Source organism: Camellia sinensis, chromosome 12 (genome assembly GCF_055761805.1).
Source record: "Camellia sinensis isolate YWXY chromosome 12, ASM5576180v1, whole genome shotgun sequence".
Taxonomy (NCBI): Eukaryota; Viridiplantae; Streptophyta; class Magnoliopsida; order Ericales; family Theaceae; genus Camellia; species Camellia sinensis.
In genome coordinates, this window is record NC_138972.1 from 97,232,155 (window position 1) to 97,304,243 (window position 72,089).

The following is a 72,089-nucleotide window of genomic DNA, read 5'->3' on the forward strand; positions in this document are numbered from 1 at the left end:
TGATCCCACTGTTGAACGCATTCTCGATCTGAACCCCCTGTTCATGCAAACTTTTGAAAGTGAATAGCGGAGCGACTATCAACTTTTGCAACATATCATGCTCGAGGTTTCGCACCATCATCTGCACTTGATCCCTCTCAGAAGGGCGACGATCTGTCATTTGTGCTGCCTTTGCTCTCCACCTCGCAACGAATTTCACAAAAGGCTCTGTTGGGTTCTGGCAGGTTGCTTCAAGCTCTTGGATGGTCATTTCAACTTGGGTATTGTAAGAATACTGATCAACAAAGGCCTCAGCCAATTCTTTCCAGTTTTGCTTCACTGTATTCTCCAACTTAGCGTACCAAGTGGCTGCTACACCCGACAGGTTTCTCCCATACAGAGAGAGTTTCTGTGGCTTAGTCAGACCCATCGGCTTTAAGACATCCAAGAAAAGTCGGATATGTACCATTGGATCCCCAGACCCGTCGAAACGGTCAATATATGGCATTTTGAATCTGTCTGAGAGCTGTACGGCAGACTCGGTGTACCCATCCTCAATGTCGGGAATGGAGTTAAGGCCCTGTGCCTTTTTGAACTGCTTCTCAAGGTTCGCAATTTTCACTACGGTCAGATCGAGGTCATTAGCATCAAGGGGATAAAGTCTCTCATTAGGCTACACCAAGGGTCTAAAAACTCGGGCTTGAGCTAACCCTTCTCGAGGATCTGGACCCTGCAAATCTTCAGCTGGCGGAAGTGGGTCAAAGTTCGGCTGGGGTCCCAAAGCTAGATGTGAAGCAGACGCCCCAGATGGGCGCTGCGTTTCAATACTGGTCTCAACCTGCATGGCAGTTCCCTGATTTAGCGATGCTATCACGGCCACAAATTCTTCCGAACCCTGTGCCATCACGGTCTGCTGAGTCTGAACAAAGGTGATGTGACTGGCGACTGACGGATCAGATGAACCGGTGAGCCCTAACTGGCTTTTCTTTGCCTTGCCTCAGCGAAAGAACACTGGTTGCCCTTGAATTAAATTTCTGACCTAACAAAGTTTATCAGCACTAGTCCAATGTACCCGGGGGATATCGAAGCCTTCTGAAGCTATAGTTCCAGGACTATCTAGCAAAAGAGAAAACATGCAGCATCTCAGCCTGATTTCACCAAAATAGATATGAGCATAACAGGATGACTGTGCCCTCTACTGACTTCTGCCCCAAAATTCAGCCTGTAAACTGATACCCTCAGGTAAAACTGATTCCCCAAATGCTGATCCTGATGCCCACAGGCCTGATACTCGAACTTGCAAACTAATACATGCATTCCTTGTAGAGACGCACTCTAAAAGCACATAGCAGATAATTGAGAGCCAAAACACCCCTATGTTGGGGGAGGGTTTCCCTGTCCTATTTTGTCAGGAGCTAGGGTTTCACTACGCACGCAGCGGTTTCAAACAACCCATATCGGGTAAGCAATCTGTCCTAGTTTGGAATGGTCACTACGGATTCCGAATATGCACTAGGTCGAATGGTCAAAAGGGTGCCCCGGTAAAACCGGGGTTTGTGTTCCCATACTGGCAGAGCCCATAACCGGTCAGCCTTATGGTCATGCCTTGACAAGACAAGCCTCCGGTAAACCGTTCAGGAATAGCAGATGGCAAACACAGTGTCCTAGGCGCACCAATGCAAATGCAACACATGAGTGTAGTCAAAACAAGATATCATGAGTTCGAGTCAAGTTCTCTAAATCCCCAGCAGAGTCGCCAGAAACTGTAGACGTCCCCGAACGCCCCGGGAGGGATGGCTCCCCCTCCGTTCTGTTCGTATTAGGCTCACTACAATTCAGGACTCTCAAATTGTCACGGTTCTTAATCTGAACCAAAGAGTCCAAATCTGGCAAATCGTTTTGAGAAAACAGATTTTGAAAGAAGTGCCAAACATGGACTGCTTTGCCAGATACAGAGTCGCCATCTAAATATTTTATTTTGGAAAAATTTAGGAAACCCTGACTCGTTTGCCTAAGGCCACGTGTCCGTCATCACCAAAGTTGCCTCAGCTCGGAAACTTGGGTACGATTGGGGAAGGTCACTTCGTGAGCACCTCCGCTCGCCCGATCAAAGATCGACCTCTACTAACCATGATATCTATTTTTGAAAACATTATGCGTTCTTATTTCGGTTATTAGCCTAGATTTACTATGTGATGCACACAACATACAAGTATAGACTGGATCGCCTGAATTGGAGCAAAACATTTCGTGTTTATTTTTGGAAGTGGTTTGATGGTGCTACCCGCAAGTAGGCTAAGACGTGGATTTGCCACCCTCAGGTGGGCTTAAAAAAAAAACATGATTTTGCCACTATCTAGTGGGCTTAAAACTCACAGTCAACGAATTGTTCCAATCCAAATAATCCAACCTTCACCCACAAGCATTCAGGCAGTTATATCACATAAGCAATTAGCCTCATGGTAAGCATGCTATTCATGGTAGTCACTCACATGCATGCAAGGATGCTAAAGCATAAAACTTACCGTGTACTCAAAGCCAAAACAGAAGCTAATTAGAAATCCATGCATGATCCTAATTATACAGAAATGCCTAATGCAACACATGCAAAAGTGCAACTATAGCAGGCTCGGCTATTCTAAACATGACATATGAAATGCTACAGCTAACATGTATTCAACTTGGAATTGAAAATACAATGCAGTTAGTATGATGCGCCGAGCCCGGTGCATGCAAAACAGATGAATGAATGCAAACATGCTGTCATACTGTATGCTAATTTGAAACATGCCCTAATCTAACCATCATAAGCGGGTAAATAAAATGGAGAAAGATGTGGGGTTGGAAGACATACATCACACACTTATTACAGTTGTGCCCTCGCGCAGAGGGTCCGAATAAATAATACAGTCCCGAATAAATAATTACAATCCAAATATGTACAAACCCCTAATTAATTAACAAATTAAATTAGGAAAGCAATAAATTGGCATGCAAGCCAGGGACTGCCTCAAATCTGCTCCGGATGATGAATGATGCATGCTCGGGTTGCCTTGTGCGAAGAATCCCTCGCGATGTCCCGGTTTGCCTTTGTTTGCAATTGTTCTTGGAATGCGTGTCAAGCTCCGGAAGGCTGCCAATTTCTGATTTGTTGCAACAGAGAGCAACAAAGGGGCATGGCAAAATATTTTCACATATGTATGCATGACTACTCTTCAGGGAGTGTAGTCCTCGATCCTCGTGCCACCAATCACGCATATCGATGCATGATGGCCGAGGAGTCGAATTGCACGACTCAATATGAAATGAATGCACATATAAACAAAACAAGACCTAAACTCCATCATGGATAATCCGGAGTGTCGGTGACTGGGAATTGAGACACGTTCCGTCACTCGAAGTACGAAACGTCTCTCGTTTCCCGTGCTCAGGCTAACTCCTATCCCAAGCACAATGCGATATGCATGACATGCATAAATACAATCCTAACATGCAACCTAACATACACAATGCTATGAAATGGCATACACAATGCACGATGTAACGAGGCATACACAATGCTCTAACATACAACCTAGCATACACAATGCTATGAAATAAAATGGCATACACAATGCACAATGGACTTACACCAACATAAGTGGACCTCAGCCACACTCACATCAGTAGCCATTAGATGAAAATGAGACACTCGAAATGCGTGCACACATGCACGCAAACCGAAAACCAAGCCTAAGGCATCAAATGCCACTCTACCCAAAGCATGGCAAGGCATGGAACATGATATGCAAACATACGAATTTCAGCGCTGAAATATGATACAAAACAGCCCCGAAACATGGAAACATGGCACCCGATGCATGGAATGAACCCCGAAACTCGAGACTAGGCACATGGAATGACTTACAGCTATACAAAGCATGCATTATTTGATAATGAAGTGTGATGATAGAGGAAAGACAGTCCCAAAACATGCATATTTCCAGTTTATAACAAGTCTCAAAAATGAACACAAATAGGGCTAATCTATCATGCAAAAATGGCTCTAAAAGAGAGATTAAACACAAAGGGACATCAGCTGACCCCAAATGGCAAAGATCCCTTCAACAAAGTTGAATAGGGGCTCGAAACAAGGCACTTTACAGTTTACATCAAGCCACGAAAATAATCACAAATAAGGCCAAACTATCATGCAAAAAAAAGGCCTAAAGGAGGGATAAAGAAGCAAGTGATGGCTGCTGGCCTCAAACAGAGGAGAGCCCTTCAACAAAGTTGAAGAGGGGCTCAAGAAAAGATATTTTACAGTTTATGACCAAGTCCAAAACAACTCAAAAATAAGCCTAAAATACTATGCAAAAATTGGCCTAAAAGAGAGATAAAGAGGCAAGTGATAGTAGGAGACCTCAAACAGAGGAGAGCCCTTCAATAATGTTGAAGAGGGGCTCAAAAAAAGTTATTTTACAGTTTATGACCAAGTCCAAAACAACTCACAAATAAGCCTAAAATACTATGCAAAAATTGGCCTAAAAGAGAGTTTAAACACAAAGGGTGAGGAGGGGACCTCAAACAGAGAAAGACCCTTAATCAAACATGGAGATAAGCACAAAATATGACTATTTACAGTTTGGGTCGGAGCCCAAAAATGCTAGCAAGTATGACTTAGATACAAAGCAAAATAAGGCAAGAAAAGAGGAGAAGAAGACTTACCCTTGAAGACCAATGAACCAGCAGCTCTTGGACCAAATTTCTGAGCCTTTAGCCTCTCCAAAACAGTCCCAAAGTGCTGGAATGAAGGATGGAGGCCTTCTGCTATGAGGTGTAGGGTAAATGGTGTAGGACTTAAGGGATTTTGATGCTTGGGGTAGAGAGAGAGAGAGATTGAATGCAAGAGCTCAAAACCAATTTTTGTAACCCTTAAAAATGCAGCTGAGGGGCTGGTTTTATAGAGAAAGGAGTGGAGGAAAAAGGGGGGAAAATGAAATTCAAATTTCCCCCCAAAAGGGAAGACCTTTGGACAGTGGGTCAAATACAGAATAGCTGGCACAGCTAGAACACACTCAGGAGGGCAAAAATGGCCGGCCAGCTCAAAAGGGCCAAAGTGGTCAACCGATCAGGCAAGTGGTCAGCCGACCAGGTCAAAAGGGTCAAGGTGGCCGGCCACCCCCTAGGATGAAGCCCCAGAAGTTAGCTTTCCAATGCCACAAACCTTGCATCAAAATTCCTCCTGTGCAAAAAGTTATGCCAGTTTTCGTGAAGCCGCGCAGATTCGGTCCAAACGGACTTCAACCAACCATATCTCCCCCACCCGAACTTCTCCTTAGGAGATTCTTGAGTGAAAAATGAAGCCCCGGAAGTAAGATTTCCAACGGTGGTGGCCTCATATCTTAATTCCTCCTGTGTAAAGAGTTATGCCCGTTTCGGTGAAGTCGTGCAGTTTTTGGTCCTCCCGGATTCACGCTGAACCACTTTGGACCACCTGATTTTTCTGGTCTGCCATCTGATTTTCTGGTCGGCCATGTGGCCACATTGAATCCCCAAAAGTTAGCTTTCCAATGGCGCCAACCTCGTATCAAAATTCCTCTTGTGCAAAGAGTTATGCCCGTTTCGGTGAAGCCGCGCAGATTTGGTCCTACCCGAATTCATGCCGAACTTCTCCCAAACTAGTTTTCCTTTCTCTTCTCCTCTTTTCTTCAACTCCAAACCCCTAGACGAGGTGTTTTGAAAGATTTTTCAAAGATTTCATCTCTCTTTCGTTCATTTCCACTTTGTCCTTGCTCAGTTTACCGAAAAGCGCAACATTTGACAAAATGCGAGCCTCGGAACATCGTAAAAACTTTATTTTCAAAATGTTTTGAAAGAGAGGGTTTCAAATCTAAAATCTTTTGATCAAGATTGTTTCGGTCCAAAAAAAAGGGTATGAAATTGAGATTTGACTCTCTCCTTACCGAAGAAACCGACCCTTTGCACTGCACAACTTCCAAAACCATCAGTCGCATCCAAGTCTTAAAGGCGGTCAAAAATGGGGTGTCTACAGGAGGTGCTTAAGCAATTACAACTTAAGCGGAAAGCTGTATTGGAGGTACAAGATTACTTAAATGCTCCTTATCAATTTCAATTATTACCAAAAATCCAAATATATAAACCACATCTCAATACTATTCATAAACCAAATAGAGATAGAGACGATTTTCGGTAATTTTCGGCATCGACTAACCCTAACCACCACCATCGACGACGTGACGATCTCAAACTAGAACTCACCATCACGATCGATCCACCAAAGCTCACCCTCGCGATTGCGATCTGCGATGTGAAACCCTAGCCACCGGCGACGGTAGCTAGGGTTAATGGAAAAAAGTTAATAAATAAATATTAATTGGTATATTTTGTAATGAATTAATAAATTTTTAAAAAAATAATTTTTATATTATTAATTGTAACGAAAAAAAATTAATAAAAAAGAATCACAATTTTTTTAAAAAAATTAAAATTGAAGAAAATGAAAAAATAACAATTGTTGCCAATTGATATTAATGAAAGAAAATGAAATAAAAAGAAAAAAAAATAATAATAAAGAAAATAAATATAGAAATAAATAATTAAAATGAATATATAAAAATAAAATGAAAAAGGGAAAAAAGGACATTACATAGCAAAAAATTATTTTACAACTTATTCAACCAAACACTACTCGACTGATTAAATTTATAATCTCACAGCTGCATCAAACAGGTTAACAACTTATTTTTAAGTTATAATTTATAATCTGTTAAGTCATAATCTATAATTACTTTTCGCACAGCTCTACCAAACGAGACTTTATTCCAGAGTCGACCGTGTAATTTATATTAACTTCAAAAGTTTAGCCTAGTGGATGCAGTTTGAGATTCGAAGTGTGCTTTTTGCATGTTTCAGGTGTAATTTTCATTAGGTACTATCAATTTCTTGAAACCACGCACGCGGGCCACTTTACGTTAGTCTCAAAATTAGTAGGGTAGAGCCCACCCAAGTTGTACCTTACATTCAATATTGTTTCCGAATATTGAAAGAAACCTTATTTGGTTCTAATTTTCTGAATTCAATTTTCTGAAATTTAAGTTTTTTATTTTATATATATATATATATATATTAGTGAATTTTAAAAAAAATTTAAGTAAATTTTTCACTTGTTAGATATACCTAACCTAGATGTACTTAAAAAAGTAAAATATTTGTAAATTTTTTTAAAAAAAATATCAATAAATACACAAGAATTAAAAATATATACTAAATTCTTGTATTTTTTAAAAATATTCTTGCCATTTAGTGAATTTTTAAAGTTTTTTTTTTACAAATATTATACTTTTTAATTGTATTTGTATTAAGTATATCTAAAAAATAAAAAATAAAAACTAAAAATATTTAAAAAATTCACTAAAAATAAAAAAAAAATTACAAAAAACAAAAAACTCAATTTTAAAACAATTAAATTTAGAAAATTGAAATCAAACTCAAAACACATGATTTAGATATTTTTTTTAAGTAATAATTTGTTTTAAAAAAAGGGTAAATTACATTAACACCTCTTGAGGTTTGCCTTCAGTACAAGTACCCCCTCACGTTCTGACAATTATATCTCCCTATCTAAGATTTAAATTTCCATTACAATTTAATTGTTCCGTTAGTCAACTATTAAGTCAACTAATGGAAAAAAACTAATATAAGAAATTAATTTTTAAAATGCCTATTTTACTTTTGTTTGTGTATATAAAATTGACAAACAATTTATCGTTTAAGAATATGTTATATGCCCCTCTCGTTGTCTTTGATTGTAACCTATTATGGTGTTAGTTATAACTACTGATTATAACATTATATTGGTTATGATTAAAAATGTGTTTAGTTATGCTTTATGTGGTGTTTAATTATAACTATTTTTTTAGTATGATTGAAAGTGATTTAATTATAATATTTGTGATAATTAATACCACAAAAACTTGTGTGCCATAACATCACCTAAATGTTTAATAGTATAATAATATATGTATTAGTATTAAATGAATTTTTGTAATTCCTTACAGATTTTATTTACTTATCTAGTAAATTTTTAAAAAAGTTTTTTTTATGAGTGTTTTGGGAATATGGTTAAAAGTTAGTTTTTTTGACTTTTTTTACTGTTTCATGTGAGAGGTGATGTGATTTAAAATGGGTTAAAAAGCTGACTGTTGACTTTTTTTGGATAAGAGTTAAATAGACATTCAAAAAATTAATTTATTACATTAATTTTTTTCATTAGTTGACTTAACCATTTACTAATGGAATGATTAAATTGTAACAAAAGTTTAAACTTAAGGGTGGAGAATTTGATTTTTAGAGCATGAAAGGGCGACTTGTATTAAAAATAAACTTCAAGAGAGTCGGTGTAATTTACACTTAAAAAAAAAAAAGAGCTAATTACCCTAATAGTTTGATCCTGACTTTTTAATTATAATACATTTGATCCTGAATTTTAAATTTTTTTTCAAATAAGGATAATTGAAGATACTATTGCTTAATTTCAAGGGCAAATTTTTCAATTTGATAAAATATAAACTAACTTAATAAAAATAAATATCAAATTTTTTTAAATGTTTAAAAATTATTTCTACCACTAGAAATAAAATTATGTAATATTAATAAATCTTTTACACATTTATTTTTTATCAAATTAATTTTTATTATGTGTGTACATAATAATCATATAATAAATAAATGTTTGATATATTTAATATAATTTGAAATTAATAATTTGTTTTAAAAAAAAAAAAACCTTTAAAAAGTGAAACCACAAATATAAATAATATTGTAAAAGGAAAAAATCCACACGGGGCGAATGCAGCACAGGGGCGGAAGAAGGAAAAATTATTTGGTGTTCCCGAGGCACCAATAGCGGTACTCTATCACCAATCACAATATTCGTGGATCCAGCCTCCTCCACCAATGAAAACACTGTTGGGCAAGGTGCCCAGGACCAACCAATAACTTCTCGGGCAGAAGGTTGTGAGAGGAGACTCGTAACTGACGAGTCGCAATGCCGTCCTAGATTTTGTCGAGTCCCTTCAAAACCGAGCATCCTTTTGCCTTTCTTTCTCAATCTCTTATGCATATAATAATCACCCTCTTTATACCCACACCCACCATTTTCACTTCCAACACCACTCCCACAAACAAAACAACATGTAAGTGTATCCTGTTTTCTTCTTCTTCTTTCAGTGGAATGGTTGTGCTGTGAATGATGTTTTGAATGATGTCATTTTTACTTGTTTTCTCTATTCTGTTTGGTCTGCTGGGTTTGATATATCATTAGGGATGGTGGTGGTTTGAAGCCAATGGATGCAGAACAACTGAGAGAGAATGCTCACAAAATGGTAGATTTCATTGCTGATTATTACAAGAACATTGAGAATTTCCCAGTTCTCAGCCAAGTTCAGGTTTCCATAATCTTCAATTATTTATTTGTTTGTTTCTTTGTTCTGTCTATTAACTTATTTTTATGTATTTTGATTAATTAATTTTGTGGGTACATCTGTTTCTGCAAGAAAATCAATCAAAGCCTATTCTTAGTTGCAATCATGAACTATTTTTCTGTGGGTTCTTTGTTTCAATCTTTGCATTGTTATTTTTTTTAAAAATTTCTAGTGCTCGAGGATTTTAACAATGTTAATTAGTCTAGAATTTTTTGTTTTTGTTTTTGTTTTGTGCAAGTAGATTTCATGTTAATCTTTCAGTGGTTTTACTTAATAGTAGTTAAGAAATGAAGCATACTGTATAAAAAAGATGATTCTTGCTCTTTATATCAAAACTGTAAATTTGGGGATTGTAGATGATTCGTGTATGTGTTTTTTTAAAGTAATGGTCCAATTCGTAATTTGGGAATTTATTGATATTATTATTCTTTGATTTTTGGTTATGAAAGAGGAAAGAATTTAATAGTTATCACGTGTGCTTTAGTTATGATGTTTGTGCTATCAGTCCCATTTCATTCATGGATACAAAAAAAAAAAAATTGAACTTTTCTGCAGCCCGGGTATCTGAGTAAACTTCTTCCGGATTCCGCACCAAATCAACCAGAATCATTGCAAGATGTTCTCAGTGGTGAAGTTTCTTAATCCTGTGCATACTTTTAAACTATTTCATCAAGAGGCCTAAAAATTAAACAGAAAAATGTTTAATTGCATACACCATATCAATGTATATACCAACCAACCAAACTAAGTAATGTGTCCCACTCAAATGGGGTTGGCAACATGAATCATTTCTTCGCTATTTTGCTCTTACCATATCAATCTATATTTGTATTTTAATTGTGGGTGCAGATGTCCAGTCAAAGATTTTACCAGGGGTAACCCATTGGCAAAGCCCGGATTATTTTGCATATTTTCCCTCTAATAGTAGTATCGCTGGATTTTTAGGAGAAATGCTCAGTGCTGGTTTTAACATGGTGGGTTTTAGTTGGATAACTTCTCCTGCAGCAACAGAACTTGAAATGATTGTTCTGGATTGGCTTGCTAAACTTCTTAAGCTTCCTGATGATTTCCTTTCAACAGGTATAGTTTGCTATGTCTATATTTATTAGCATTTGATTCTTGTAGTAACTTGGAAGGTACAACTTTTTCCCAGTTCAAAAATAAACATTCTTTTTTCTCAAGACAAAAGAGACCTTTGCATTTGCCTTTTTCATTTTGATGGTTGATGTCATTCAAGCTGAGGTGGTTAATACATTTGTTAAAGAGAAGAAGAATAAAAAAAGATTTGGTGCTTTATTTTTTAGACATTATAAAATGGCAACTTAGCTTTATATGTTACTCTAGGCGGAGGTGGACTTGGTGAGCTTTAATTAATCTGTCGGACCAGAATTCTGAATATAACTTACGGCTTTAACTAAGTTTGGTTGACGAGAAGTGAAAGGATATAAAGAGTGGGTGAATACCTAAGCAGAAAGGACAAAAAGAAGGAAGAAATAGGAAGTGGGTAGTTAATTGGGTAGATCTGTGTTCTTCCTTGGTTGTTGAGACCATACTGATCATTTAGAACTTCATGGAAAGGGCTTTTTCTGGCAAATGGTTATGAAGGTTTGGAAGAAAAGGCTAGTTTTTTTTTTTTGTTTATTTATGATGTAAATCTCAGCTAAATACAGGCATATAAGCTAATGAGGTTTTAGGAACTCTGTTATTAGTTTGCGAGAAAACATTTCATACATTTCATAGTCAAGGTCCAAGGGTGCATTTTGAGTACATATTTTGTTTTAAAGCGAGGAGTGATGGGTCATCATCAGATTTTGCTTGGAGAAATGATGTGGTAACAGGCCTCTTTTGTCCTCATATTGCATCTGTTTTCTGATGTGCCCCATCATTTGGTGATGGTTTAAGTCAGGATTTCACTTAGAATCTTCTTTCATGCTCACTGTCTCACGAATGGGGGTTGGATTGCAGTGGTATTTACATGTGATTTTATATAGTTGGATGCTAAAACCTGGATTATTGTATGGCTATTCTTGATAGCTGTATTTTTTCCTTTGATGGTCGAATTTCTTTACACATTTGGTTAGTTTGAAGAAGGTGGAGTTTCCGAGAAGTTGGAGTGGGATATTTTCATTCCTAGTAAGTGATATGTTTGAATAAGATTTCAGTTATTGATCATTTGATTTCTGAAAGATTGGTGATTTGAACTGCTACATCATGTGGAGAAAGACCTCTAGAGTTTTAAGTTTGGCTTTTTTACCATTATATGGAATTCAAATCTTTTAGAACATACCAGTTCTCCAGTTCATGAACTAGGAAGAGAAGATTGCTGACATAATATAACATCTTGGACAATTTTAGTGATTGGCAAAGAAAATAAGTCTCAGTCGTAAGGAATCATACATTGACCCAAGTTCAAGCGACTAAATGGTTTTTAGCAGAGATTAAATTAGCTCAGAGAAGTTTGTGGATGTTGAAATTAAAACCTCAAATAGAGGCTTATAATATTTTTCGAAATTTATTGAAATGGGCTGTTTTGTAGCAGTAGTTTGCTTGATTTGAAGGGCATTCTAATTAGTGCACTTATCTTTGTACCTATTTTCTCTTTCTTCCTACAAAAGAAGCTTTACTAGTTCAACTGATTAATGATACATTGATAGTGACATAAGGTTTTCTGTTTGGAACCCTATCGCAGGACAAGGTGGTGGAGTAATACAGGGTACAGCAAGTGAAGCTGTTCTAGTTGTGCTATTGGCTGCTCGTGATAAAGTTTTAAGAAGGGTTGGAAAAGATGCCATCGGAAAGCTTGTAGTTTATGGATCTGATCAAACACATTCAGCTTTGCAGAAAGCCTGCCAGGTATAATTGGAAATTCACGAGTATTTTGTACCCTCTTTCAATTGGCTGGCACTGTTTTGTTTATTTATTACTATATAGCAAGTCAGGACCAGGTTTAGTATCCTGCCTGGTCTCTAAAATTTTAGTACTTCACACTTTGTGCAGAACAACTCAAATTATTTCAGCTCTCCTAAAAAATATCCCTAAAAACTTGTGCATCTTGCCATGAAATTTCATTTAACTATCAAAAACCACCCCAAAATTATGCTTTTCAGAATTGTGTGAGTAAGGAATTTGCATGATGGTTGCCAAAATATTAAGTTGATTGCCTACAATCGTTGGCAACCATTTATAACTGAATGGATCTTTACTGATGCATGCATGCCACTAGGCCACATGACCATCATCCAGTTATTTGGGTATGCTGTAGAAAAGCTTAACATTACACATCAATCAATGGTGTATCTTGAGAGCTGTGTACGACAACATTTGAATTTAGATCATAGTACTCTTTTACAAACCGTAGAATTTAGTGTTATGCAACTGTTATGTAGCTGATGTTTATCTAGGTTAAATTAGGCAGCTGATTCACAACTGAGAAGGTAGAATTCTATGTCTGTGTTTCTATATATATTTGAGACATAAGCCTTGATACACATCAATACAATCACTACAAAGAGCTCTTGGTAACACATTACAAAATGGCTTCGCATGTTCATGCCTTTCATTCCAGTTTTCTAGGGGTTTCTGTTTAGGAACCAACACATAATTGCACGATCATGTAGCTATGACCGTCATTCAAACAGTGTGACTCCTTCAGACATTTCTGTCAGCTATCTTGAAAATAGGGTTGCTTTTTTGAATATGTGCATACTGCCTAGTTATGGTGTTCAAGTTTACAACTTTTTTGATGTCTATTGTTTGTGGCAGATAGGAGGGATTCACCCAGAGAATTGTAGGTTTCTGAAGACGGATGCGTCCTCTGAATATGCCCTTTCTCCTGAATCACTCAATGAAGCAATATCACATGATATCGCCATCGGTCTAATCCCTTTTTTCTTAAGTGCTACTGTAAGCCACAAAGAACTTTCAATGTCAGTTTGTTTTCCTTCGGTGTTGTTGTCATATGCAAATCTTTCTATTCATCACTTGATTGCCATTTTTTCATATTCACTAGTAAAGGTAAAATGATTTTTTTTCTTTCAAAACAACGTGTTGGAAAATATTCCAATTTAGATTGACTTATATATTATATGATGACTCTCAGTACCATGAACTTTTCAGGGAGGTCTTGTTTGTGTTGGTATCCTAAAAGGTTTTTGGCTTTCTGCTGTCCAAAGTGACTAAAGAATTGTACTGTTTGTGTGGAGGAAAGATAAAACAAACCAATAATTTGAACTTCCACAACCATTTGTGTTCCTTTTACTAGACTACTCTAATGTTTCCATCACTCCTGAGTTTGACAAGGTTTCAAAACATTATAAAATTATCATAATCATTGTGCATAGGACTTCATATACTTTGCTTGGTTTGGTATTATTTTATATGTTCGTATCGCCGGAAAAGCCAAGGGATCAACAGGTCAGGTTTACTTGAATTGCATTTTAGCTTTACCATACCTCATGTAGGACAGCTTGCTGGATTTTCAGAATAGAGTTTATTTGACGGCCTAAACAATGGGTAATTGAGGTTATTAATGGTTAAATTGAAGGCCAATAGGTAAAAGAAAGGATTTAGGTTGATTTAGGGGTGACTGAATAGGGTTTTGAGGTTGAAAAGTTCGCTTTTAAAGGGATGCGAATAGTTACTTGAGAATTGCAACTAGGGATGTGGAGATCCTTTAGCCAATAATTTGTAGACACTGCCCAAAAGACTGATTGGCTGAAACTCTCTAATATCTTCCGCCCCACCTTTCTTGGGAATCAAAGCAATAAAAGTGGCATTAAGATTCTTCTCAAACTGTCCCTCCTGATAAAACTGATCAAATACAACTATCACTTCCACCTTCACCACCCTCCAGCATTGTTGGAAGAAGGCCATGGAAAAGCCATCTGGCCCAGGGGCTTTATCCCCGGGCATACTCCTCAACGCACCCCAGACCTCCTCCTCCGCAAATGAGCGCTCCAGCATCAACACCGCCTCATCTGAAATAGTATCAAAAGTAACTCCCTCCAAATCCAGTCGCCACCCCTCCCTCTCAGCCTTAAAAAGATGCTGGTAGAAGCCCATGATCCCATTTCGGATATCCACTTCTGAAGAAAGCATCACCCCATTCACCCGCAACCTCCCTATCTGATTCACCCGCCGGTGAGCATTGGCCATCCGATGGAAAAATTTGGTATTGCAGTCTCCATCTTTCAACCACAAGCACCTGGATTTCTGGCGAAAACTAATCTCCTCTATCCTAGCAATCCGGCCATAATCCTTCCGCGCCCTCTCCCGACACACCACATCATCTTCTGATAAGCCCTCTATTTCTTCCTTCTCATCCAACCCCTGCAAAACCGACAAAGTACTCGCCTTTTATACCTTCAACTGACCAAACACCTCCTGATTCCACCACTTCAAATCAAATTTAAGCAGCTTTAACTTTTGAGCCATCCAACCTGGCCACACTATAACTCCCCTACCACTCCTTTACCGTCTTGCCAAAGCCTTCGGCCTGTAACCACATATTCTCAAACGAAAAGGCGTCGGGCCACGCCGCACTCCCCCACTATCCAATAGGACATGCCAATGATCCGAAACCGGACACTGTAATCAAACCTGGAACATTTGGGAAAAATGCTCTTCCCAATCCCCCGTGACTAGGAATCTATCAATACAAGACATTGCCCGACCTCCGGACCAGGTATAACCGCCTCCCTGCAACGGCATATCGATTAACTCCAACCTATCAATAAAAGAGGAGAACGCCCTCATCAGCCCCGTCACCTGACTTGCCCCTATCTTCTCTTCTGGACTCCACACAACGTTGAAGTCTCCACCCACACACCAAGGCCTCCCCCAGCAAAAAACAACAGCCTGTAACTCCTCCCAAAAAGCCACCCGCTTCGATCTCCTGACCGGCCCATATACCCTCCTAAGCACCCAACAAAAGTCATCATCAACACATCTGAACAGACAAGATAAGGAAAAACCTCCCACCTCTTCCCCCTCCTTCACCACCACCCGATTATCCCATCACATAAGAACACCACCTGCCGTCCTTATAGCGGGTTGGATGGCCCAATCCGCACACCTACCACCCCAGATATCCCTGACAACATCCACCCCCACACACTTTATTTTGGTTTCCTGAAAGCACACCACATCCGCTCTAGCACTCTTCAATAATGATCTAACCACTGCCCACTTTCCTTTATCATTTAAACCTCGCACATTCCAAATCAATATTTTCAAATGCATGGCAACAACAAAGGATCTCCACGCCCCTTCCTCATCCGCTGACCATCCCTGGTCCTGTTAGTATCATAATTGATGGAACATTCTAATCTGCATAATTCCCGGCCTCTTCTATCCTTCTGGCCCGTGGCCTGACACACCCTCTTGCCATGACATCTTAATCGCCGAAAACAATTTCAAAGCCTCTTTCTCATGCCCTTCAAAAGAAACCCCGAAAAATTTACTAACCTCAACAATCCGAGCCAACACCCACTCAGAAACCTCATCCGACGTCGGTGGATGCTCCGTCTGGAAATTCACCTTCAAATTCTGCTCTTTATCAGACTTCGAGTTGGCCACCACCATTTCCCCAGCTTCCATTGCCAATGGCTGGAGTACTAAAGCTAGGCCATCACCCATCTCTGCCCTGCCAACCTTCGATTCTGCCCCCCACTCCTCACGGTCCTCCTGTCGTCCCTGCTCTACCCCACCGAGCTCCTCCCTAAGCGGCGAAGGTGAAGAAGCTGATCCACCAGCCGCTGTGTGCTGCCCGTGGTGTAACGGCGCTGGAGACCCCACCGGCCTTAGCGGCGCTGTCGTGTCGTCCATCCCCAATATTGGCGCCTCACCGTCGTAATTTCGGTGACCCAACCCAACAGCAGCGTGCAACGACCCGAAGATCTGGTCAATAGTTGGATTCACCAGTGGGCCCACCTCCCTTGCTGGGCCAGGTATCCCTTAAGCTAGGGCCTGAGGCTAAGAAGCACGGACACTTCTAAGAAGGTGACGTATCCGTGTCGTGTTCGTGTCGGACACCTACACTCTTTGGACACTTTCCCGACACGTGTCCGACACTCTTCAAAACGTGTCCTATTTTTTAATTTTTTTTAAAGAGTTAGACACTCTTTGGACACTTGGAGGACACGCGTGTCTGTTACTTAAACACACGTATCTATTGATTTGACACAAGTAAAACTAATTATAAGTTTGAACAAAACAACTTAAAATACAATAATAAAACAAAAATCATATAAATTTATAGGAATTAGTGTCATATTGTAATTTTTTATTATCTTTGAATGATATATTCATATATATAACATATAATAAATATACAAAATTATAGATTTTATGCGTGTCCCTCACGTGTCGTGTCTTGCATTTTTTGAAAATTGGCGTGTCGGCGTATTCGTGTCGTATCCGTATCGTGTCACGTGTCCGTGTCCATGCTTCTTAGGCCTGAGGAGAGTTCAAAAACCCACTTGGCCGTATGACTAGTTCTAACCAAAGAAGACTAGCTCACATGCATAGGCACCCAAGTTGTAGAGCCCAAAACCCCCTGGCCCACCTTCTTGACTTGAGAGACCACGGGGCCTAAATTCCCCTAGCCTAATTTGTTGACTAGGGTCCTTGCATTTGGTCTGCCCAGAAACCCATCCCTACAACCCTCCTTCCCAAAGTTACGACATTTCCCAAATCTTCCATATCCCCAAATCCGTTGATCTTCACGCCTCCATACTCCGGTTTCCTTATTCGTTACTGTCGCCAGCTGGGAAGCTTCAAATGATGGCCCCGACTCTGGCCAAACTGGTAGCGAGTACAACCACGACTTCCAACGAAGCAAAACCCTAGCAGGAATGCTTCCCCCTTTACGAACCAGGAACCGAACCATTCCTAGATCAGTCAACTGTTCGTCGACCTCCACAAAACCCCCACACCGATCGCTGACGGCCCGATAGGTTGCTTTCCCACAAAGGGGTGAAGGTATACCCATCACCTTAACCCATTTGTACATCACCACCCCCGACGTCTTCCCCTTGTCGCAAACGTCTTCCCTTAGTCACAAAGCATAGTCGGTGACCACCATCGCAAAGCTAAATCGCATCCATCAATCACCCTCTGCGCCGCAACACATCCTCGGCCTCACACCGAGCTGGAAAAACAAATAAGAAGGCCTGGCTCCCTATCGGACGAATCTCCACTCGCCCGACCCCCTTCCACCAACGGGCAACCCATTCCACCATAGCCGAGAACCCAACTCCTCTGCTCCCCACCTCTCCCACTTGACCCACCAGTGCCCTCTCCAACAGATCAAACCACCCCTCCTCTATCACACCCTGCACCACCGTATCGCTGACCTCCATCTGGTCAACTGCCCCTGCAGCTGCTGTGGCAACTCTCCACCCTTTCGGCGCCTTCTTACCCGCATCAATCTGGGTCACCCAATCATTCCCTTTAGCAAATCCTTCCAAAACCAGTGCCACACCCTTCCAGCCGTCCCCAAAATCCGAAATGGGAAGAAAAGTCTGAGTTCTTTTACCCTCCGAGGTAACCACGATCTGAAACGTAAAACTACCATTTTCCTCTGTACGAATTCAAACCGCCACACTACGCCGTGTCCCCTCCAGCCGACCTACAAACAACTGACGGCCTTGGTTACGTGACGCCCATCGCATCTTCTCACCTATCTATCGCACTTTAAACCCCACCAACCTGACTTCCCTACGCAAGCCTTGCCCTCACTCCACTATGGACAAACATCGATGACTCCCAGATGTCTCTGCCGTCTCCTCAATCTCGAAGGACCGTTTGCTAAGAAAGAGGATCCGTCGGCGTGGCCCAGTCTTCTCCTTCACCGGAAGCATTCCAGGTAATTACCACATCCCACTGAATGAGGAAGGGGCATGGAGATCCTTTGTTGTTGCCATGCATTTTAAAATATTGATTTGGAATGTGCGGGGTTTAAATGATAAAAGAAAGCAGACAATGATTAGATCATTATTGAAGAGTGCTAGAGCGGATGTAGTGTGCCTTCAGGAAACCAAAATGGAGTGTGTGGGGGTGGATGTTGTTAGGGATATTTGGGGTGGTAGGTATGTGGATTGGGCCTTCCAACCAGCTATAGGGACGGCAGGTGGTGTTCTTATGTGTTGGGAAAATCGGGTGGTAGTGAAAAAGGGGGAAAAGTTGGGAGGTTTTTCCTTATCTTGTCTGTTCAGATGTGTTGATAATGCCTTTCGTTGGGTGTTTATGGAGGTGTATGGGCCGGTCAGGAGATCAGAGCGGGTGGCTTTTTGGGAAGAGTTACAAGCTGTTACTTTTCGCTGGGGGAGGCCTTTGTGTGTGAGTGGAGACTTTAACGTTGTGCAAAGTCCAAAAGAGAAGACAGGGGCAAGTAAGTGACGGGGCCGATGAGGGTGTTCTCCTATTTTATTGATAAGTTGGAGTTAATCGATATGCTGTTGCAGGGAGGGGGTTATACCTGGTCCGGAGATCAGGCAATGTCTCGTATTGATAGATTTCTGGTAACGGGGGATTGGGAAGAGCATTTTTCCCAGATGTTCTAGGTTTGATTATAGTGTTCGGTTTCGGATCACTAGCCTGTCCTATTGGATAGTGGGAAGTGCGGCGTGGCCGACGCCTTTTCGTTTTGAGAATATGTGGTTACAGGCCGAAGGCTTTGGTGAGACGGTAAATGAGTGGTGGAGGAGTTATAGTGTGGCCGGGTTGCCTAGTAGTCGGATGGCTCAAAAGTTAAAGCTGCTTAAATTTGATTTGAAGTGGTGGAATCAGGAGGTGTTTGGTCAGTTGGAGGTACAGAAGGCGAGTACTTTGTCGGTTTTGCAGGGGTTGGATGAGAAAAAAGAAATAGAGGGCCTATCGGAAGATGATGTGGTGTGTTGGGAGGGGGCGCGGAAGGATTATGGCCGGATTGCTAGGATGGAGAAGATTAGTTTTCGCCAGAAATCAAGGTGCTTGTGGTTGAAGGATGGGGATTGCAATACCAAAATTTTCCATCGGCTGGCCAATGCTCACCGGCGGGTGAATCAGATAGGGAGATTGCGGGTGAATGGGTGATGCTTTCTTCAAAAGTGGATATCCGGAATGGTATTGTGGGCTTCTACCAACATCTTTTCAAGGCTGAGAGGGAAGGGTGGAGACCGGATTTGGAGGGAGCTACTTTTGATACTATTTCAGATGAGGCTGTGTTGATGCTGCGGCGCCCGTTTGTGGAGGAGGAGGTCTGGAGTGCTGTAGACACCCCATTTTTTATGGCCCTTATGACTTGGACACCGTTGCATGCACACCTGATAATGAGTCTAAATGCTTATCCAATGCTTGAAGTCCTCAGCAGAATGCCGTAGCTCTGAGCCTTTTAAATCCTGCACATTTGTTGCTCTGTTTTTGGACCAAACCTTGTGCTTTTCAAGCCTGCAGCTCCTGGTGGCCTGTCGGCCACCCTTATGGGCTGCCGGCCATCACTTTTGTGCTGCCGGCCACTGATATGGCTTGCCGGCCACTAGTTTCTTTTGCAAATATTTATGTTAGCTGTTTGCACAGATGCACGCATCTTCACCCACGTGTAGGGCTGGATATCCTTGTAGAGAATTCATGTTTTCTATATGTAGGAGACCCCTCTCTCATGTTTGAAGGTTAGAAAATTTTGAGATCAAAATTTTTTTTTCTCTCTCTCTCTAGCAAATCTTTACACTTTAGCCTCCAAATCCTTAACCTTTGCCTATACACCCTTAACCAAATCCCACCATCTTTGAGATGAGGTATTTTTTAGCTTGGTTTGAGCTCTAGAGGGTGTGTTTACTTGGTTTTGTTGCTTGAGACTGCTCTTCTCTTCAAAAGGTATAAGACTTTGTTTGTAGCTTTGTTTTATTTGCTATTATTCCTACTGTTTTTTCATTATTTTGGGGCTGTCAAAACTCTGTATTTTTGGGCTAAAGCTTGGGTCTAAGGGCCATTTAAGGTTAAGGGGTTGATAGCCCTTCTTTGTACCTTATTTTGGAGGCCTTTGCCCTTGTGTTCCCCCCCCCCCCCCTTCTACTATCTTTTTCTGAGCTTTTAAATACTGATTTCCAGAGCTTTTTCAGTGGCCAAAATCATGTTTTGAAGTCCAAATTTGGAGGGATTAGCCTCTCCTCGTGTCTTGCTTACTAGCCTAGTTTGTGTCATGTTTTAGCATGTTAATCTAGCTTTTTTTAGCTCAATTCCAGCATGTTTTAGGACTGTTTTTAGACTGTTTTAGCACTGTTTTTGAGTGTTAGTTGTATTTGAGCTTTTTTTTGCATGCTTATAGGGTAATAGTCCTCATGAGCTTGGTGTTCTAGGCCTTAGACACCATCTTATTTGAGTTGATAGCATTTATTTATGCTTTTTTCACTCATTTTCAGCACTAATAATCTCTGCAACCTCCCTCGTTTCTTGGCTTTTTGTTTTGGTTTAAAAGTGGTTTAAACAACTTGTTTGTTTAAAGCATGAGATTGAGGTGTCATGCTGTCACGCCCCAAACTCGCCCCTAGAAGTTTGGCAACGAGACCGGCCAGTAATCCTAGATTACCACGGGCCTTGCTAGACAAAACATAAATAAAAGGGCTCACGGAAGCGAAAACAATAACCACTAATAGTCCAAAGAGCTGTGCATTTATATGAACATACATTACATGCCAAAAATGTTAATTTACCCACTACATTACATCACATACAATAAAAGATCATATACAACACATAGGCAAAAGTCACAGATACAACAAGACAAAGCTCACAAAACGGCCTTCCAGGCCTAGCCCCGGCTCGGAGCACACAAAACACTTGTTAGGCTTCAAAACAGCGGCTCGGCTCGAGAACCCGCCTAGGCTTGACTTCCAGAATGCTCACCTATAATACATAATTACAAACAATGAGCTAGAGCTCAGCAAGTAACATAACAGTAAAGAGGTTGGTGAACGAAGTCCGACATTTTCATAAATCCATAATAAATCAATCATAAACATATATCAGTCATCAGTCATCATAAGAACATACGTAATGGCATACTCCACAGAACCTTTCATAACAGTCTATTAGTCAACAGTCTACGAGATCTCGTAACTAGTCATGGGCTTGTCCTTCCATGCCGTTCCCCATGACTCATGACGCATGGGCCTGCATGTTCCCGCCCCCATGACCCAACTATCTATGGATGCCATACTAGATTCACAAATCAGGACATTCATTCACGGAAAACATTCTCATTTCAAAGCATAGCATAACGTAATACATTTAAAACATAGTTCATAATAACATATCTTTACAGAAATGTTACTCACAGAGGGTTTCCGAAACCGAATGCACGGTCTTCAAATCTTGACCTGCAAATATCAACATATCACACATTTCTCAATACACATTATCATTAAATCCTGTAATTCATGCACTTCATTCTTTCCTTTACTTCATTTCATGTTCATTCTAATCTTTCTTTACTTTGATTCATACTCATTTCATGTTCATAAGATGATAAATGATGCAATTAACATGTTAAAATCAAGTCTGCAACTTCCCCAAAATTTTCTTGAAAAAGGCCTTCCCGCTCGAGCGCCACTTTGGCCGCTCGAGCGTACTGTAAAAAGTCCCAAAACTGCTGGGAGGCTGTTTTCACCGCTCGAGCGGGCTTCCCTCCGCTCGAGCGTACAGAGCAAAATCCGAATTTCTGGTTCTTCTTCCAAGCTTCATTCTCCTCTTTACAAAATCACTTTCCACATTTATGAAATCCAAGACCCAAAACACTTAAAACCCATCTTAAATCAACATCAAAACTTCAAATCAAAACCCATATGGAACAATAGAAGATCAAATCTTGGAGTAAAATAGAGAATCATAAACTTGAGCATAAAAGCTTCATTCTTAAATCCATGGAGGTTCTTCCTCAAAATATGACAAATATAACCATAAATCATCTATTCATGCCATGCATGCTCAAATTAAACATATTTCCCCTTTCAATCCTCTTATTTAACACGAGATCATTGATGTATCAACCTTATTTCAGGAAATTAGAGAGGAATCCTTACCTTAATCACTTAATTGTAGAAGATTTAGCTTGACTCTGTCCTTCCTCCTCTTCTTCCCCTTTCTCACGAATTCTCTCTCTCTCTCCTTTCCAGATTTTTTCTTCTCTTTTGTTTTTGAGTCAAAGAGTCAATAAAGGCCCTTATACTTATCTATATATCATTTATAAACAATTGTGCCAAACTTTGAGCCAAACATGGCCTAACGAATCAGACGAAATTCAGTTCTCAATTTATTTTCCCAAATGGCTCTAAAAATTCCCGGTATCACATAGGCGTGCTCAATTTCGTTTTCTGAACCCATTACGCTCATCAATTTCAGTCCCGAAGTTCTCATTTCAACAGATATTCTTCTAATTCAAACAGATATTCTTCAATTAATTCGCATAAACACATAATTAATTACTGATAAATATGACACATGTTTTGGGGTCATTACACATGCTTAATGGTTTAATCCCTTAGAGGGTTCATTACCAACGGTATGATGTCTCGTTCATGCCTAAAACAACTTTTGGTTTGAGCCCTCTTTCTATTAGAGGACTTAAACTCACCATTTGGACTCAATTTATTAAAGAATGGTTGGTAATTTAAAATTGAGTAATTAAAATTGGGGCTAAAATGGTGAAAGATAATAATTTGGATGTGTTCAATCGGACGTTAATTGAACACATGGAAACTTGAACCATTTCATACTCATTAGCGATGAAATGATTTAAGTTTCCAAGATCATTACTTCCCTTGATCTTCCATGATAGGGAGGTGGTTTTGAGGGTCTCATTTCATTGCATTTATTGAACTTGCACACTTGGTTTCATGAGCCATCATGCAATGAAATTGCATCCATTGATGGTTTGTGAACTAAACTTGCTACTCCTTTGATTTGTTCATGAAAATGAGGGGTGAGTGGTGCGAACAAACCCTTGAAAATACCCTGTATATGCTCTGTTTATCCTCTGTTGCAGCAAGGAGAACTGAGCAGAAGTGGCCGATAGGCCACTCTCCATGGCCGGCAGGTAGCCGGCAGACCACCTTTGATGGTTGGCTGGCCATCACTGGTGGCCGACAACCTTCATCATTAGCCGGCCGGCCACTGATGCAAAATTTGGCAGTTTGTTCTTCAAGCATAGCAGAGTTATTTTGGAAGTGGGCAACAGTGTTGGTGTTCTATTGTGCAACAGAGGCTCTTCGGAAGCAAAACAATGGCTTTTTCTGGTGGAAACCAAGCATGCGCATGAACATTCCTTGCGTATCGAGCATGTTTAAGATTAAATTGTTGTAATTAATTAGATGTAGCTAGTTAATTAACTAGTTGTTTTGATCCATTAGTTAGCTAGAATAGTTAATTCATTTGTTGTAATAATTAGTTAAGTAGTTTCGCTAATTTCATTTATTTTGTAATAATTTGCTTAGTTTAGTTAATTAGCTTAGTTAGTTTATTCAGACTCTCTTTCGTGAGAGCGTAATGTTGTAATGATGTATATGTCTTCCAACCCCACATCTTTCTCCCTTTTATTTAAACTGCTTATGATGGTTAGTTTAGGGACATCACGTTTTGTTTAGCATATTTCATGTTTGCATCCATTCGTCTTGCATACACCGAGGCTCGGTTCATCATTCTAACTGCATGTTAGTTAAATACTTCTTTGAATACGTGCTTAGACCGCATGCTATTTAATTTATTCATATGCTATATTAGTAGCCGAGCCTATTTAGATTCCATATCACATGTGTTGCATTAGTCATATCGCATAGTTAGGAATCATGCATTTTTCTAACTCATCTCTTTTTGGCTTGGAGTACTAGGTGAGCCTTTACTCGCTTTAGCATATTACATGTGTGCAATTGTTGCCATGTTTAGCATGCTTGCCATGAGGCTAATTGCTTAAGTGCTATAACTGCTTGAATGTCTATGGATGAAGGCTTGTTGCTTGAATTGGAATAATTTGAGTAATGTTCATATGCGATCACTTTTTCAAGTGGTACATATTCGAAATAATTTTCGAAACAAAAATGAACTCGAGATGTTCCAATTCTTGCAAGTTAGTCTATACTTGTGTGTGTGCGCATCACATAGTAATGCTAGCCTAATAAATCGGAACAAGAGCATATAATGTTGGTAAAAATCATATCATGATCGGTAGAGGCCGATCTTTGATCGGACGAGCGAGGGTGCTCAAATGTATTCATGACCTTCCCCTCTTGTACCCAAGTTCACGAGCTGAGACAATCTTGGTGATGACGGACACGTGGCCTTTGGCACGAGTCATGGGTTTCCTAAATTTTTCCAAAACAAAAAATATTTAGGTAGCGACTCTGTATCTGGCAAAGCAGTCTATTTTTGGCAATTTGATTCAAAATCAATTTTTCAAAAGATTTGTCGGATTTAGACTCTTTGGTGTTTATCAATTTCATATTGCACTCATGAGATTAGATTCAAAACCGCGGGAGTCCGAACTGTAGGGCTTATTTCGAACTTCCGAAAGGGGGTGTGAAAAAGTCGAGCTACAGGTGCATTGAGGAGTATGCCCGGGGATAAAGCCCCTAGGCCGGATGGCTTTTCCATGGCCTTCTCCCAACAATGCTGGGGGGTGGTGAAGGTGGAAGTGATGGCTGTATTTGATCAGCTTTATCAAGAGGGACAGTTTGAGAAGAGTCTTAATGCCACTTTTATTGCTTTGATTCCCAAGAAAGGTGGGGCGAAGGATATTAGAGAGTTTCAGCCAATCAGGCAGTGTCTACAAATTATTGGCTAAAGTTCTGGCCAATAGACTTCGGTGTGTCCTGGAGGGGCTGGTGTCTGAGTCTCAGAATGCGTTTGTGGGGGGCCGTTAAATTTTGGATGTTGTGCACGTGGCGTGGACTAGCGGGTTTGGTAAGGGAAGGCGGAGATTATGTGCAAGCTGGATATTGAGAAAGCTAATGATAATGTGAATTGGAAATTTCTGTTATATGTGCTTCAATGGATGGGTTTTGGGAAGCGATACAGGCAGTGGATTCAGTTTTGTATTTCTACGGTGCGGTTATCAGTCTTGGTTAATGGCACTCTGGTGGGCTTTTTTCCTACATAGAGAGGATTACGGCACGGGGATCCACTGTCTCCTTTATTGTTTATTTTGGTGATGGAGGCTTTGAGTCATTTATTGTCCAGAGCGGTCCAGGGGGGATTTGTTATCTGGTTTTGAAGTGGGGCAGGGGCCTAGTCCACTGGTGGTTTCTCTTCTCTTTTATGCTGATGATGCGCTCATCTTTTGTGATGCGGATGCGGATCAGATTGGGCATTTACGATGTGTGTTGCTATGCTTTGAGGTGGTGTTTGGGCTCCGGGTTAATTTGGCCAAGTCAGAATTAATTCTTGTAAGGGAGGTGGTTCGTTTTCCGGTGTTGGCAGCTATTTTGGGGTGTAAGGTGGCTCAATTACCAATTTCCTATCTGGGACTTCCTTTGGGGGCTACCTTTAAGGCGAAAAGGGTGTGGAATGGGGTGGTAGATAGAGTGCAGCGAAGGTTGGCGTGGTGGAAGCAGCAGTATTTGTCTAAGGGAGGGCGGCTAACATTGATCAAGAGTGTTCTTTCTAGTATTTTGACATACTTTATGTCGTTGCATGTGATTCCTGTGGTGGTTGCTAGGCGGTTGGAAAAGTTGCAACGAAATTTTTTATGGGGTGGTGGAGGGGAGGGTTTTCATTATCATTTGGTGACTTGGGATAGGATTTGTATTCCTAAGGAGAGGGGGGGCTTGGGTGTCAGGAGGTTGGTGGGTTTTAACCGGGCTCTTTTAGGGAAATGGTTATCGCGTTTTGCTGTGGAGAGGAAGCGATTATGGAGGAGGGTGGTGGTGGCGAAGTATGGGGTGGCCAGAGGGGGGTGATGCTCGAAGGGGGTGGTCCACCCTCATGGTCGTGGGTTGTGGAAAGGGATTTGGCTAGGGTGGACGGAGTTTTGGGATAGGACTCGGATTAAGGTGGGGGTAGGGGATAAGACTCGCTTTTGGCAGGATCGGTGGTGTAGCGAGGTTTCCTATGGTTTATGCTATTGCTATGGATGGGGAGGAGCTGGTGGCGTCTGTTAGAGTTAGACAGGGGCAGTTGTTTGTTTGGAATGTTCACCTTCATTGTGTTGTGCAAGATTGGGAGTTGGATAAACTAGTGGACCTGTTGGGCATTTTGTATGGTGTCAAGGATGGGGGGTATGGAGCAGACTCTTTGGTGTGGGATTGTTTGAGATTTAAAGGAGTGTTTTCAGTGTCTTCTTTTTATGGTATGCTTAAGGGGGGGAGTGGGGCAGTGTTTCCTTGGAAGAGCATTTGGGAGACGGGTTCACCATCCAAGGTGGCTTTCTTTGTTTGGACTGCTGCTTTGGGGAAGATTTTGACTATAGATAACTTGCGTCGGCGGGGGCATGTTCTGGTAAACTGGTGTTGCATGTGCTGTAGGGATGGGGAAACGGTGGATTACTTGCTTTTACATTGCCCAGTTGCGTCTCGACTTTAGAATTCTATTGTGGCTTTGTTTGGGTTGGTTTGGGTGCAATCGGGGTCGGTATTAGGTGTGGTTCAAAGTTGGGGTAGGGTTGGGGTAGGGGTAGGGCTAGGGTGGGGAAGTGGCATCGAAAGGCTTGGGTTCTTGCTTCCCATTGTTTGCTTTGGCTGGTGTGGTTGGAGCGTAATAGGCGTGTTTTTCAGAATGAATGCCATTTCATTTCCTGGCTAGAGAGTCAGTTGTTGCTGGTATTGCATAGTTGGGTTACGGGTTCAGTTGATCCAAGTGTTTTGGTTTTTGTAGATTTTGTGGAGGATTTACTTACATAGTTTGGTTTGGCCCTTTGTGGGTGGTTTTTGTATTCTTTACATCATCTTGATACTTTTCTAATAAAGTTCATTTATTTATCAAAAAAAAAGAAAAAGAAATCACTCCTAAAATCCCTTAAGTATCACACTTAGGATTTGATTGCATCACATAATCTATAAGAAAACTTCAAAGGTCTTGAAATTCTTTAAAATATCAACCCCATTGAATTAGAAGCATTACAAGACTTTATATAGACTTAGAGACTTTCTTTTCCAAGTAGGACTTTAAAATTGAAAACAACTATACTTTTTGACTTCCAAAACTTATCCAAGACAATAAGAAACATAAACAAAAATTAATTAAATAACTTGACCTACAAGACGGCGTCTGGCTGCCTTCTACAACTCATGACAACAAATATGAAAATTACCAAAATGCTCCTGAGCTAAAAACTCTAAAAAAACATAAAATAACTACAAAATAAGTATATGATAACACTAGTAGCTTAAAACCATGGCAATTTCCGAATGTTGCCATTCTTTAACTTTGCTTTTTCTTGCTCTTATTGTGGATTGCATCAGTACCACTTGCTTCGAACATTGAATTGCACAACTGCACATGCGTGTACACGGGTTCATTTGCTTGCTCTATCATTTTCCTCAAGATACAAGTGGTCTATTGAGGCTATACTAATGGACTTGAATAAAATTTCCTTAAAGGTCAAGTAAGTTATCTAATAATAAATTTGTAGGTTGAAATCCTTTTAAGCCTCCATTCAACATTACATCAAAGGTTTTCAGGCTCCAATGGTTATATTCAATTATTTTCGGCATATGTAGTTTCAAGTTGTACCATCTGTTGACATGAAGTGACTATAACAGATTGTAACTATACCAATGTGAATGAACTGTAAGTCAACTGTTACTTGCAGCAGTATCTCGTGTCTTCTTAGTTTGTACTAATTTCCTTTTTGTGCATCTTTCTAAGCATTGTTTGCTGTCATTGATGAATCACAATTTTTGCTGTGTTCTTCTACTGAAAAACTATAGATGTTAGACGGCAATAGAGTTTACAATTGTTGCTGATTCTGAGATAGCAAATGACCAAGTTGTAAAATAGTTTGGCGGTTTTCGTAAAGTTTGAAAGGTACAAAATGCTAAGCAAATTTGTTGAGATTACCAAGACATGGCCAGGACTATGGAATAGGAAGTTGGGGTCAAGCATATTTCTTCTTCCAAAATTTTTGCAATGAGTATCATTTTAAGCCTCTAGGCTGCATATTTTCAAATCACCTTTGAGTTGTGACTTGTGAATGAAGTGCTCTCTTGTATTCAAGATAACAGGCCTTAATTTACATTATTTGTGAGTCACGCAATGTCGTTGATGAGTACAAAGTGAGGCCAAATGCAAGATAGACATTGATCCCTTAAGTTTATACTTTTTTAAGTAACTGATGACTTGTAAGACAAGGAGTATTCTTCTAAGTAATTGAGGTGGTGGGTCATATTTTATGTTGAGCACTTGAAATTGTTTGAGTTGACTTTTAAGGACTTGTAGAAGTAAGGCAATTTGGTTTTCTTTTTATCGTGGTAGTGGAATAGGGAGCATGCTAAATCTAATGAGCTGAAAATCTGGTTTGGACTAATACTCATCCTTTAATCAGAGATGTAGGATACATATTAAATTATTAATTAGTGATAATTTGTGGATCATTTACTTGATTACTGAATTCGATTTAATGGTAAAGAATTTTTGTTAGCTAAAGAAGCCTTGCTTATGTGCTTGCAGGTTGGCACTACTTCTTCAACAGCTGTGGATCCTTTGCTTGTGTTGGGAAAGATTACTAAGGTGACATATTGATTGAATTGCTAGAATATGGAAATAAGAGACCTGTTTGTGATGGTTAGAGTAGGCTTATGTGTTCATTATTTTTTGAAGATGTACAAGCAGCTATACATAGTATATTTTTTTTGATAAATGAAAGTCAATATGATTAATTGAAAAGCATCAAGATGATGCTAACAAATACAAAGGAAAAGAAGCAATAGAAAATAACTACCCCTAAACATGGAGAGTATCTATAAAATTCACTAAAGAAAAAAAATCTAAAGACACTTCCTGAAACCCAACTATACAAAATCATTAAGCTACTCCACCCCCCTGAAAAATCCACCGACTCCAGCCAAATCATCCACATCAGACACAAAGGCACAAGAGCCCATGCCTTCCTGCATCTCTTCCCAACCCTACCCCCTCTCCAGCTGTGAAAAACACTGTTGACATTTCCTTGTTGCACCCAAACCATACCAAACATAGAAAACATCAACACCCAAAGTTGATATGCCACAGAGCAATGAAGAAGAAGATGAAAAGCGGTATGCATCACTACAAAACATACATCACCAATTAACCAAAATTTGTTGACACCAAATAAGATTATCAATTGTGATAATCCTATTTAATGTCGTCATCCACACCAAGAATGCTACCTTGGAAGCTATACTTAGAAAATATGAAGAAGAAGAACTCCGAAAATATGAGGAAGAAGGAATATATTTCTGTTATATTCAAAACTTCTTATCTTACAAGACCAAATGACACTCCTTACATAGGAGATATTACAAACATCATCATAACCCATTATATGCCACTTACATATTATATATTACCACTATCTACCACTATCATATTATATACATGCCACTATCTACCACCAACACCACTATCATATTCTATACATGCCACTATCTACAACCAACACCACTATCATATTCTATACATACCACTATCTACCACCAACACCACTATCATATTCTATACATGCCACTATCTACCACCAACACCACTATCATATTATATGCATGAACACAATTTCCAGCACTCCCCCTCAAGCTGGTTTGAAGATATCTTCCATAGCCAGCTTGCTAGTCAGCTTATCAAATTGCTTCTTGTGTAGTCCTTTCGTTAGCACATTAGCTAATTGTTCACCTGTTGGAAGGTAGGTCATACAGATTATGCCAACATTGATTTTCTCCTTGATGAAATGTTTATCCACTTCTATATGTTTTGTGCGATCATGTAGAACTGGATTATGAGCTATAGATATAGCTGCTTTGTTGTCACAATAGACCTTCATAGGTGTCGGGTGAGAAAGCTTTAATTCTTCAAGAATTCTTTTAATCCACATTACTTCACAGATTCCATGGGCAACAGCTCTGAACTCTGCTTCTGCACTACTTCTAGCTACCACATTCTGTTTTTTACTCCGCCATGTAACTAGGTTCCCACCTACAAAGGAGCAGTATCCGGATGTTGATCTCCTGTCTGTAACACTTCCTGCCCAGTCTGCATCTGTGTATACTTCAACTTGAAGATGTCCATGCTTCTTGAATAGTAAGCCTCTCCCTGGAGTTCCTTTCAAATATCTTAAGATCTTATAAACGGCCTCAAAGTGCTCTGCCCCTGGTGAGTGCATGAACTGACTTACCATGCTGACTGCAAAGGCAATATCAGGCCGCGTATGAGACAAGTAAATCAATTTCCCTACAAGTCGCTGATATTGTTCTCTCTCTTTGACTTCTTCAGCCTTAGCAGCTTGTAACTTCAAGTTAGGCTCGATCGGAGTCTCCGCCATCTTACAACCAAGCATACCTGTTTCTCCAAGGAGATCAAGAACATATTTTCTCTGATTAACGAATATACCTTCCTTGGATCTTGCAAATTCCATTCCGAGGAAATACTTGAGGGCTCCCAGATCCTTAATGTGAAATTCTTTTGCGAGTTTCTCTTTGAGGGCTGCTAACTCTGCTTCATCATTACCAGTTAAAATGATGTCATCAACATAAACAATCAAAATTGCAATTTTACTGTTTTTTGAATGTTTATAAAATATTGTGTGATCTGCTTGACTCTGCGAGAAGCTACAACTGATAACTGCCTTCCCAAAGCGTTCAAACCACGCTCTTGGTGATTGTTTGAGTCCGTATAATGACTTGTTCAATCTGCATACTCTGTCACTTCCAAGTCTCTGCTCAAATCCCGGCGGTAGGCTCATGAACACCTCCTCTTCAAGATCACCATTGAGAAATGCATTTTTAATGTCAAGTCGATGTAGAGGCCAATCTGAATTTACTGCAAGAGATAACAGTACTCTGATGGAATTTATTTTAGCAACAGGAGCAAACGTCTCCTGATAGTCGATCCCATAAGTTTGAGTGAAGCCTTTAGCTACCAGTCTCGCCTTGTATCTCTCAACGCTTCCATCTGCGTTACATTTTATCGTAAACACCCATTTACACCTAACTGTTTTCTTGTCTTTGGGTAGATCAACTATCTCCCAAGTACCACTTCTCCTTAAAGCATTCATCTCCTCCATGACTGCTAATTTCCAATTCGGATCATCCAATGTTTCCTGTATATTCCTTGGAACAAACAAGTGTGAAATCCTAGATGTGAAAGCTCTATGGTTTTTAGACAGTCTTTGATAGGAGAGGTAATTTGCAATAGGATGTTTAATGTAATTTCGGACACCTTTCCTAATTGCTATAGGTACATCAAGGTCGGAAATAGAAGGAATAGGATTACCTAAAATTTCGATGCCAGAACTCGGGTGGACATTCGGGTCATTAGGATGGACGTTCGGGTCATTATTCCTCAGATGAAATCGCTTCCTAGTATAAACCTGAAGCTCAGGATTTAGATCATTTTGTAGTACTTCTCCCCCTAAACAAGAATCTTCTTGACTAGGCACCATAGAACTTGGTTCTCCTAAGTGATCATTATCAGACAGATGTGGTTTTTGTGTAGGATAAATGACATTGGGGAGCGGGATAGAAATATCCCAAAAACGGTCTTCTACTCCACTTGTCTCCCCCTGAAGAGAAGTGTTGGGGAAATAGGATTTTGTTTCCACAAATGACACATCCATACTCACATGAAATTTCTTGTTTTGAGGATCGAAGCACTTATACCCCTTTTTGTTTGAGGAATAACCCAAAAAAACACATTTTATAGCACGGGGGTCAAGTTTTGAACGAAATTGACTGGGAACATGAACATAGGCAGTACATCCAAAACTTTGGCGGGTAAATCAGGAAACAACCTCGTGTCAGGAAAAAAAGTTTTGAGACAATCAAAAGGTGTTTTGTATGTTAACACCTTTGTAGGCATCCTGTTTATCAAATAAGAGGTTGTTAAAATTGCTTCACCCCATAAATATTTAGGAACATGCATGTAAAACATTATAGCACGTGCTACTTCAAGTAGATGTTTATTTTTTCGTTCTGCAATGCCATTTTGTTGAGGGGTATCCCGACATGTAGATTGATGAAAAATCCCATTTTTTTTCAAAAACTCACCCAACTGCTTATTGAAATATTCTGTTCCATTATCAGAATGTAAAATACCAATTTTGGTTTGAAATTGGTTTTCAATCATATTGTAAAAATTTGTGAATAAAATTTTCACGTCAGATTTTTTATTCATCAAATAAATCCAACATAAGTGGGTATGGTCATCAATAAATGTAACAAACCATCTTTTACCAGAAAGAGTAGTGATTTTAGAAGGGCCCCAAACATCACTATGAATCAAATAAAAAGGTTTTGAAGCCTGGTAAGGTTTTGGCAAATAAGTAAAGCGATGAAATTTTGCAAAAATGCAACTTTCACAATGAAAAGAAAAACAATCAATCCCTTTAAATAATTCTGGAAATAAATGTTTCAGATAAAGAAAACTAGGATGTCCTAGCCTATAGTGCCATAGCATTATTTTTTCTCGAACAGAGATTGAACTGGTACTATTAAAGCTCTGAGCTTTTTTATTACTAACAGGTACTTCATCAAAGTAGTAAAGACCTTCAAGCATCCTAGCACGCCCAATCATCATCCCCGAGTTCTGGTCCTGAAATTCACAATGGGATTCAAAAAATGTAACACGACAATTAGAATCCTTAGATAGTTTACTGACAGACAAAAGGTTACAGGCTAAGTTGGGGACGTGAAGAACAGCATTGAGATTAATTTTCTCAGTTAGTTTAATAAATCCTTTTCCTGCAATAGGTGAAAAACTACCATCGGCTATTCTGATTTTGTCATGACCAGAACAAGGGAAATAGGTACTAAATAAATGGGAAAAACTAGTCATGTGATCGGAGGCACCGGAATCTATGATCCACGGAGAGAAGTTTAGGCAAGAGAAGGCTTTAGGATTTCTACCTGTTTGTGCCAACAAAACACTAGGAGTACCGGTTGAGGAGTTGGATTTTATCAGCTTTAAGAGTTTATCAATCTGCTCTTTGTTGAAGGGACCTGAATCGGCTTCATTAGCGGTAGGAAAGCCACGATTCTTCTCTCCTTGTTTGCTGCTTTTCCAGTTGACAGGTTTGCCATGAATCTTCCAATACGTTTCGCGTGTATGGCGAGGCTTGTTGCAAAAATCACACCAGACCCGTGGCTTATCATCAAACCTGCGCTGGTAATTTGCAGCCTTGTTGGCCGCAGCATCGCTAATTAAAGCAGAAATTTCAATTGATTCACCATTACCTTTTTTCTTAAGCATGACGCTCCTTCGGCTCTCTTCCCTTCTGACTTCGGCAAATACTTCGCCAATGGATGGGAGAGGAGGTCTGCCAATAATTCTTCCTCGCACTTCATCGAACTCAATGTTGAGGCCGGCAAGAAACTTGTAAATACGGCTGTCTTCCACAGTTTTCTTGTGGTGGTTACAGTCGTCAACCGATTTCCATTCGTATGTGTTGAAGATGTCAAGATCCTGCCACAACCTTTTCAACGAATTGAAATATTTGGTGACGGAATCATCTCCTTGACGAATCTCTCCCAACTTCAAAGTTAATTCGAAAACTTGAGATTGATTTCCTAGGTCAGAATACATCTGACTAATATTATCCCACAATTCTTGTGCAGTAGTATAGCACATGTAATTAGAGCTTATATCCTCCTCCATGGAATTGACCAACCATGTCATAACCATGGAGTTTTCAGCGTCCCAATTGTCGAACAGCGGATCATTAACAGCAAGAGCCTTCTTGTCACCAGTGATGTAACCGATCTTTTCTTGCCCACGGATATACATCCGGACAGATTGTGACCAGCGGAGAAAATTATCACCATTTAGGCGGATGGTGGTGATTTGGACAGAGTGAGAGTTGGACGTTTTCACCGGAATGGCAGCGGCAGGGGTTGAAGTGGTTTCGAACGTGACTTCCGACATGGCTATGACGGTTTTAGGGCTGCTGTGTTTTTTGTTGCTCTGATACCAACTTAGAAAATATGAAGAAGAAGAACTCCGAAAATATGAGGAAGAAGGAATATATTTCTGTTATATTCAAAACTTCTTATCTTACAAGACCAAATGACACTCCTTATATAGGAGATATTACAAACATCATCATAACCCATTATATGCCACTTACATATTATATATTACCACTATCTACCACTATCATATTATATACATGCCACTATCTACCACCAACACCACTATCATATTCTATACATGCCACTATCTACCACCAACACCACTATCATATTATATGTATGAACACAATTTCCAGCAGCTATGTAGCACGGACACGGACACGGACACGGGACACAACACGGACACGCGGACACGCAATTTTTTAAAAAATGGGAGACACGACACGCTAGGGACACGTTTAATAAATATAATTTTATTTATTTATTATATGTCTAAAATAAAAAAAAAATCATTAATTCTTATACAATTATAATAATAATAAAATTAATAAACATAAATTTTTTAATTTTTTTAATAAAAATGAGTTTTTTTAAATAAAAATAATTTATTTTATGAATTTTATGTTTAACAAAAAAAAATAAGGATAAAAAAAAGAAAGAAGAAAAAAAAAAGAGAGGGAGAGAGAAACCGGATCAATATAAAGGGAAAAAAAAATAAAAAAGAGAAACAATAGAGGAGAGAGAGAGAGAGACTCAGAAAAGCAAAGACGAAAGAGAGGAGAAGAAAAGCAGAGACGAAAGGGAGGAGAAAAGGAAGAAAATGAAGAGAAAAAGGAGGAGGAGGAAGACGAAGAGAAGGAGAAGGAGAAGAAGAAGAGAGAAGATGAAGAATATCACCTCAGGTTCTTCGATTGACAGGTTCAGCTTCTTCGATTGACAGGTTAGGTTTCTTCCTCCCTCAATCTCTTTCTCTCTCTCTGTCTCCTTCGATCTCTTTCTCTCTTTCTCTGTCTCCTCTGCAACAGTTAGGGTTTCTCTCTTTCTTTGTCTCCATCGATCTCCTTCTCTCTTTCTCTGTCTCCTCTGCAACAGTTAGGGCTTTTTCGATCCACTCACGCGTGTCTGGAGAGTGTCCCGGCGTGTCCATGGCGTGTCTGACTGGAAAATTTCAAAAAAAAAAAAGGGATACGTTAGAGAGAGTGTCGGACACGTGTCTACTGCGTGTCCGACGCGTGTCTGTGTCCGACGCGTGTCCGACACTCGTACGTGAGGCCTAGGGACGTGTCGGTGCTTCATAGCTTGGAAGGAGTTCCAACAATTCAAATACTCTGCCACGGAAAAGAAGTATCTGCACCTCCCACTAAGGCTCAAAAAAAGATGACACCAAAAAAAACTTTTAGCATCCTACCGCCACCACACCAAATCATCCCCCCTCACCCACCACTCTAACACTATACAGAAAAACCGTCAAATCCACTAATTATCCAACCTCCTAACCCACTCTAACACTATACAGAAAAACCATCAAATCCACTAACTATCCAACCTCCTAATCCTAGACTTGCCGTCAGAGCCTTACATTTCAAACCACCTGCCCCTCATCAATCACTAAATAGGTAGCCACCACTGCATCCCTATCCATCGCAAGTCGAAAATTCATCGGGAACAAAGAAGCAAGATTTTGGTCCCCGCACCACCTATCCTTCCAAAACCACTCATTTTCTCCCCTCCCTACCCAAAAGTCAACCCACCTCCATAACTCCCCCTACAACATCCAAATGCCTTTCTACAAGCCTCTACCATGAGAACCCTCCACTACCTTAGAACTCCACTCCCCCACCCAACCCCATACTTTGCCACCACCACCCTACGCCAAAACCTCTCTATTTTCCACGCAAACCTCCAAAGCCACTTACCGAATAAAGTCTTATTGAACGGAACCACGCTTCTTATGCCCAACCCCCACCTCTTTCGGACTACAAATCAAATTCCGGTCAATCAAATATCGCCCACACCTCCCAAAGGAAGTCCTTCTGCAACTGCTCCAACCGCTGAGCAACTGAAATCGGAATCACATGCACAAACATGAAAATTCTATAAAAATACATGAAGGGATGAAGTAGGACAACCTAGAGTTTTTGTATTCAAGGGTTGTGTTGGCTGGAAATGTGGTGGGGCTAATAGGTTAAAACTAGGGAAACTGGGTTTGGATTTGAAATAAATGATTACAAGAGATTTCAGATTATGATGATCATGGTATTGTTTCTTGTTAAACAGATTTGAATGAACAAAAATTCTGCAAATAGTAAAAGAGAAGAATAGAGAAGTACCTAACTCCACGAGGTCTGCTTAGATCCACACTAAAGTCAAAATAAGAGTCATCTTTAACAAAGGAAAAATGTTCATTCTGACTCTAAATTTGTAATACAAGAAGGGGCCCTTTATACACACACTAGAAAAGACTAAAAAGTCTCTAGACACAAGGTAACTTTCTAAATTTTTTGACATAGAAACCACAAAAGGCTAAAAATTCTAAAAAATTGTAATTTCTAGACAAGTAATTGGCTGAATTTCTTCCCAAGAAAAGACTCCTAACCAACTTGGAATAAAATTATTGAAATTATAAATAAACCTATAAGGAAACCAGAGTAAAAATAATAATTTCCAGCTCAGTCTCAAACTTCTATAGGGACTAACTAATTCTAATCAAGAATAAAACAAAGACTCGCAACAAAACAAGCTTGGCATTATGTGCTTTAGAATTTTTTCTTCTACTAAGTACTTCTGCATCAAGGGATCTCTTCCACATCAACTTTGATTTTAGGGCCAACAACATATTAGATCCAAAAGAAGCTAGTAAAAACCTAATAAGGGCGTGGTAAAGATCTAAATGGCATTGTAAAACAGGAATAAGTTTGGTAGTTCACGATGCCTCCCTCTAATGATCTTCTTTCGTTGCGATGTGTTGAATTCATCTGTATGCTACTAATGCATAATGAAGATGAACATTCTCTTATTAATGCAGAGTAATGGAATGTGGTTTCATGTGGATGCTGCATACGCTGGAAGTGCTTGTATATGTCCAGAATATCGGCACTATATTGATGGCATTGAAGAAGCTGACTCATATAATATGAATGCACATAAATGGTTTCTAACAAACTTTGATTGTTCAGCTCTCTGGGTAAAGGTATGCCATTATGCACTTGATGCATGTCTACATGTTACCGTCATGCCTTCATACCCTAAATAAAAAATTAGAAACAAATAAGCTGGCCTTATTTCCATTGAGTCGTCAAAAGTCCTCCATAGTTTTTCCAAAGTAATAGTTATATGTTTTCAACTTTGATCATCCAAAATGCTTCAAGTTTCTTGTTATTCTATTACTGGGGGATATTGGCCGTGGCCATTTTAATCTTCTCTAGTTGATTAGGAGTTAATATAGTTGTGCTTGAAGTAGAGCGGAGTCAGTGACGTAGGTTATCGATAGAGATAATGCTGGATGCACTAGTGTTTAGCTATATTCTATGTTATCCATATCCATTCACATGAGACATCTTCACTATCCAACAATCCTATGAAACATAAGTAGTGTGTCTGATTATTACTATTGTTAGCAAAATAACTAGTTTCTAACTCTTATGCTAACTGTGAGGAAGCTAAACCTAGACGGATATGTCATGGTTCAGTTTCTTCATTCTTCTTGTCAATATTTAACCATTCTATTCTCATGTTACCATCTTGTCTGCAGGACAGGAATGCTCTGATTCAGTCACTCTCAACAAACCCAGAGTACCTAAAAAACAAAGTAAGGCCCCTTCCACACTAGCTCAGTATGTTTCTCAAACCCCATAGGTTATTTGTGGTGAAAGCTTTATAACAGGAAAAAAGGTTTTCTTTTAAACATGGATATAGACTTCTTGACATGCAGTTAAAAACTTCAATAGCTAGTGTAGTGGTGCCTCTACTGGTCTCAAGCTTTTTGACATAGCATGGATGTAGGGAAGAAGTTTTTTCAAGATGTGCCACATCTGCTCAGTTTTCAGAGAAGTGGCTTTTGGTTTTTCAGTTATGTTAGTGCATATAGGTTGACCTGAGTTAAAGTAGACCTATATTGCTATTCAATTGGTAACTAATGGATATTGATTTATTGAATGTCAACTTTCTAAGCCAACATGCATGAATAAGTATTCTGCTATTTTTTATTTCTTTTTATACTTTGGACTACTTATTGTGAAAAAAATTATGTATGATCTTTGTAGGATTTAGCTCACCATTTTTTCTTGGTTGTACTGTTATAATGTTTGGTTTTGATAGCTTTTGACACTAATAAGGTATATAACCACAAATTTATGTATATCACTTGCTGGGTATTTTTAGGCAGTTCTCCATATTCAATATTTTTCCATTTGTTAATCTTTGCAATTCATTCTTCCCTTTGGAGAGATAATTGGCTAACACAAAATTTCTCCTTGCCTTCTTTTTAAAAAAAGGAATATTGCTTACGACATGATGTTGGAGTTCTAAATTTTAACCCCCAGATACTTAGATTGGGCTATATATTTCATCCAAGGCCTCTGGTCAGCCATTGTGCTCAAATTTGGTTCTCTTTCCTCCTTTGGCCTTCTTCTGTTCTGTAAGTTAGCCAGTCCTATGAGTAAACCAATAAATTGACCGACAGGGGTCATAATATGGTAATGCAAACTATATTCTGAAAAAAAAATTCTTAGACAATTTCATTTTCATGAAGAGTTTGTGATGATTGAACAAGGTCCTAACAATCTTGAACTTATACTACATGAATTAGCTTTGCTTTGGCCTTTCCCGTTATGAAAGAGCCATATCGGTGTAGGCATAGATGTTTTGGTCTGACAATTGAATTGCTTATAAAATTGGTTGGTCTATCAAACTTGTACCCTTATTTGTTTGATTCATGTGCCAGGCTTCTGAAGCAAACATGGTTGTGGATTACAAAGATTGGCAAATCCCTCTCGGCCGCAGATTCAGGTGTGCTGTCAGACATTGCCAAAAAGTGTCTTAAACTCAACTAACAAACTTTTCACTAATACTAAAGACTTAATATACATTATTCAGTCATTTTGAGTTGAAACAATCTATTGTAAGTGCAGTTCCAGAAATGAAGAGATTAGGTAATGTCTTATTAAAGACTTGGAAGTAAATGGTTTGAGAAAGAATGAAATACCATTTTATGTAGTCTACCAAAGTCCAGGTTTTGAATGCTTGCTTGAAGATGACAGTTGTAAAACACCTAATGGTTCCAATCCTCACAACAGTAAAAAAACAAAAAACAAAAAACAAAAAACAAAAATCAAACACATAGAACACTAAATACGTGGTTTGACAATGTGCCTACGTCCATGGAGGAGAGGCAGATCAAATTCTCTATGCATAATATGGATTGGATTACAAACTCAGAAATTCTCAATTGTAACACCCACACAGAAATGCTACCCGAAAAAATACAATAAATACCTCCAACAAATGATCCCGGGGTAAAGCCAAGAGTAAAAGGCCCTTTACTGGAAACCTAAGTGTACAGTAAAAATATAAGACACCTCACAACAAAATTTTAAGCTGTGTTCTAACCGAGTGTATGCCTCATGAGCCAAGCAAAAGTCAATGGTGCAACTTTAACAGTTTTGAAGCCTTAGCTAATTCCATGGACAGCTCATGACTGAACTCTTAACCATTTCCAAATATTTCAGGTGGCATCCAAACTTCTGCTGTTATCTTTTACATTACAGATGTGACTAGATTAGTAATATCATCAATTTTACATCAAATCTGTTTTACATCTAGTGACCCTGCTGCAAAATTGTAGTTATTGACTTGTCTAATCCACTGTTGCTTCACAGATCACTGAAATTATGGATGGTATTACGACTCTATGGTTTGGAAAACCTTCAATCTTACATAAGAAACCATATTGAATTGGCTAAACACTTTGAAGAGCTTGTTTCTCAAGACCCGAGATTTCAGGTAACATGTTAGAAATTTGTGTCATTATATCTCTTATTTTTATGCCGCTATGATTTGTACAACTTTGAATATGTCTCTTATTTTTATGTATAGGTTCGAAATTACTATTTGTCACTCATCAGCACTTTTTTAGTTACTATAATCCTATTAAATAATTTTGTTAATTAAGAGAAATCTATATCTCCGTGACACTTCCAAGCCTTAATAGAGATATCATCTAGCCCTAGAACCCTTCTCTTTTCATCTTCCTCAATGCAATCTTCACCTCGAATGCTCTAATTCAGTGAAAAATAAAATTACCTTCTCTAATATCGAAAATTATACAATTTGTAATAGATGACTTTTGCATCTTTTTTATGCAATAGTTGTCATGGCTTAGCAACTACAATTGACTTGTGCAGGTTGTTGCTCCTCGGAAGTTTTCATTGGTTTGTTTTTGCCTTCTGCCTCCCCATAACAACGAAGACTGTGCTAACAAACTAAACCATGACCTACTGGATGCTGTTAACTCAACCGGGAAATTATTCATTTCTCATACAGTATGCTCATTTTTCATGTTGTATTCACTTTTCTTTGATAAACACGAAGAATGAAACCTTCACATGCTGTTTGTAGTTCCTGAATTGTGTTTTTTGGTTATGACAAATTTATGCAGGTTCTATCAGGTAAGTACACATTACGCTTTGCAGTAGGAGCTCCATTGACAGAAGAAAGGCATGTAAATGCAGCATGGAAGGTTTTACAAGGCAAGGCCTCTGCATTGTTACAAAGTCTTTAGAGTTTGGAGCAAGATTTTTTTGGTGTAATCTGTTTATTGATGACACTGTCCACGTACTTTCTGAGGTCAGTTCATTATTGATTAAACATTGTTACATTGCTTTAGTGTTTTCCGGAAGAAATTGTTTACTCTACTTTATGCAGTCGTTCATTAGTTACATTATTAGTTAACTATTGGATTATGTTTGTTACTTGTCAATATGTACACTATGTTTGCAAAACTTGAATGCATTAAATATTCATTATGGTGACTGCATTCCACGTTGTTTGTTTGTGATTATCTGGCTTAGGGAGCCTCTGGCTAATTTGTTTCTTAATTATTATATATTAATCTCGGAAGGCCAACCCTTATTAATATAGATTGGATTTAGGGGTGTTTACATTTCCCTGATTTGGACCAGTACATCCTCTATTAATCCATAGTCAAGCATGTTTAACCCACTGGCCTAATAGATTGTTCGGCTGGGACAGGGAATAAAGATAATCCTTATTTCCACTTCAATCATAGCTAAATCGAATTGGTGTTAGATTCCTTAAGGATATATGTATATATCTTTTTGCAAATTATCCAATCAGACCTCTTGAGGAAGGACACATTTAAAATTACTTTTGGCATATATATAAAAGTATCTCCTTAAGCATATTCAAAGGAATCACTTATCTTCATTGAAACAAATCAATTTGCTCCCCTTAAAGATAGGGTTTGGAGATTATACCAACTACAAAACCGTACGGAAAGGAAAATAAAGGCTGAGGAATCGTCCATCTTGGGTAGTGGCATGCAAGGGGACCAAAAGATTGTTTATTCTTTGATATTTCATTTAATTTAATTTAAAATTTTGATTGCTGAGTTTGGTGAGGTTAGTAGTGCCAGCATCATACATGAGGACAATGGGGAGAGCTTCAACCTTGTGACTCTACAATGATTGATTCCTCAAAACAAGCTTAATGGAGGGGAGGGTGGGGTAAATAAAACACCTATGATGTTAAATTGGTTGCGTAATTGTTTAGTAACTTGTCAGTAAGCTAATATATGATCATTTTTAATGAATGTACAGTATATAATAGTAACTTGAGTTGGTATGCATTAAACTTGAGCTTCTAAATTTTTTAACTCGCCCGTCGGACAACTTGTAGTCAATATGGGAGAGGAGAACAGATTGTATAAGAACTGTTGTATTCCAGAAAAAAGCTCTCAGAAAACACTTTGGCAGTTCATGGTAGATGGTGGGCACATCTTTATCTGTTTTTATTTTCTTTGCACACACTTTCTTTGTGTTTTATTTATTTATTTTAATAGTTAGTGGGATTCACTGTCTGATGTGAATTTTTATGAATGATATTTTTGGGATGGTAGAATTACTCCAAATTGTTTTCGGAAAAAAAGAAAAAGAAAAAGAAAAAGAAAAAACGAGAGGTATGTGGGCAATCTTCTTCTTATTCTTATTCTTCTAGTCAAGAAGTGGCAATGTCTAGTGATTGAAGTGTGTCATTGAATACAAGACATGTCATTTTGGCATGTTGTCCCTCCTTTTGAAGGACTTTTTTACGTGAATGTTGGAGATGAGGAGGAATTAATTCAGATTCCCCATCAAGGAGAATATTCACTAGGAACAATGGCATTTCTCTTTGCGACGAGACTGACTTATTGATGAAGATTATATGATAAACAAAATGCAGTAGATAATGTGATCTCACCCATGACATTAAACATGAGCTCTTTTATTGATAACAGAATTACATGTGAGCATTCCAAATGCCACATATTCACAGGGGCATTTCCCTAAATAAGCCAAAATAATAAAGGAATTCCCAAACTAAGTCTAGTTTTGAAAGAATTCCCAAAATGAGCTAACTCGCGGTTCACAATCGCGAGTTCAACAGTTTTCCACCCCTGTCGCGCGAAACCTGCCAAATTTGAAACTCGTTGTTACGAAAAACGAGTTTGATTAAGAACTCGCGGTTATGAAACGTGAGTTTAATTAAATTTTTTTTCCCTTTGAACTCGCTTTTTACAAGCACGATTTCATCCCAAAAAAATTTTGTGCTGAACTCGCTTTTTGAAACCACGAGTTCATCAAAAAATAGATTTCTTCTGAACTCGCTATTCATAACCACGAGTTTATCAAAAATTATGAACTCGCTATTTGTAATCACGATTTTAGGGCAAATTTTTTTTCTTTAAGTGAAATCGTGATTCACAACCACGATTTTAGAACTTATATTTAACCCCCCCAGCCCGGTGTTTTGCATTCACGCTTTCTCCTCTCTCCCTCTGCTGTCTCTCTCTCGCTCTTTACTCTTCTCACTCTGTTCTCTCTCTCTCGAGCTACCTGCTCTCTCTCTCTCTCTCTCTCGAGCTCCCTCTGATTCAGTACTGTCTCTCTCTCGTTGGTATGGCTTCTATCATCTACTTTACTGTGAATAAATTAGGATTAGAGTTTATATTTGTGAATATATTTGTGTTTGTGAAAATGTGAATAAATTAGGGTTAGGGTTCATGAATGTGGGGTTAGGGTTAGGGTTTGGGTTAGGGTTTATATTTGTGAATAAATTAGGGTTAGGGTTAGGGTTTATATTCGTGAATAAAATGTTGTGAAATCAGAAATAATAAATTAGGGTTACGGTTTATATTTGTGAAAGTATAGATAATTTGTTGAATGTGAATGTTGAATGTGTTGAATTTTAATTATAGATAATTTGTTGAATTTGTTTAATTATAGATAATTTGTTGAATTTTAATTATAGATAATCTGTTGAATGTGAAATCTTTTGCTATAGATAATTTGTTGTTGAATTTGTTGAATGTGTTTAATTATAGATAATTTGTTGAATTTTAATTATAGATAATCTGTTCAATGTGAAATCTTAAATTTTAAATTAGGGTTAGGGTTAGGGTTAGGGTTTATATTTGTGAAATCTGTTTAGAAATCTGTTGAATGTGAATGTTGAATGGTTTATATTTATCTTAAATCTGTTTATAATTGTAAAATCTGTTGAATGTGAAATCAGATTTGTATTGAATGTGAAATCAGATTTCTGTTCAATGTGACATCTGTTGAATGTTGCATCTATTTAGCAAAATTTAAATATTATGTTTGAAATAAGAAAATGAGGGTTATGGTTTTCTATTGAATGTGAAATCAGAAATGAGGGTTTTGGTTTTGAATTAGGGTTTTGAATTGATGAATGTGAAATCATTTTTCAATTAACGATTTTAAATTGTGAAATCAGAAATGAGGGTTATGGTTTCAGAAATTAGGAGTTAAGAAATTTATGATAAGTTAAAATTTTTAAATAATGTTATATAATTTTTTTTAGGAACAAATAATTTTTACGTAATGAATAGATAATTATCTATAATAATAATAATTACATAAGAAAGAGAAACGTTAATTTGGCTGTAAAAATTATTATTAATTAGGTGATGTGGAGTAGTAATAACTTAAAATTAATAAAGTAACAAAAATAATTTTGTTCTAACTTTCAATTTTTTAAGTAAGAATAAGAAATTGAAAAGTAAGGAACAAAATTTGTGATAAGAAATTGCTATGGAAGTTTTGTCATCATTTTGGCCAGGAACAAATATATATATATATATATTTTTTGGAGATAGGGATATGGCAAAATAGAAAAGTTAGATAATTGAATTTTATGTCGGTGTAGGCCTGCTTAATATTTTCTATGGGTGACCCTTTAAGTAGTACACTAAAATTTTATTAACAAATTAAAAATCTAACTACTTAGAATGTTGACCCAAAAATAAAAAATAAAAGAAAACTTTAAAATATGCCATTGATGCCACATGCCCCTACGATAAGAAAAATTGGTTTGACTAAATTTATGCACTAAATTCAAATGTAATCGTGGTTAAATATAAAAAGTATAGTTTACTTGAATTTCTTGCCCCATTTACGATTGAATTTCATTTTCGAGTTTTTCCTCCTTAAAATTCATGACATTCCCTTTTATAAATTTGATATAAATAAATGACTTTTTAGAAGTGATCTACAAAAAATTGATATAAACATTAGAGGTCGAATAATTTGATCCACAAAAAATTAGAAGTCAAAACATTACTTTTTACCTCTTTGCCAAAAGAGGCCTTCCAAGTCGTCATGGAAAATGCTATTATGAAAACGTTTGATATATAAAAAAAAAAAAAAAAAACAAATTTGTTTAGGAATTATGTTTGAAAAAATTAAAATATTTGATTTATAAAATGAGTCATTCTCGATAATTTTTACCCACTTGAATTATCCAATTGACTTATTCTCTATGCGCCTGCATTATGTTTATTCAATTAAGTTATAACTTTTTATGATAGTCGGATGTCTGAATCAGTTTACGTATTTATCAACTAATCTTACAATCGGATGTCTGAATCACTTATGTTGTTGGTAGCTGAAGTGGTAGTGCAATGGTGATGCCGAGGTAGTTGTTTGAAAATTGAGTTTTTTGAAAATTGAGAAGGAGTTGGCGTGGTTTGAACCCACGCCTCTGCCTGGGCATCACCATTGCACTACCACTTGAGCTACCAACAACATAAGTGATGTTCTGATCACATTTTAATGTATATGTTTTGAGTACACAAGTCTTTTTTTTTTTGGATAAAATCTTGGTTTATAACAGCGAGTTCAGAAGAAATTTTTTTTTGGCTTAAATCGTGGTTTATAATAGCGAGTTCAGAACAAAATTTTTTTTGGCTAAAATCGTGGATATGTGCATACCTGATGAGAAGTATCGACCATACATATGATACACTTATCTAGGTGTCAAGTGTCTGATATGGTTATTTGATTTGTTTTCAAGAATCCATGTAACACAGACATTTTTGATAAATTTTAAATTACAACTTCAGAAGTAAAATAACAAGTCCTTATAAAATTAAGATGTTCATCACACAAATAAAATTATATTTATTTAATGATTACAAATGTTGTTACTTTCTAATTTATACAAAATTAATCCAAAATTAATAAAGCTGTTTTTTGACCTAAAATTTAGCTGAATTACATTTAATGTGCACAAGAGCATGATCTTAATCATAATAAGTAATGTAAAAAGCATAGCATAAGAGGATGATGTTAATTTTTTCATAAGTTGTAAGATGTATTTCTTGAAAAGCTAAAAAATCTAAACAATTATCATTATTTTAACTCATATCTTAATTAAAAAATCAATAATGAATGTTGGATTATAATTGATGATTACTTAAATAAAGTTTTTGCGTCACAAGTAATTGTAATTGAATGAGTATAATTTCATATAATTCTTTTACAAGTACAAGGAGATATAAGTATATTGTTGCTATTTTAATGTTTTTTGTCTTAATTGAAGCAAGTATATGGAGACTGTTCCAATTATTTTCTACTGGGGGGGAAACAAAATTCGGGATCCTGATGAAGGCGTAGCATATGATGCTGAGCCGAAAGGGATATATGCGGTGCAAATTGGCGCCACGCTTAGCAATTTGGAGGAGATGTTTACGTCAAAAGTGGCAAGTTACGGGGAAAGTGTCCGATTGACCTTCAAATATAGATATCCTTATCGCCAGTGACAAGCACACAGCAAATACAAGATATTACCAATCAATGACGATGAGACGTTGAACACCGTATTAAGTATCGGTGCAAGTTTTCAAGCACCAAATTGTTTGGAAGTCTACATTGATAAAGAGATTGTACACAATATCCCGAACATGACACATATGGATTCTCATCCGTTCACTATATTGCTGACGCATGGGATTGACACAACAGCGTTTCAGTCTCCTATGTATGAATCAGATCAATGTTATCCACTGGGCTACACACAACAGTCATTTCAGGGCCATGGTGTAGAATCAAGTTCACGTGGTGGATATGGTTATGAATTTGACAGTAACACACAAGATGTGCCGACATGCAGCCATCATACCACTCCGGTTGAAGTTACTGGTAATATGGCTGAAACAGTGAACGAGGTGCAGTTTGCTGACAGTGACATGTACGGTCCTGATGTCGCCCTAAACGATGATGACAATGAAATGTGTGAGGAAGAAAATTTATTAGGCGGATCAGATGATGATGATGATGAAGAATATGATGCCTAAGCTCCCGTTGAACCTGAAAATGCCCCAATTGCACCTAGAGTTGAAATCCCTTTCTATGACAACATTCACATGGGCGGTGATTTTGACATTAGTACCTGTGATGTCGTTCCCCGTAACCGGATCTGGAGTGCTGAAAATCCAGAGTTGGACAGAGGAATGGTTTTTGTTGATAAGAAGCAACTTCTATATGCTGTGAAATTGTACCATGCAACAAATAATCGAGAGTATAAGGTCGTACCTCCAAGTGAGACCTTTGGGTGTCTGCTTGCAAGCACGACTGCAGTTGGTGGTTGCGTGCATCTCTTAGTAGGAAACATGGTCTTTTTGAAATAAAGCAGTACAGGGGTCCTCACCATTGTTTATACCCACGAATGAACAGGGACCACACTAATATTAGCTCCAGTTACATTGCTTCTCATATTTTGGGACAAGTTGCGGTTAGTATAAAAAATAAATGTTTACATATACATACATATTTGTTTTTTTATAGTGTTCACATCTAGATAATCCAACTCATATTTGATTGTCGTATGCAGAATGAACCTGATATGCCAATTAAGAATGTCATCGAAGATATAAAAAAGACCATGAACTATAGTATATCATACAAGAAGGCGTGGCATGCAAGGGCAAAGGCAATTAAAATGGTATTCGGTGATTGGGATGAATCATACAGGCAATTGCCTAAATTCATGCATGCATTACAGACATCTAATCCTGGCACCATCGTGACATGGAAGCATAGATATACCGGGCATGCAACCATTATACCCGTCTTCCACTTTGTTTTCTGGTCTTTCAAACCCGTCATCAATGGCTTTAGATATTGTAGGCCTGTTATAACTATAGATGGTATATTCTTATATGGTAAATACACTGGTGCGTTACTTGTAGCAACGATTGTCACTGCCAATGGCAAAATATTACCGCTTGCATTCGCTGTTGTCGACAGGGAGAGTTTGGAGTCTTGGTCGTTCTTCATTCAAAATATCAAGGAACATATTGTCATGGACCGACAGGGAGTGACTTTGATATCTGATCGAGTTGAGAGTATTTTAGCTGCTGTGAGGCGGCATTGGCTGAATCCCTCGCTCCAATTTGTTGGATATCATCGGCACTGCCTTCGACATGTTTGCAGTAACTTTAACACACATTTTAGAAATAAGGAGCTCAAACAACTTCTGTGGAAAGCAGGGAGTGCTGATCAACGACGAAAGTGTAATGGTTACTTAGATCAGATATAGGCTATTAACCAAGAAGCCATCGATTGGGTCCACAAGATGAATCCTGAGGACTGGGCCCTTGCATATGACGGTGGATATCGCTGGGGGGTATTGACCAGTAATGATGCAGAGTGCTTCAACAGCGTCTTGAAAGGTGCAAGGAACCTACCTATTTCAGCTATGGTTGAATTCACATTTCGACGACTCGTCAAATATTTTGACGAGATGGGAGCCCAAGCTGAAACAGATGTACGCAATGACTTCCAATACCCTAGAGAGATGCAAAGAACTATGGAGGAGGGTATCGCAAAGGGAAATACTTTCAAGTTGATATCGTATGACAGGTTAGTTTGTGATGTGAAAAAATTGTTATTATTATGTTGTTAAGTTAATTACATCTAAAAACTTGATTAGTTTGTTTCAATATTATCTTATAGGCCCCGCCGTGTATTTGAGGTGCAAACATCTTTTCGTCGTGGACGAGGTCGCAATAGACAGATTGTGTGGATGAATCAACCCACGTGCAGTTGTGGGAAATATGAGATAAGACACTATCTATGTTCTCATATGCTCGCTGTAATGTCTGAATGCGGTGACAATCCATTCCAGTACGTTGATCCAGTATACAGGCTTCCTGTATACATGAGGGTTTGGGAAACTAAATTCAACCCAATACCGCATGAAGATTATTGGGATGATCCGCAATGGACCTTAATGCCTAATGACCTTCGTCTGTGAGAAGTAAAACGGGGTCGTACATCTATGGCTCGTATTCCGAATGAGATGGATATATCAGACAGGCGTTTGATAGCTCGTTGCAGTGAGTGCCACCAGACAGGTCATGACAGGCGAACATGTCCGGCGCGACTTGGTCGATGAAGACTATGTAATACTTACATGTTGTAACATATCATTTTGAAATTCTTCATTTGTAATAGATCATTTAATTATGTATTTTTAAATTCTTTATTTGTAAACGGGGTCGTACATTTGAAGTGTGTATTACAAAATGTGTACTTGAGTCAAAAATGTGTAATGCAAAATTGAAAATGTGTACAATTTATTCAAACTTTTATAATTTATTGAAAATGTGTACTAGTTTTTCAAGGAGTACTTGATTCGAAATGTGTATTACAATATTCTATACTTAATCACGTAGTTCTTCTACCATTTCAAAATTTCATATTTTTGAATAAATTAAATATCGAATGCTGCAATCATTGTTCACATTTTATAATTTAAAAAATTTACAAATTTTAAAAAAATTAACCTATTATAAATTAAAATTTTAAAAATTGGAATGCTGCGGTCATTGTTCACAATTACAAAATTTTATATGTATTTTGCAAAATTTATAATTTATTCAAACTTTTAGCATTACAAAATAAATATTTCAGTTTTGTCAAATATGCCATAAATGTAATCATTAATTTCGAATTGCTTCCGTGTAAGTGACACATAAATTTGTCTTTTTCTCGAACCCATAACATTTACTTCATTGTATTTTACATCGTTCAGTACAAAATCAATAATTACAGTTTTCTCTGTTATTATGTTATGATTAAATGAGCTTTTGATATGGATCAATAATTTTAGTTGTACAGGCTTCATGGCACATGTACCTGAGGAGGTTCCACTGTTGAGACAGGCACATCGGGCTGACAGTATGTGGGACCGTCCGGTATGCAATAACGTTTGTTGCACTTTACAGCTACAATTAAAATACATTGCATTTTGTTGTATATTTCAGGATAATGTTATTATTTGAACTGGTAATTCTGTTGTGCAGGATGAGGCACGCACCGTGTTGACATGCCGTCGGGCAGATTCTGGATTGTGGGAGCATCCGTTGGACCATAGAGTCTTGCAGTATCTATTACGCGCGGGATTCTATGGTGTGTATCGTATCAGGCACATTCGACTGGACCACGCACTCATCACTGCTCTCGTTGAGAGGTGGTGCACAGAGACTCATACATTCCATTTCCCGATCGGGGAGGCCACCGTCACGTTGCAGGACGTATCCGTCCTATATGGTCTTCGGATTGATGGCCGAGCAGTTACTGGAGTTGACTCTTCTGTCGCGACGGGGCAGTGGATAGCCCTATGTGTTGAGCTATTGGGAGTAGCACCTACACCAGCAGATTTACAGCCAGGTAGAATAAGGGTGAGGTGGCTGGCCGAGCACTTTGCTCATCTTCCAGATCATGCTCCGGATGAGTTGGTACAGCAGCATACCCGAGCATATATTTTGTGGCTTATTGGGGGGGTACTTCTCCCTGATAAGTCACAGAACCTGGTCAAGCTGATGTACTTGCCATTGCTGAGAGACATTTAGGAGATTGGGCAGTACAGCTGGGGTAGCGCAGCTCTGGCATGGTTGTATAGGATGCTATGTCGAGCAGCTCAGGTGGGTACGAGGGAGATTGGAGGACCACTTGTGTTGCTACAGGTTAGTAACAATTTTATTACATGTCAATTCATATTTATAGCCATATATCAGTATTGTAATTGTGTTCAAACTATTGCAGATTTGGGCATGGGAGAGATTGATTCGCATTGCCCCATCTAGGCAGCAACCGGTTGGTCCTGGTGAGCTTTCTATGGGTGAGGGGGACATGCAGTTGCCCACCAGACCGCGAGGTAGCCGGTGGAGGGTTGACATGGGCCACGAGGTCGTCTCGACCCACGTAGTGGTAGTTTATAGAGACCAGCTGGACCGGATGATCGAGGGCGAGGTATGAACTTTTTTTATTGTGTTTTAGTTGTCTTCTTCATTGTATATGTTTTGAGTTCACGAGCAAAATTTAAATTATTTGTTGTCATTGTAGTTTATCTGGCAGCCTTACGCTGGGGTCCTTGATACGCTCCCCGACTACTACCGACTGGGTCAGGAGATATGGATGGCGAGAGTGCCACTTATTTGTTTTGACGTGGTTGAGTGGCATCTCCCTCATCGTGTCCTCCGACAGTTTGGTCAGGTGCAGTCCGTGCCGGATCGGTTCGACACTGAGTGGCAGTTGCACGTCATTGATAGGCGTGGCCGAGCTGGCACTGACTGGCGTCTGTTTTATATGCGATATATACAGTTGTGGGATGCCCGCCGGGACAGTATTGTACAGGCTGACTACAGCGATGAGGTGATCCCCTCTTCCAACCCTTACATGTTGTGGTATCGGCGACATATACACCTACTAGTCGGGAATCCGAGCCACGTGTCTAAGTCTGGATATCAGGGAGTTGGCCCTTATCTTGAGGCATTGGTGAGTATCATATTATGTGTCAGATAATTATTAAAATCATACTTGATTTACTTTCAGTGAACTGTAGCCTAATAATACGTCTGAATGTTTGTTCAGGTGGCTGGAGCTGGGAGGTCGTTTCACTTGGCTGAGGACGCCCATTTGAGACGTGATGCACAGCATGCCTTGGAGGCCGTTGCAGAGATCCGGGAGTTATTGTACCAAGCATTCCAGCTTGCCCATCGGGGAGATCGTTTGCATTTCGGCCACTACGGTGTACACACTTCAGCAGCTGTTCCAGACACATCAGCATCGTCCACGTCAGCGCCTTCCACTTCAGCGCCTGCCACATCAGCTCTTTCGACACTGCCTTCGACCCCACCACATACTACCCCATACATATCTACAGATTCCCTTGACGTACTTCTTACGCAGCATACTGGCATACCTTATGTGCCTGACCCTGATTGGACATTGCCCCGATACATGCATGACGTTGTTACCCCACCCACCCAGTTACCACCACCAGACAGTTCGACCGCGACCATGAGTACACATGATGCAGTTCTCACTGACATGTCCCACGTTGACGCTGAGGGCCATATTGAGCCCCCCCCAGAGCGCGCGGGAGAGGCCGAGGTTTTGGTCGTGGCGGACGTCGCGGCAGAGGTCGGGGTGCGGGCAGAGGCAGAGGTCGAGCTCCAGCTGCAGATCCTAATACAGTTGCACCAGATGATGGAGTTTCACAGCTCACAGCAGTATCCGATCTTCCACCACAGCTAGGATCAAGGGCAGCACATGCAGTAGAGAGGGAGTCACAGTCACAGGCTCCACAGGAGCCAGATATTCAGGGAGTCTACCGCAGGAGACCGAGGAGAGAGGTCCACGGTCGGGGTTGTGGGACTGGGGGCAGGTTAGGGCATTAGCGGGTGTGATGTGGAGTGTATAGTTTATTTTATTTATAGTTTTTGTTATAGTTTTTGTATATCAAACTTGTACAGATGATGTAAATGTGTCATACTTATTTCTTCGAAAAATATAATTTCACAATTTTTTATTCTTACTTATTTTGATGATTTCCATAAAAATGAAAACGAAAACAGGAAAAAAATGATAAGAATTGATAGGATTTTATGATTAAATGAGATTGGAGGACCACTTGTGTTGCTACAGGTTTGTAAAAATTTTATACAACAAAAATCTGGGAAAAAAATGTGAACATTGCATAATGGATAGTTGTGGGGAGCAATATGAACAAAAAGGAAACAAAATAAATATCTAAACAAACACAAGTATTTCAACTATCAATCGATATGAACTCATACCTTGTTCATTAAGTATCATTATTATATTCCACATCAATAATGCATGAAATCATGAAAGTCTAGTTCAAGTAGCGTTCTTCAAAATAACAATAACGGAGAGAAAGCAAAAGTAGAATTACAATAAATATTCAAAAATAATTGAAATATCTCCCTTCATTGATAAGATAAGTCGTGGATAAGCATTAAAAATTGCATGCATTACAGAAATGGTTTGGGCGTTCATCCAAACAATTTCATTCAGTATCATCATCATTTGACATCTTAATATCAGATTCATACATAACATACATGCTCCAGGCGTAGTACTGGTGTGCATCATCCATTAACCCATCTTCGGCGCGCTCATTTGCGGTCTTCATTAGTCCGGACCTTTGCAAACGTTGGGTCATGCGATTAACCTCGTCGCGGATACGATGCAATGCCCTTTGCAACAAATGTGGAGTGTCAGTTGGCATACGCATGGCTAACCGGCGAGGAAATTTAAGATTAACTTCACGACATAGCTCAACGAGAACGTTTGCTCGAGTTTTGCGAAATTCTCACTCAGCTCTCATGGTATTGACGGTGGCACGTGAGTAACGCAGATTTGGATTCATTGGGTATTCAAATTCATCTCCATCTGCAACCCAATAGCGACCCATTGCTGAATATAGATCAACCACCATATATCTCATGATGATATCGCTCGAAATAGCTGTAAAACTTTTGTTATGGTATGATGCGATATTTATACCATATATACACATGGTAGCTGTATGTATGAAATTATTATAATCAACTATGCATCAGAGTTGTCACGTCAACTTTTATAACCTGAACAACTATGCATCAACTTGATAGGAGTTGTCACTTCGACTTTTATGAATTGCATAATTTATTGTTATTCCAAAACAAAAAGTAAAAACATAAAAATAATAATAATAAAATAAAAACCAAGCTGATCAACCAACTAAACGTCTGAAGTAGTCAAATTTCTCTGCCTGAAATTTTTTTTAAAAAATAGATGTGAAATTACAATTTCAAAATCTTTAAAATATTTTTTAAATTCTTTGAAATATTTATTCAGAAATTTGTTTTACTTTTTAGGTGTATTGACATATTTATTAATTTATTGTTATTTTGTTATGACACCCCCTCAAAATTTTAATAGATTGCATAATTCACAAGGGCACAGTAGGTATGGTACGATAATAAATTGTAGCTCGGCGCGGTGATACGTCCAACATTTGTCAGTGATGCTCACCAATTACTTGAACCGGTGTAATAATTTGGATGCTTTGCTTTTTCCTCAGATACTATGTGACTTTGTGCAGCGATGCAGTGATGCATCTGACTTTGTGCAGCGATGCAGCGATGCATGTGACTTTGTGCAGTGATGCAATGATGCATGTCGCTTTATGCAGTGATGCAGTGATGCAGTAATGCATGTGACTTTCTGACTTTGTCATGCTTATATAGTTTGTCACTTTTTTCCTCACATTACGTGATGCATGTGACTTTCTGCAGCGCAAGTAAATACTTTATTTTTTTTATCACATTGCAGAATATACAAAAAGAAACAAAAAATGCAAACAGGAGAAAATAGGATGACTGTGAAGTTCATTAAGTGAAAATAAAATAAAATATAGGTTTTTTATGAAGAATATTAGTTTAAAACAAAGAAAATTTAAGGATTTAATTTCATTTATAATTTTTTGAAAATACCAATTTGTACTGAAATCGTCAATTCCAAGTCACTACTTACTGTATTACAAAAGTAAAACGAAAAAATAGTTTCATGGGGCGATGTGACAACTCACTGCATATTGTTTTATTTGACAACTCACTGCTCCAATATGAAGGGATTGCAGTGTCATCCTCTGTCCTACAATGATGACTTTATCTGACAACCACGTCCGTGACTACATCACAGGTACACAAAGTCACGGGTACTCAGGATTGTATGAAATGAAAAGCTAAAAAATAATATCACAGGTATCACTTCTTCCATAGTGCCCCAGCATGCATTATCGTCACTAGATCATCTCTAGTTAACCCTCAGTATGATGTCTATAAATAGCGACAACCCCAGTATGATGTTTGTTCAAGTCATAACAATAGTAATATATCTACAATTACTATTATTATTTGTTTGTTTATTTTAGGAACAATGTCTTCAAGAGGTGCAGGAAGTTCACGCCAACAAAGAAATCCGAAAGTGTGGCTGCTACCTCCATTTAGTTATGACTACAAGAGCGAAAAGTACTCGAGTCCGAAGGATTATTATGCTGGTATCCGAGCAGAATGGGCGTTCAGGGTAATGGAGCAAGAAGGATTGTTTAATGATCTACGTAACTTTGGGGCACCGGTACCTCATCGTCGTTCATTAACCATGGCTAGACGAAATGTCAGTGACTATGAAAAAGCAGTTAGTAGAATTAAGAAGGAGAACAACAGAATGTTGATGCGAAGATGTCGACATTTCATACTTCAACTAGCCACCGAAATGGCAGAAGCAAACAACAGAGATTTGAAAGTGATTGAGCGAAATAATGTCTTAAACAATGAAAAATATCTCTCTGACTACTACATGTCAGATGAGGAATGAGAAATCAAACACCTTTATCTTTCATATATATTTGTATGTTGTCTGGAGTGTAAGACAATGTTGTTGTTCATCTAACGTACGGATGTATTTGAAGTATTTGTTTAATGAACCTGAAGTTTATGAAATAACTACATTTATAACAGCACATTTATTAGTTCATGACTTTCTTTATTGAATTGCAATGAGTTAATGAATGTTCTGGATTAACAAATGGATTAATGTATGTTGAATTATGTGAATACTTAAAACACATAAAACAGAACAGGTAGCTCGGTGAAAAGCTTCCCTTAACTGGGGCTCATGAAATAGAGATCCTATACGTAAAGAATTTCAATCTCCATCGGGAAAGAAGAAAGAGTCGCTTTCCAATTCCTGGAAGTCCAGTCAAAATGATGACTCTAGTGAGCAATTTAAAACCCAATTGGTTTACTTCAACACCAATTTGATATATGTGTGATTCTCAATTCAGAAAGTCACATGGCAACAGTGAATTCACTGATTTACCCTACAGTGAGCATGCCCTTATTTTGTGGGTATATGCAGATGGACTGTCAGGTCATGTGACTTGGTGCACACACTTTGGTTTTCTCAATTTTTTGCTCGACTTTTTTATTACACTGACAACTCATTTCTTATTAATATATATGCGATTCTCAATTCTGGATTAATGAATGGATTAATGTATGTTGAATTATGTGAATACTTAAAACACATAAAACAGAATAGGTAGCTCGGTGAAAAGCTTCCCTTAACTGGGGCTGGTGAAATAGGGATCAATTTACAAAGAATTTTAATCTCCATCAGGAAAGAAGAACGAGTCACCTTCCAATTCCTGAAAGTCCAGTAAAAATGATGACTCTGGTAATGAATGAGGGGTTGACAGAAAACTAAACTCGGTGAAACGAACTACCGCCTTCAATAACACATAAAACAGAACAGGTAGGTCGGTGAAAAGCTTCCCGTAACTGGGCCTCGTCAAATAGGAATCCTCTACGTAAAGAATTTCAATCTCCATCAGGAAAGAAGAAAGAGTCGCATTCCAATTCCTGGAAGTCCAGTAAAAATGATGACTCTGGTAAGGAATGGGGGGTTGACAGAAAACTAAATTTCGGGGGCTGGACAAACAAGCTCAAAGCCAAACGGTTGGTCCAGTTGGGGGACTAATAAAGTTCAGACAAACGAACTACCGCCTTCAATAACACATAAAATAGAACAAGTAGCTCGGTGAAAAGCTTCCCTTAACTGCGCCTCGTCAAATAGGGATCCTATACGTAAAGAATTTCAATCTCCATCAGGAAAAAAGAAAGAGTCACCTTCCAATTCTTGTAAGTCTAGTACAAATGATGACTCTGGTAAGGAATGGAGGGTTGACAGAAAACTAAACTTCGGGGCCTGGACAAACAAGCTCAAACCCAAGTGGTTGGTCCAGTTGGGGGACTAAGTTTAAAACCCAATTGGAATTGTGTAGAAACTGGAAATTGACGATTCTCTTAGTATAGAAACTAGAATTGTAACTAGTTCTAATGACGCTGATTTGTTATTTTTCGGATTTATACCCAAAGAGAACAACACTTCTGAAATTACTGTGTAACACCAGTTTTCTGGACAGATTTGAATGCACCATGATATTCACAAACATTGGTGGCCAAGTACTCCTACCTAACCCACGTTTCACTTACAAGGTCCACCATTATTTTAAAGTTGATTTCAAAAGTTGAGATTGTAAATGTTTCTCAAAATATTACAAATCGAATAATCAAAAGTTGATTTTAAAATAATTCCAAATGACAACAAAAATTCAAATAGTCATACTTTTCCCGTTGATAGAAATAGTAGGTCATAACAACGAATGATGCATAGCTAAGTGAAACACAACATTGCCTACATAAGCTTCATTTTTTCAAACATTGAGTAGTCAAATCGTGGAGAGACTTGTCAGTATATGCAGATGGATTGTGAAGTCATGTGACCTGGTGCACAGGCTTTGGTTTTCTCGATATTTTGCTCGATTATTTGATACACAATGAAAACTCATCTCTTATTGATATATGTGGGATTCTCAATTCAGAAAGTCACATGGCAACAGTGAATTCACTGATTTACCTTACAGTCAGCATGCCCTTATTTTGTGGGTATATGCAGATGGATTGTCAAGTCATGTGAATTGGTGCACAGGTTTTGGTTTTCTTGATGTTTTGCTTGATTTTTTTATTACAGTGATAACTCATCTCTACTTGATATATGTGGGATTCTCAATTCAGAAAGTCACATGGCAACAGTGAATTCACTGCTTTACCTTACAGTGAGCATGCCCTTATTTTGTGGGTATATGCAGATGGATTGTCAAGTCATGTGACTTGGTGCACAGACTTTGGTTTTCTCAATTTTTTGCTCGACTTTTTTATTACAATGACAACTCATTTCTTATTAATATATGTGCGATTTTCAATTCAGAAAGTCACATGGCAACAGTGAATTCACTGATTTACCTTACAGTGAGCATGCCCTTATTTTGTCAGTATATGCAGATGGATTGTCAAGTCATGTGACTTGGTGCACAATATTTCCTTTTTTCTGGTTTTTCATTCTACTGACAACTCATACCTTGTTCGTTTATGTGGGATTGTCATGCAGGGCCATATTTCTAAAGCTGTTCATAACCAACTATATAAACGACTAAAGGTGAAGACACAACCTTACAACTCATTTCGCTCTACGAAATTATCATTCATTTGTTTTAAAAAATTAGCATGGCTACATGGTTCATGGGAGGGAGTGGGAATCGCAGAGGTGGTAGGAACTTGCAAAGGGGTGACAGTTCACGACGAGGAGGGGGAAGGGGAGGGGAAGGGGAAGGGGAAGTGGCGATGCTGAAGATGAAACACCATTTGCTTCGTTAGATGCCTCTTGTGCTTATCATGATAGGTTTGGGAAGCGACATTTTGTCATGCCCAAGTACTATCGAGATCCATGTGGTTTGGTGGAGGAACCATTAGATAATCAAACAGGATATGATTTAGCAAACGCTAGACTTCTGAAGTGGCCCGCACTATTTATAGAGCGAGTCCAAATGGAAAGATTATGTCGGGAAAATCGATTGAAGGTGCCAAAAGCACGTTCTGTTGAGATCCAAAAGGAAGATCCTGATAATGTTGATCGACTATGTAAAAGACTACAACGTGAGATTTCTCAAATGAACCGTAGGTTAGCCCGCGATATGCAGCTATACATAGTTAAGAAGGATGCCCAGAAGAACAAAACAGAACCAAATGATGCGGCTATCAAGGGTATCATGGAGGATCCTCAGCTTGTCTCTAATGCTGAGCTTTCGGATTGTTCAGACTTTGAGCCACCTACCGATTTAAGCGCGAATTAGGTGTTAATGTCTACACTTCGGCAATATTAGGTCATGCATTAATATGTAATGTCTGTGTTAGAGTAAGTGTTTCCGTAATGAGTTGGTCAGATTGTCTGGCTAATATTTGTCTATCTAACTGTTATGTTTATTTATGTATTATGTGTTCAGTTCATGGTGTCCACAATGTATTATTGTTCGAGACTTATGTTTGTACTACTTATGTATTTTTGTGGGAGACTTGTGTGTTTTTTCCTCAAGGTTTTATGAATTACATTATTAGCTTCTAACCCAAAACAAAGACAACAGAAAAAAAATATATTATTTAAATGAAAACGGCTTTAGTAAAACCAAAATCAATTTCTGAATAACACATTCTAACCCAAAACAAAGAGAAGAAAAAAAAAATAAAAAATATCAAAGTTTACATGAAAACAGCTTTAGTAAAGCGAGAAGAAATTTATGAATTACATTATCAGCTTCTAACCCAAAACAAAGACAACAGGAAAAAAAAAATTATTTAAATGAAAACGGCTTTAGTAAAGCCAAAACCAATTTCTGAATAACACATTCTAACCCAAAACAAAGACAAGAGAAAAAAAATAAAAAATAACAAAGTTTACATGAAAACGGCTTTAGTAAAGTGAGAAGAAATTTATGAATTACATTATCAGCTTCTAACCCAAAACAAAGACAACAGAAAAAAAAATATATTATTTACATGAAAACGGTTTTAGTAAAGCCAAAACAAAATTCTGAATAACACATTCTAACCCAAAACAAAAACAAGAGAAAAAAATAAAAAATAAAAAACTTTACATGAAAATGACTTTAGTAAAGTGAAAAGAAATTTATGAATTACATTATCACTTTCTAACCCAAAATAAAGACAAAAGAAAAAATATATATATTTAAATGAAAACAGATTTATTAAAGCTCAAACAAATTACTGAATAACACCTTCTAACGAAAAACAAAGAAATAATAATTAAAAAAAAATTGACATCAAAACGGCTTTACTAAAGCTCAAAAAATTTATGAATTACATTATTACCTTCTAACCCAAAACAAACACAAGAAAAAACAAAATAAATTTACTTTAGTCAAACAAAATAAAAAAATGCTGAATTACACATTTTAACCCAAAATAAAGACAAAAAGAAAGAAAAAAAAATTAATATGAGAATGGTTTTAGTAAAAGAATTTTAACCAAAAAAATTATTCTGAAATATATTATCACCAAAACAATGACAACATAAACAAAAGAACGGAAATTTTTTCTTTAAAGTTCAGTAAAATTGAAATTAAAAAAAAAATTACGCTAAAAGTGCGGTTCATAAAAAAATTTGGCAAAAAACCGTGGTTCTAAAGAGTGACGTTAGAAGAAATTTTTTTTCTTCATAAAACGTGGGTTTTGATGAACTCGTGGTTACAAAGAGCGAGTTCATTAGAAATTTTTTTTTGATAAACTCGTGCTTACAAACAGCGAGTTCAGAACAAAAATCCTTTCTGCTAAACTCATGCTTTCAAAAAGCGAGTTCAGCGTGGGATGAAATCGTGCTTGTGAAAAACGAGTTCAAAAGAAAAAAAAATTAATCAAACTCGCGTTTTCTAACAGCGAGTTCTTAATTAAACTCGCTTTTCGTAACAACGAGTTTCAATTTTGGCAGGTTTCAGGCGACAGGGGTGGAAAAGTGTTGAACTCGCGATTGTGAACCGCGAGAGTTAGCTTACTTTGAGAAATCTTTCAAAACTAGGCTTAGTTTGGAAATTCTCTTATTATTTTGGCTTATTTAGGGAAATGCCCCATATTGACATACCTTTTTTAGTGTTCTTTGCCATGAAAAATAATTGAAGAGAATCTTATTCATTTTTAGGCTGCGTTTGAATTAAGGAATTGAGAATGGGTTTGTGAAGGAAAAAAGGAAAAAAGAAGAGAAAGTGAATACTTTTCGTTGTACCTAAAAAAGAGAAAGTGAATAAAATTTAACTTGTATTTCATTTATTTTTTCTTTCCTACTTCCTTTCCCTCCACTAATCTATATACTCAAATCCTTAAACCAATCACACTCTTACAATCTGAGCATTTTCCAAAGGTCACTTTTTTTTTTTTGCCCAACTTTTTGGGCCAAGTGAGTGGGAAAACTGGGTGAGTTACTTGCAACTCACTACTATTCTTACCAAATATATTGAGTTATTTTCTATAGGAATTTAGGTTTACAATAAGGATTACATGCTGTACGTGTGTGGGTGAAGCCTTACTGATTACACGTTGTGTTGTGACTAACAAAAAGATATTTAAATGAGGGTTGGTATGTATGTGTTATCAAATGTATTTCATTGATTTTTTTCGCCTCCTAGATTTCACACAATAATATTATGTATTCTTGTAGGAGGGATATCTTGATGATTGTCATAACCCCTATCTAAAAGAGACAAGAAGAGAAAAAAAAAATAAAAGAAGGTAATATTTTAAAAATGAAGGAATATATTTCAATAATTGTCAAAAATCTAAACGTAAGACTGTTAATAAAAACATGGGTACAAGTGTTATTTTAAAAATAGAAAAATATCTCGGTGCTTGTTGAAATCAAACTGAGTGTGTAAAGTGCAATTTGTGGTAGTTGATGAGTTTGTGATGATTACATTTAAGGTGTGGTTTCTAACTTCTACCATGTAATGAGTTTTACGGTACGTTACATTGTCATTTTAACCCAGGAGTGAGTGGCAATTTGGTAAGGGTTTAGGGTTTAAGCCGCTAGGTCCTGGGCTTAACTCCTCTCTGGGCCAATCTCCTGGACATAGCACAGTTTGTTAGGAGGTTGACCTCAAGGATACCTTATCAGTTTCTTGGTGTGGGTTTAATTCTCTCCCGCTGTGCGAGTCCTGACTTAAGCGGAACTTGTCTTGGGAGATCGGAACAAGCTTCCAGGTTATAGTCTCTTACTCAGAACGGACAACAGGACACCCTGGTGATCTCCTCTAGGGGCGCTGCCTTGGACCTGCGGGAGAGTGAGAGGATTTTCCTGTAACAAAAAAAAAAAAAAACATTGTCGTTTTCTTGTTTTTATTTTTCATATTTTCAAACAAAAATATTGAAAAGTTAAAAAACAACAAGCATTTTTTAAATTTCTTTCATCTTTGGGCAAAAATGCTTTTTGAAAATTATGAAAACAACTTTTTGGTATTTTTTAAAAATTGGGTTGATTTCAGAAAACAAAATTCCAAAAAAGAAATTTGGAAAACAGTTTGTCAAAAAAGTTTTTGCTATTTTTGAAAAAATAAAAACATAAAACAAAACCACAATCAAACTATTTTCTGAAAGTTAAAAAAAAAAAAGGAAAGAAGTATGATTTGGGTTGAATTGAATCATAGTAGTTGGCCCAATGTATAGCAAATATGAAGAACACAATCAAATCATTAATATCAATTATTCTTGTTTCTTTCTTTGTTTTTTATTTGTCTTTTGCACTTGGATATTTTGGATTCTTTTGATAAAGTTTGGGTGTAATTGAATTCAGTTTGGAGTAATAGAATGGAATGGAATAAGCATATACATAGATACTGTCCAAGTAAACAAATGTACTCTTGTACTGCTTTTGTCATAATTTACAAGCATCCTTTCTTTTTTCTTTTTTCTTGATACAAAAAGCATCCTTTCCTAAAAACTTTTCACTCTATGATTTTATTTAAATTTTTATAATTTTAAATTAAATAATTTGGTTCCTATATTTCAAGTTTAGTTTTTAATTTGCTCATTTCATCCAAATTTTTGTTAACTTTTTTTATGTCTCACCTTAAAAAATTGACAAGTATTTGAAAATTGATAATTTTAATCTCAAATTCGAACAGAAAGATTAAATTGAAACTGGATTTAAAATGTATGCGTCAAATTATTAAATTTAAAACTACATAGAAACTAAATTAAAATTTAAATCAAACTATATAGATAAAAAAATATAATTAACTCTTTTCATGTGAGATAGATGTATAATAATATGACACATCCAATCCAATCCAATCCACAACGAATAAATAAGCACAAATTGTCTAATAATCAAAGGTATAGTTTGAAGGACATTCTCTCAATCCACTTTTGGACTTGGATATTACATCAATCCACCTCCTAGATTTTCTATTAAATTCATATCTTATGTTTGTTGCTTGAAAGGGGGCATCAAAGCACTATATTCTAATTCTAACAGATATTATTTTGCCAAAACAATCAATAAAGGATCTATTTATTTATTTAAATGTGTCAAAATATTTAATAGGATGAAATATCAATAAATTCCAAAATATGATATTCTAAATTATTTAGAAAATTTACCTATATATCCCATCTTAAGGAATGATGATCCATTTATTCTTAAGGTTTTTTTTATGGACTAATTAGTCTCATTGATTTTGAAAAGATAGATTTAATATATTATTTAAAAATTAGATTTACAGTACTATCCTTATTTCTATTATATTCATTCTCTTTTTTTCTTTTGAGCTAAAAAAGTAGGTACACAATATATGAGAATCAAATTTGGGATGAATTTTTATATAATTTTTTTTTTAAATTTGGAAAACATTTCAAAATGAATACAAAAATAACTTAAAATATGGGATTATTCAAACATTCTAAAAGAATGTGAGATTTTTTAAAAGGAGTACAAAAATTACTTGGTAAGTTTTGGCCAAATGTATAATTTTAAACTGTAATACTCCAATATAATACTCAAATGTAACTTTAAAAAAAAAAAAATCTTAGTGTAATACCTTAATGTAACACATAAAAAAACTCATAACTGTACTTTTTCCAAACGTAACACTCCAATATAACATTCCAAAAAAACTCCTTTGTATAACGCTCTAATGTATCACACAAAAAAAATTCTTATTATAACACTCTAATGTGACACAAAAAAACTTTGGGCAAATTACATTGTGACAACCCTCACCTCTGATTAATGTTAAACTGTGACTGAGCATGATAAGTACCTGATAAGAATAACATCCTGAATCGATTGTATGAGTGTATTGTTTTGAATGCATTTCTATCTGTTTGATTTCTGAATGAATCTGTTCATGTTTTAATTTCAAACTGCAAATTGAAAGCCTTATCGGCGACCGAATCAGAATTGATTAGTGTTTTATTCTAGTTAGAATTTATGTGATTTTATGGTAGATTTAATTTAAATTTGATTTGGAATGATTAAATTAGTATGGTTAATGCTAAATTACATCAACTTGAATTATTTGCATTTTTGTCACTAGTGGGCACTTTAGGCCATTAATTGATTTTATATCATTTTGTTGCACCATTCTCATCCATCTTCTCGCCAAAAAAACTGTGAGAGAGATGGAGGTAGGAGAAACTTGATTTTATTTGAGAGTTGCTTGAGATTTAGAAGAAATTGAAAGGGGAATTGCAAAATTAGACCTCCATACTTGGAATTCAAGACCTAGGTAAGGAAATCATCTTCTTAATTGTGAATTTAAGCTATGTCTTGCATGGTTCATCGAAAATTTAGAGTTTAAAGTCAAGAATTAATTTAAAGAGTTGAATTGTGAGCTAATTCATGCATGCATGTACATGTTCTAGCATTTTGAAGTTGTTCTTCATGAAATTCTTATATGCAAGTTCATATTTTGGTTGTAGTCTATGAATTCACCTTGATTTTGAGCTCAATCTTACATTTGATTATGATTTGGAGCATTGGAATCCACTAGAACTCATGCATGTTATGTTCTTGCTTAGTCCATGAAAGTTTCTTTGAATTGTGTTCAATTGGCTTACCTTTGGGCTTGATTTTACAAAATTGATCTACAAAATATGTTGTAGTATGAGTTTTCAAGTGTTTTTCAGAAAATGGGCCCAAAAGGTTAAGTTTTGAAGTGTTGAATGCTTGTTTTGAGCTTGGGAGGCAAATCTAGAAATTTCAGATTTTGGCTTCCACGCTCGAGTGAAGGATTCCATGCTCGAGCGACCATCTTTTGTTCAGAGCTCCACTCGAGCGAAGGAATGCTGGCTCGAGCGTAGATTGCAAGCTCTCAGGTTTTCTGCGTGTACAGACGCACGCTCGAGCGAAGGAACCTACGCTCGAGCGATGATTGTGTCTCACGCTTGAGCGAGCGTTGAGAGGAGATTTTCAACATCCAGAACTTTTTGCATTTTTATAGACCGCTCGAGCGAGGAAGTCCACGCTCGAGCGACCCCTCTGTTTTGGCACGCTCGCTCGAGCGAGACCCATGTTTCAGCAAAAATTTGAAAAGTGCTTTAAAGTGCATTTTGGCATCCTCATTCCATCCTAAGCATTCCTAGGCCAAGTTTAAGGCATCTTAATGAGGATAATATTATAGAACCACACCATGTATAGTTAGGGGCTAAGTTATTGATCCTGAGTGTGTGTTCGTTCTGTTACTCTGTAGGGTTGGCATCCGAGGACGCTCGTTAGCTTGTTTATAGCCCAGTGCTCTGTGAGTAACAATATTGTAAAGATATGTTCAATTATGATTATTTTCTAAATGATCAACTGTACTGCTTACTGAAATGTTAGTATTCAATGAATGAATGTTTGTCCTATTTGTAAACTGTACTCGTGGCATCCATTGCAACCTACTGTTACTGTTACTGCTACTGTTACAGAGATCTTTGTCGACCCCAATGTTGGGACCACTACTGTTCACTGTTTGATGGCCATCAACTGACTGTTCGGTCTGTTAAGACCTACTGTACTGCTTTGCTATTGGATGTACCACATATGACTTTATGTTTCCTAAATGACTGTTATGGCACGAAATATGAGCCATTGATTAAATAACTGATATAATTGACCATTTTAATTATTGGAAGGACATTCATTCTTAACCCCTTTACGCATATGTTATTCACTGGGTTTTAGCTCACTGTTTATATTTATATGTAGGTGTCCAGGCACCGGACCGATGCTAGGAGCGTCAAGTTAAGCTTCCGTTTTGTCAAGCCAACCACCGTGCCTCACCTCGAGGTTCCGAGTTTATTCAAGCTAAGGCTATTTTGGGGTGTCTCAGTTTCACCATTTTGTTTCTGATCTGTAATAAATGTGTAAGTTTTGGCTGTACGAAGGGACTTGGTCCCTAACCTGGATGTTATGTATATGTCTGATATGTATATATGTTTTATTTATCAACATGACTTGTGCATAAAGTCTTTTTGCATTCAGACTGTCACAGCTCATTGGACATCTTTTATTTACTGTTTTGGCTTCTGTCAGCCCCTTTTACTTTGTATTACTGTCATTACTGTTAAGCAGACCTTCAGTAATCACGGATTATTGGCCGGTTACGGTACTAAACCCATAGGGGCGGATTTGGGTCGTGACATACATATACCCCCCTTGAGGTTTGGCTAGATTACAGATACCCCCATGAGGTTTGGGAAATTACAAATTCTCCCCTGAATGCTATATTTGCATAACAAATTAGGGGGTAATTTGTTATGAAATATAAACCTCAGGAGGCAAATTGTTATGAAAATACAAACCTCAAGGGGCAGGATGTAATTTTCAAAACCTCAGAGGGTATTTGTAATTTAGCTAAACCTCGAGGGAGGTATTTGTAATTTGCCCAAAAACTTTTTAGTGTATTTTTTCCAAACGTAGCACTCTAATATAACACTCAAAAAAACTCTTTAGTGTAACACTTTAATGCAACATATACAAAAACTTCTTAGTGTAACACTCTAATATAATACAAAAAAAAAAAAAAAAAAAATCTTAGTTTATTTTTCCCAAATGTAACACTCTAATATGATACTTTAAAAAAACTCCTTAATATAACACTCTAATGTAACACACAAAAAAAACTCTTCAGCATACTTTTTCCAAACGTAACACTTCAAAAAAATTCCTTAGCTTAACACTTTAATATAACACACTAAAAAACTCTTTAGTATACTTTTCCCAAACGTAATGCTTAAATGTAACACAAAGAAAACTTCTTAGTATACTTTTTCTAAACATAACACTCCAATGTAACACTAAAAAAAAAAAAGAATTTGAGATTCTTCAAACCATTCCAAAAGGAGTACAAATATTCCTTAATAAGTTTTAGGTAAATATATAATTTCAAACTGTAAGTATTACGTTTGAAAAAAGTACATTAAAGAGTTTTTTTAATATAATTTCCAATGTAAAATTTCAAACTGTGAGTATTACATTTGGAAATATTTCTTAGTAAGTGTTGGTAGTTACTGTGATAACCCAACTTGTAATATACTTAATTACGCATGCGATTATGTGTTTGATGTGAATTTGTATGTTTAATTATGTGAGTTATTATATGATTATGAATTAAATCTATTTACGAGGTATCCAATTTGAATATGAAATTTATCGACAAGGATTTTGGGTTTGATTTGAAATTGAGGGCCTTGGTGATTTACAAAACAAAAATTGATGATGATAATAAGTTCAATTTAATGTTTGGAATTGATCGAAGTGGTAACATGATGGCAAAGTAAGAGTGAACCAAGAATTTAATTCGGATAATTTTTCCTACGAGCAGCTATCACTTTTTTACTTCTTTTTTTTTTTCCACACTTTGAATTTGGATGTGAGGCTAGAACCATTGGAAAGCTTATTTCCGAGGCTTCAATTTGGACACAAGAACGACCTAAAACGGACTCCAGATGAGAGAGTTATACTTGTTTGAAGTTTGGAATTTGTGTTGGAAGCAGGTACGCTCGAGGAAAAAAAGTGACGCTTGAGCAGACTGCACGAATTCAGTGAGTTTAAAAGTGATTTTTTAGATCATTCCTTACACTTTTCTTTTCTCTCTTCCTTCCTCTCATCCTAGGTCCGAAAACCCTAGATTTTCTTGACCCAAATACTTTCCATCCCCCAAAGTTTTGGTCAAGATCTCTTACCAAAAAGTGAAGGATGCTTGAAGATCTCACTTTTCAACCGATTGAAGTTCGGATTTGTGAAGGAATCTCATCAAAGCTTTGCTCTTTTGCTTGATTCTTGAGGTAGGGATCCTAGTTCTTCTTCAATACTTGCATTTATAAATAGATTTGTGGTATTTTGATTATATAAATACAAAATCTCCATTTTTGAGCATATAGTGTTATATCATAAAAATTGGAGAGTTAGGGTTTGAAGTGTTAGGATTCAATTGTTGGGTTAAGATTATGGATTATGAACCTTGGGTGTATAATCAATGGAAAAAATAGAATAAAAAGAAGTGGTGTTAGAAGTTTTAATTTTTCTTGGAAGTCTTGATTTTTCTCGAAAACCCTAAGTTGATTCATGATGATAATTAATGATTTCGCCCAAACTGAAAGTAGAATCATGAAATTGATGGGTTGAATTATATATATGCAAGTTTAATTGGATTTTGAAAGTGTTTGAAAATTATATTAAAAATTAGCGATTGAATCTTTATTATGGATATCACTACAAAAAAATGCGTTTTTTGCTACGGTAAAGAGCCGTCGCAAATGCCCCTGAAGCCGTCGCTAATACTTTTTGCGACGGTAATTTGGCTTTTTGCGACGGTAAGGGGGGGTCGCGACAAAGAGGGTTGCAAAAGAGCTTTAGCGACGGTAAGTATCGTCGCCATTAGTTTCTGCGACGGTAAGGTGTGTTTTTTGCGACGACACTTTTCCTGTCGCCAATAATGGAAAAAAAATCAGTTTTCGCGACGGCACGTAATTCCCGTCGCTAAAAGTGAGTTTTTGAGACGGCAACATTACCGTCGCTAAAACTCTGGCATCTTATAAGTATTGGCGACGGCAACGGTTACCGTCGCTAAAGGTGTCTTGTAAATTCCAATTGCACAGCTTTTGCGACTGTGTTGGTGCCGTCGCAAAAGCCTATTATTGTTTTTTGCGACGGGTTCTTCTCCCGTCTCAAAAAAAAAAAAACCCACTGAAAAATTATTTAAAAAATTAAAATAACCTGTATTAGATAAAAAATAACTATAAAAAAATCGAAAAATTACAGAATAATATAAATACGTACATAAACAAAAATTGACAAATAATGAAAATTAATAATATTGTTCCATTCATAGCAATACATAAATAAAAATTCATAACAATAAAAATTATGCCACTACATAATGTCGCATAATACATACATAATGTTGCTCACAAATTTAAATAACATAAATCAAAATCAAAACCAAAAGTTTTCGTCTTCATTCGTTCGTGGGTTACAAAAACAAAAATTGGTCATAATCTTGATACGCCCGCATTCCAGAAGAAGCCAACTGCTACTCAGGAAATATCTGAAAAAAACAAGATAAAAATAATTAAAAACCATATAATGGTGTTAATATTTTAATTATAGAAAAATATAAAAAAAAAAATTGACTACTATATAATTAGAAAGATAGTTTAGTAAATAATTTTGACTGGACCGAAATCCGGCTCTAACTCCCAAACCGGGAACCCGATTCGAGCCCCGTCTTCTCCCACAAGTCTCTCGTGTCTAGGCGGTCGTGTGTGCCAAGTTTCGTGCTAAACTGACGCCGTTTGGTGATTTTGGGGCGTTAACGCCTCGAATTAAAGTTTCTTAAAGAAGTAGTTTGCCTAAAGTGAAATCCGACTCTAACTCCCAAACCGGGAACCCAATTCGAGCCCCGTCTTCTCCCACAAGTCTCTCGTGCCTAGGCGGTTGTGTGTGCCAAGTTTCGTGCTAAACCGACGCCGTTTGGTGAATTTGGGGCATCAACTCCTCGAATTCAAGTTTCTTAAGGAAGTAGTTTGCCTAAAGTGAGATCCGGCTCTAACTCCCAAACCGGGAACCCGATTCGAGCCCCGTCTTCTCCCACAAGTCTCTCGTGCCTAGGCGTTCGTGTGTGCCAAGTTTCGTGCTAAACCGACGCCGTTTGGTGATTGTGGGGCGTTAACGCCTCGAATTCAAGTTTCTTAAGGAAGTAGTTTGCCTAAAGTGAAATCCGACTCTAACTCCCAAACCGGGAACCCGATTCGAGCCCCGTCTTCTCCCACAAGTCTCTCGTGCCTAGGCGGTCGTGTGTGCCAAGTTTCGTGCTAAACCGACGCGGTTTGGTGATTTTGGGGCATTAACTCTTCGAATTCAAGTTTCTTAAGGAAGTAGTTTGCCTAAAGTGAAATCCGGCTCTAACTCCCAAACCGGGAACCCGATTCGAGCCCTGTTTTCTCCCACAAGTCTCTCGTGCCTAGGAGGTCGTGTGTGCCAAGTTTTGTCCTAAACCGATGCCGTTTGGTGATTTTGGGGCATTAACGCCTCGAATTCAAGTAAAGAACGCAAAGATGCATTTTAGCTTAGAATGCAAAGATACATTTTATACCTGATCTTCTGGTGGTGGTGTATATGGATTCTCGTCTTCTGCAGATTCCCTAAATGCCCGGTGGCCACTCGATACATCAGGAACCTATGTTAGTCAGTGCATAATGTGTTAATCATATTCGAATTTCATACATAATCTTGAGTGAAAATTGAACTATCAAACAATTGTGATGTTTATATGAAACCTGTCTGTTGGGATACCTCTCAATTGGATACATCCATCGAAACTGAATCGCTCCACCCAATGACGCTTCATCAGCTAGATGTATAGGCAAGTGCTCCATTATATCAAAAAAACTCGTAGGAAATATTTTCTCTAGATGACAAAGTGTTACAGCGATACGATCTTTAATATATTGCAAATCCGTCGCACGATTCACTTTCGAACACAATTGTCTAAAGAAATTGCTCAATTCAATCAAGGGTTCAATTACATTCTTCGGTAACGATCTGCGAATAGCCAATGGAATAAGTTGTTGCATCAGAATATGACTATCGTGGCTCTTAAGACCCCCAATGCTTCTATCATGTAAGCGCACACGACGTGATATATTGGATGAATACCCGTCGGGAACTCTTACTTCCTTCAACACTTTCAAGAACAAATCTTTCTCATCCTTGGTCATCGTGAATTGTGCTGGTGGTAAATAGGCTTTATTCGACCCTCTTAACTGCAAATGTAGGAGTTTTCTAATATTCATATCTTGTAAATCACGTCGAGCATTAACACCATCCTTCGATTTTCCTACAACCCCTAATATTGTCCACAACACATTGTCACAAACATTCTTCTCTATATGCATCACATCGAGGTTGTGTCTTATTAGATTGTGCTCCCAATATGGCAATTCATAAAAGATACGTTTTTTCTTCCAACTATGGGTGCGATGTCCAGCTTTCTCCTTCTCTACCTGTCTCCTATGCCTCTCCTTAAGGTCATCCCTATTGTATTGGGTTAAAATACCCTCAGATTCTAATTGTAGCAACATCTCAGTTCCAGACAACAATTTTGGTTTGAGTCTGACTTCCTGACTACCATCAAATGATACTTTATCCTTCCGGAATTTATGGCCAGAAGGTAAAAATCTGCGATGACCCAAGTATGATTGTTTCCTACTATGCTTCAACCAACACGATGTAGTTTCCTTATTGCAACAAGGACATGCATATTCTCCTTTAGTGCTCCATCCTGACAAGTTTGCGTATGCAGGAAAATCACTAATTGTCCACAGTAAAGCTACATGCATTTGAAACATTTGATTTGTTGATGCATCAAATGTTGACACACCCTCATTCCATAGTTCTTTCAACTCCTCAATCAACGGTTGCATATAAACATCAATCTTGTCACCAGGTCCTTTCGGGCCGTCAATAAGCACGGATAAAATTAGAAATGGTTGCTTCATGCACATCCATGGCGGCAAGTTGTATGGAATGAGCACAACAAGCCAAGTGCTATGAACTATGTTCATCGTCCTGAATGGGTTAAAACCATCAGATGCTAAGCCAAGCCTTACACTTCGGCAATCATTACTAAAGTCAATATTCCGACGGTCAAAATCTTTCCATGCAAGGGAGTCAGCAGGATGCCTAAAGACACCATCATCAGTTCGTTCCTCTGCATGCCATCTCATTAACTTGGCCATCTTGGATGA

General features: G+C 37.8%; 4 protein-coding genes across 5 annotated transcripts; all 4 read left to right on the plus strand.

Moving 5' to 3' along the window:
- Positions 1 to 8,823: 8,823 nt before the first annotated feature.
- LOC114317494 (tyrosine decarboxylase 2) lies at positions 8,824 to 41,547 on the plus strand. Of its 2 annotated transcripts, XM_028264233.2 has the most exons (13): positions 8,824 to 9,176; positions 9,305 to 9,428; positions 10,020 to 10,092; positions 10,314 to 10,544; positions 12,154 to 12,317; positions 13,227 to 13,367; positions 29,097 to 29,156; positions 37,551 to 37,715; positions 38,277 to 38,333; positions 39,468 to 39,532; positions 40,402 to 40,525; positions 40,927 to 41,064; positions 41,181 to 41,547. In XM_028264233.2, coding segments are annotated over exons 1-13 (1,467 nt in total). In that variant the 5' UTR covers positions 8,824 to 9,174; the 3' UTR covers positions 41,304 to 41,547. The 2 variants fall into 2 exon arrangements, with proteins under 2 accessions (XP_028120034.2, XP_028120041.2); XM_028264240.2 differs by lacking the exon at positions 37,551 to 37,715.
- A 4,913-nt stretch (positions 41,548 to 46,460) lies between these two features.
- Positions 46,461 to 48,890, plus strand: LOC145804224 (uncharacterized). Its single transcript, XM_082897948.1, has 2 exons — positions 46,461 to 47,833; positions 47,933 to 48,890. Exons 1-2 carry the CDS (start codon positions 47,768 to 47,770, stop codon positions 48,638 to 48,640), a joined length of 774 nt encoding a protein of 257 aa, XP_082754074.1. The 5' UTR covers positions 46,461 to 47,767; the 3' UTR covers positions 48,641 to 48,890.
- Positions 48,891 to 50,164: 1,274 nt separating this feature from the next.
- LOC145804225 (serine/threonine-protein phosphatase 7 long form homolog) lies at positions 50,165 to 51,055 on the plus strand. The gene is made up of 2 exons (XM_082897949.1): positions 50,165 to 50,300; positions 50,409 to 51,055. The coding sequence occupies exons 1-2, from the start codon at positions 50,229 to 50,231 to the stop codon at positions 50,955 to 50,957; spliced, it is 621 nt and encodes a 206-aa protein (XP_082754075.1). The 5' UTR covers positions 50,165 to 50,228; the 3' UTR covers positions 50,958 to 51,055.
- LOC145803756 (uncharacterized) lies at positions 51,009 to 52,911 on the plus strand. The gene is made up of 4 exons (XM_082897090.1): positions 51,009 to 51,071; positions 51,151 to 51,357; positions 51,451 to 51,882; positions 51,979 to 52,911. Exons 1-4 carry the CDS (start codon positions 51,009 to 51,011, stop codon positions 52,642 to 52,644), a joined length of 1,368 nt encoding a protein of 455 aa, XP_082753216.1. The 3' UTR covers positions 52,645 to 52,911.
- Positions 52,912 to 72,089: the final 19,178 nt, after the last annotated feature.

Bases quoted from the DNA above. Each gene is read 5' to 3' on its own strand.
- LOC114317494 (XM_028264233.2), top strand. The intron at 29,157-37,550 runs GTGACATATTGA...TTATTAATGCAG, and splicing joins TGTTGGGAAAGATTACTAAG to AGTAATGGAATGTGGTTTCA. The intron at 38,334-39,467 runs GTAAGGCCCCTT...TTCATGTGCCAG, and splicing joins CAGAGTACCTAAAAAACAAA to GCTTCTGAAGCAAACATGGT.
- LOC145804224 (XM_082897948.1), top strand. From the start codon at position 47,768: ATGAACAGGGACCACACTAATATTAGCTCCAGTTACATTGCTTCTCAT. The intron at 47,834-47,932 runs GTTAGTATAAAA...TGTCGTATGCAG, and splicing joins ATATTTTGGGACAAGTTGCG to AATGAACCTGATATGCCAAT.
- LOC145804225 (XM_082897949.1), top strand. From the start codon at position 50,229: ATGGCACATGTACCTGAGGAGGTTCCACTGTTGAGACAGGCACATCGG. The intron at 50,301-50,408 runs GTATGCAATAAC...TCTGTTGTGCAG, and splicing joins ACAGTATGTGGGACCGTCCG to GATGAGGCACGCACCGTGTT.
- LOC145803756 (XM_082897090.1), top strand. From the start codon at position 51,009: ATGCTATGTCGAGCAGCTCAGGTGGGTACGAGGGAGATTGGAGGACCA. The intron at 51,072-51,150 runs GTTAGTAACAAT...AAACTATTGCAG, and splicing joins GACCACTTGTGTTGCTACAG to ATTTGGGCATGGGAGAGATT. The intron at 51,883-51,978 runs GTGAGTATCATA...ATGTTTGTTCAG, and splicing joins GCCCTTATCTTGAGGCATTG to GTGGCTGGAGCTGGGAGGTC.